Here is a 71,492-nt window from a genome sequence, read left to right as displayed (position 1 = left end):
GTTTTCTGTCAAATCTCATCATGGATCAGCCATAGGTATACATATATCCTCTTCCTTTTGAACTTCCCTCTCATCTCCCTCCCCATCCCACCCTTGTAGGTTGATAACCCCCTGTTTGAGTTTCCTGTGCCATACAGCAAATTCCCGTTGGCTATCTATTTTACATATGGTAATGTAACTTTCCATGTTACTCCTTCCATACATCTCACCCAGTTTCTCTTCAGATAGTATAAATCTTTTACCTTTTACCTGGGTTTACCTTTTAGCAGAGTCTCAGAAGGGAGAGAAGATATATGTGTATGTGCAATCTGTCTTCAATAACTGGAATTAAAAGTGCTTTTACAGTTATTTTGGTTAGGATTTAAAGACATTAACTCAGATCTGTGATTCTTAAAGCTTGGTCCCCGGACAAGCAGCACCACCGCTACCTGGGAGTCTGTTAGAAATGTGGAGTCTTGGGCTCCTCCCGGACGTACTGACTCATAAACTGGGGATGATTCTGAATAGCCCACATTTTAACAAGCCCTCCATGTGATCTCTTGCAAATTGAAGTTTGAAAGCCACTGATTTAGATAATTGAATAAGAGGACAATTTCTTTGTTATCCTCTGTTTTCCTATTAAGTTAATATTTATTTTGCTCTTTTATTTTTCCTTCTTTCTACTTTGTTTCATTTCTATTTTTTCCTTTTTACTAACTGAAGTGTACACTTAAATTTCAGTCTTCATTCTTTTCTAAAATAAGCATTTAAGTCTTTAAATTTTCATGAATTACTGCCTTTGCTATATCCCAGCAGGTTCTCAAATATGGTATTTCTATTATTTATTTATAAACATTAAAAAATTCCACTATGGTATCTTCTTTGACCCATTTTTAGAAGTCTTTAATTTCCAAATAGAGGGACTTTTTTTTTCTTTTGTTAACCCATTGTCTTCTTTAGCAAATGCGACTTATGTGTTATTTCTGTAAAATGTAAAGGCTTGCTTTATATTACTTTTTGTAAATGTTCCATTTGTGCTTGAGGAGAATGTTTATTTTATAATTATTAAATCCATCCTACATCTGTCGAATAAGTCATGCTTGTTTGTTGTGTCCAAATTCTTCCATAGTTATAGTTGCTATTGTTTTTATTTTTGTTTACTTGACATGTCTTGTTTGAGAAGGATATGTTGAAATCTCTCCATTTTGCATATACATCGTGCAATGGTGGTTTTACTTTCTTCCTGGAGTTCTAGCAGTATTTGCTTTTTACATTTTGAGTGGTATAAGTTTTGAAATTGGAGTAGTTTGTTGGTATTAATACTGGGATTTCTACATGACTCAGTGGTAAAGAATCTCCCTGCAATGAAGGAAAAGCAGGAGGCATGGGTTCGATTCCTGGGTCAGGAGGATTTCCTGGAGTAGAAAATGGCAGCCCACTCCAGTATTCTTGCCTGGAGAATCCCACAGACAGAGGAGCCTGGTGGGCTGCAGTCCAGTTCAGTTCAGTTCAGTCGCTCAATGTCTGACTCTTTGTGACCCCATGGACTGCAGTATGCCAGGCTTCCCTGTTCATCACTAACTCCCAGAGCTTGCTCAGACTCATGTCCATTGAGTCGGTGATGCCATCCCAACCATCTCATCCACTGTTGTCCCCTTCTCCTCCTGTCTTCAGTCTTTCCCAGCATCAGGGTCTTTTCTAAGGAGTCAGCTCTTCCCATCAGGTGGCCAAGGTATTGGAGTTTCAGCTTTAGCATCAGTCTTTCCAATGAGTATTCAGGACTGATTTCCTTTAGGATCGACTGGTTGGATCTCTTTTGTTTCCCCATCTATTTGCCATGAAGTGAGGGAACCAGATGCCATGATCTTAGTTTCCTGAATGTTGAGTTTTAAGCCAACTTTTTCACTCTCTTCTTTCACTTTGATCAAGAGGCTCTTCAATTCCTCTTTACTTTCTGCTATAAGGGTGGTATTATCTGCATATCTGAGGTCATTGATATTTCTCCCAGCAATCTTGATTCCAGCTTGCGCTTCATCCAGCCCAGCATTTCACATGATGTACTCTTCATATGGGGGCTTCCCTCATAGCTCAGTTAGTAAATTATCTGCCTGCAATACAGGAGACCTGGGTTCGATTCCTGGGTCAGGAAGATCCCCTGGAGAAGGAAATGGCAACCCACTCCAGTATTCTTGCCTGGTGAATCCCACGGACAGAGGAGCCTGATGGGCTACAGTCCACCAGATTGGAAGAGTCGGACACAACTTAGGGACTAAACCACCACCGCCACCACTCTGCATATAAGTTAATAAGAAGGGTGACAATACACAGCCTTAACGTACTCCTTTCCCAATTTGGAATCAGTCTGTTGTTCCATGTCCTGTTCTAACTGTTGCTTCTTGACCTGCATACAGATTTCTCAGGAGGCAGGTAAAATGGTCTGATATTCCCATTTCTTGAAGAATTTTCCACAGGTGGTTGTGATCCACACAGTCAAAGGCTTTGACATAGTCAATAAAGCAGAAGTAGATGTTTTTCTGGAACTCTCTTGCTATCTCTATGATCCAACGGATGTTGGCAATTTGATTTCTGGTTCTTCTGCCTTTTCTAAATCCAGCTTGAACATCTGAAAGTTCTTGGTTCACGTACCGTTGAAGCCTCACTTGGAGAATTTTACAGTCCATAGGGTGGCAAGGAATCGTACATGACTTACTGAGAATGCACACACATATATATACACACACATATATAGATATATACATACTTATACACACATACATATATACATAAAAATGCATATACATACATACACACATATATATATACACACATATACATTTGTCTCTAGGCTCTAAAATAAGCTTAATGAAGAAGCATAATAAATCATGTCAGGTTTAACAATGTTAATTGATATATTTTACTCCAAACTCCAGAAAGATTTATTGGGCTCTCTGGATCTAAGTCTAACGTGAATTACAGAGTTTTGGGTAATTGCTATGTATGCAGCTGGAAAAAACTAAGTAGGAAAGAAATCTATTACGTCACTATTAAGGACATAAATACAGAATTACTAGTGTTTAAATCTATTTTCAGTATTTCAAAATTATATGTTTCACGGAAATGCTAAACTCGAAGAAGCTCATTGAGTCTTTAGTTTCTCTGTGTGAGCAGCTGCCAAGGGCTAATGATCATAATTAGCATTATTATTGTTAATATAATAATTAATAGTAAAGTCTATCTTAAAATGTGATGCTTTTAAAAACGATACTGGAGATGACAAAGAGTATGTAACTGAAATTATTTGCTATAGTCAAGATATTTAAAGAAAATATTTTTGAGAAACACATTGAACTCCTTGGGAAAAGAGATGCTATCTGAATAGAGGAAAAGGTATTTTTATTCTTCTAATATTTATACTAATGACAAGAGAAAAAGACCCATTTGTCCTTTATGTGTAATGATAGAAATGTTTAAATTCTCTGGAAGTTAATTTTATTTCTGAATGATTCATTGAGCAGAAAATTTTAAAAATTCTTTTTTCACGATAAATTTTGTTATGCAAATTTCTTATATGCTGACTGTGTTTGGGTGTTCAGTTGCTAAGTCATGTCTGACCTTTTATGACCTCATGGACTGTAGTCCACCAGGCTCCTCTGTCCATGGGGTTCTCCAGGCAAGAATACTGGAGTGAGTTGCCATTTCCTCCTCCAGGGGATCTTCCCCATCCAGGGACTGAACCCACGTTTTCCTGTGTCTCTTGCATTGGCAGGCAAGACACATTCTTTACCACTGAGCCACCTGGGAAGCCCTGTATACTAAGAAGAAGAAAAAGCTTTTCCTTAGAACTAGTATGGGTAGTAATGGCCGATACAAGTGGCTTCACACAGCTGGCAGGCTGGTCTGGGTGTGAGACCTTTCATGCATCCCAGCGGCCCTAGGAGTACACATCGTTAAACTGGGTGCAGCGGGGCCGAGGCTAGGAGCCTAGCGGAGTCTGATCCAGTTGTCCTCCCTGACCCTGGGGCTGTGCTCCCCCCAACCCGGGAGAAGGCTGAGGAACCACGTTACTGATTTACTGTCTTTTCAGAGCTGACTCTCCCCTAACTGAGTCATTTTTGGTAGGATCATGGCTCACTCGTGTACACGCCATAAAAATGAGGCAGAATATTGGATATACAAAACTAGAGTTAAGAAAAGTAAAAGATGGAAATTGAAAATTCTTGTTGAGTTGTTAGAGGCAGTATATAATTTTAGATTTGGAAGACGCCTTGGAAAATTCTAAATTAACCCTCTAATTTTACAAAGGAAGTAATATGAGCCCAGAGATTGGATGTTTCTATACTGCTCTTGCACTAGTCCAGACTTACCGACTCCTCATTAGGGACTTCCTCTAGATAAAAAGTTCACTTAAAAAAAAAAAAAAGAAAGAAACAAAAACCAAACACCATGGTGTTACCAGGCTTTAATACTTTTGCATTCTGCACACATTCTAGCAAACGCAAAGCCTGTTGTGTTGGGGTGTTAATGCCTGAAGTCCTGTTTACTTCTTCCCTACCTTCAACTCTCCTTGTTTCCTTATCTGTCTTAATGGATGGATTCTTGTACAACATGCACACAGCTTCTCTAAATGGACAGTGGCCACAGATGTGTCTCCTGCCTTGATGGATGATAACGATTCATTTTTCGGGGCTGTGCAGTAGGTAGGTCCTCAGGTTGGATCCCAGGGACAGGATAGAGAGGCCAGCTGTGTCCTGGCCCCCGCTCCTGCCTGCCCACCCGGCCACTGTGGGTCCAGCTGACACTGAGGGGCCCTGCTTCCCTTTCAGTTCAGGTGTCGCTGCTAACCTCTGTCACCTCCTCACGCCTCCGTCCAAGTGCATTTGACTTGGGTGGATTTTTTAAAGAAAGCGTATTTTTTCATTTATCACAAACTCTCATTTTAAAAAATTTTATTTATTTGTTAAAAAGTTTTTATATTTGGCTGTGCTGGGTCTTCACTGTTGTGCTTTCTCTAGTTGCAGAGAGAGGGGCCTACTTACTCCAGTTGTGGTCCATGGGCTTCTCATGTGGCGGCTTCTCTCGTTGTAGAGCACGGGCTCTAGGGCCCACTGGCTTCAGCAGCCGCAGCGCCCGGGCTCTAGAGCACAGGCTTAGTAGTTGTGGTGCACGGGCTGAATTGCCCTGTGGCATGTGGGGTCTTCTCGGACCAGGGATGGAACCAGTGTCCCCTGCACTGCTGGGCAGGTTCTTAACCACTGAGCCCACCAGGGAAGCCCTGGGTGCTCTGAGAGGGGGACAGCCACAGAGCCACTAGCACTTGGGGCTCGGGAGACGCACAGTGGGTCTGCTAGGGAGACTTTTGGGGTCAAGGACCCTGATTACATAGCACACGAAGCTCTGATGTTCTTGCCTAGAGGGTGCATGTTCATCTGAGCAGTAATTACGAAGGTGAAAATCTTGGAAAACTTACCTGCAATTTAGGCCCTAGGCGTTCCTGGTGTCTCAGACGATAAAGAATCTGCCTGCAATACAGGAAACCCGGGTTCAATCCCTGGGTTGGGAAGATCCCCTGGAGAAGGGAATCATAAAGAGTCGAACATGACTGAGCAGCTAACACGTCTAATGTAAATGGGGCTTCCCCGCAGGCTCAGTGGTAAAGAACCCATCTGCAAGGCAGGAGACGTAAGATACATGGGTTCAACCCCTGGGTCTGGAAGATCCGTTGGAGGAGGGCATGGCACTCCAATGTTCTTGCCTGGAGAATCTCAGGAACAGAGGAGCCTGTCAGGCTAGACTACTGGGTCGCTCAGACGCGACTGAACCCACACAGTGATGTAAACGAGGCACCTGAAGGGCAGTGATGGCTCTGTCCACAAGGGGGCGCCTACATTCTTTGGTTTCATTTTCCACCTGGAAACCACCATTTACATCCTCACCCTGTTGCAGAATAAACCGAAGAGAGTCTTCGCTTTGGCTGTTTGCACAGATGATTTTGTGTCGCTTTCGGTAGTTCTGTTACTTTACAAACAATTGTGACTTTTTTCCACTGGGACTCTGGGGTGTTAGTTTAGGACATCAGGAAGCGTGGGCTCTGCCTCTCCTGACCGTCAGTTCAGTTCAGTTCAGTTCAGTCCAGTCACTCAGTCGTGTCCGACTCTTTGCGACCCCACCAACTCCCGGAGTTCACTCAGATTCACGTCCATCGAGTCAGTGATGCCATCCAGCCATCTCATCCTCTGTCGTCCCATTCTCCTCCTGCCCCCAATCCCTCCCAGCATCAGAGTCTTTTCCAATGAGTCAACTCTTTGCATGAGGTGGCCAAAGTACTGGAGTTTCAGCTTTAGCATCGTTCCTTCCAAAGAAATCCCAGGGTTGATCTCCTTCAGAATGGACTGGTTGGATCTCCTTGCAGTCCAAGGGACTCTCAAGAGTCTTCTCCAACACCACAGTTCAAAAGCATCAATTCCTCGGTGCTCAGCCTTCTTCACAGTCCAACTTTCACATCCATACATGACCACAGGAAAAACCATAGCCTTGACTAGACGGACCTTAGTCGGCAAAATAATGTCTCTGCTTTTGAATATGCTATCTAGTTTGGTCAGTGTCTCTCTAAAGGATGGACTCCGTGCTGTTTGGATGATCTTTGAAGACACCCCCTTCATCAGTTCCCGTGAACCAGATCTGCCCATAAAATAACAGTTTCCAAAATGTGCTGCTGCGTCTTTGAAAGAGTATTGACATGACAGAGAAAATAAGTGGGTTCATTTAAGATAGTGAAACAATGGGATGATCCATTTTCTCATGACAGTGACAGCCCTGGAGACATTGCCTTAATAGGGTCAGATGTGAGTCATGTGACATTTCTCAGTGGCACCAGATATAAGGCAGGAGCTGCAGGTGAGGGCACAGGTGATCAAACACAAATTGCTTGACGTGGCCAGAAAGCTGGAAATTAAAGATCGTGGCTTTCGTCCAGATGTCTATTGACAGATGAATGGATAAAGAAGTTATGGTACATATATACAATAGAATATTACTTGGGCATAAAAAAGAGCACATTTGAGTCAGTCCTAATAAGGTGGATGAACCAAGAGCCTATTATACAGATTGAAGTAAGTCAGAAAGAGAAAAACAAATATTGTATATTAATGCATATATATGGAATCTAGAAAGATGGTACTGATGAATCTATCTGCAGGATAGCAATGGAGACAGAGACAATAGAGAACAGATGTGTGGACACAGCAGGGGAAGGACAGCCTGGGATGAATTGAGAGAGTAGCGTGGAAACATATACACTACCATATGCAAAGTAGACCGCCAGTGGGAATTTGCTGTATGATGCAAGATGCTCAAACCTGGTGCTCTGTGACAACCTGGAGGGGTGGGATGGGGTGGGAGGTGGGAGAGAGGGTCAAGAGGGAGGGGACGTATGTACACTTATGGCTGATTCATCTTGATGTGTGTGCAGAAACCAACACAATATTGTAAAGCAGTTGTCCTCCAATTAAAAATAAATAAATTAAAAAACAAACAACAACTTTGGTCACCTGATGTGAAAAGCTGACTCACTGGAAAAGACCCTGAAGCTGGGAAAGATTGAGGGCAGGAGGAGCAGGGGATGACAGAGGATGAGATGGTTGGATGGCATCACTGGGTCTTGAGCAAGCTCCAAGAGATAGTGGAGGGCAGGGAGAGGACAAGGGAGCCTGGTGTGCTGAAGTTCATGGGGTTGCAAAGAGTTGGACATGACTGAGCAGTTGAACAACAACACAACAAACAAAAAAGTTGTGGCTTTCGAACTCAATGTGAATTTGCAGCACAGATAGTGAAGTACGCAGGTCAGAGAGCGAGGAGCAAGTTAAGCTTGGTGACAGCAGATAAAAGTATGTGCACAGCAGTGCCTGAGCCCAGGGCCTCAGTCCAGAGGCTCAACATGCAGTCCCTGGCGAAGAGGCAGCTTCTGAACAGATTCAGGCTGTTTTCTGCTTTCCTGGGAAGTGCTTCCCTCTCTCGTTCCTGGCTTCCCTGCCAGTCCTTTTGGTAGTGTCGGTTTAGTCACTAAGTCATGTCCCACTCTTGCGACCCCGGGGACTGTAGCGTGGCCTCTGTCCATGGGGTTTCCCGGGCAAGAACACTGGAAGGGGTCGCCACTTCCTTTTCCAGTCATTCCTTTTACTCCTAAACTAATATGCCATGGGGAGGGGCTCAGGCTGGCTTTTTCTTCTGTAGTTTTCTGCAACGAAGAGACACGGCAACTTCTGCCACTCACAGCCTGCTCCCCTGGAAGAGGACGACTGGGGAGCCTCCACCGGTTGGCTCTTGGTGGGGGGGCACCCAACCCCCTTTGGACCAGCACTGGACAGAGACCCACGCTGGGGGCCGAGTTCCCAGGCTGGTGGGGGGAGGCCGGGCCTGGGTGAGGATGCGCCAGCCGAGAGGACAGGCAGGCAGAGCGTGGCCGGGCCGTCATTATCTGGGGGTAATTGGCGTTGAGAGGGGAGGACCTCTAATGAGCTGCTTGGCTCCCTAATGGCCGGGGGCCTGGGAATGAGCGCGGCCGCCCTTCCACATGAGCGGGCCCGGCCCCGCTGCCAGGGCAGTTCTCGCCACCGCCCACCGCTGCCCCGCTGACCGCAACAATGCCAGTGGGCCGGAGCGCCGGTGAGACCCAGGGGCTAGGGTCCCCCTGAGAGCTGGGGTCCAGACAGACGCACCCAGCTTGTCTGCCCCCATGTACATGACTCCCGATTTCTGCCTACAGAGTGCAAAGACATCTCTGCACCTTCAACCAGCACAGAGCCCCCCACCTCCACCCACATTTCCCTGGAACAGGGAGGGAGGGCTCCTACTCAAAGGACTCGCCCAGCTCAGCGTCACAGGTTAAACAGCAGGAGGGGGTGCACGGGGGCTTCCAGTTCTGGCTGTGAGGGCCGCCGTCTGTGAGAGGGACCAGCCCTGCCTGGTCCCCTCATCCTTGAGCGCTCCAGAGTGACCCAGACTCAGGGGAGGGAGGAAGCTAGCCTCCTGCTTGGGGTCCCTCCAGGGCAGGGCCAGCTCCCCAAAGCTCCCCTAAACTCTGCATCCTGAGTGCCTCATGTGCCCACCCCAGTTCCTCCCCAGATGAGGCCCTTGGGTTCTAGTCATGGGAGCTTTCTCTTACGTGAGTTCATTCATTTATCTTTATTGCACTTAAGACCTTCTTAAGCTTTCAGTAACATGGACACATATACCACTTCCTCTGTGCAGAAAGACAGGAGTTGCGGGAATTACAGACTATTTTTAAACACAAAAACTCAGAAAAAAATAGGACAATACTTTTACTGAGTGGATTTGGAGATAAGCTGGGTCATTTTCATCACAGGAATTTTTCTTAAGCATAACTGATAGACTTAAACCCAGACCTTATTTTTTTTGGAAAACAAAACATGTAAGACTTTGAATTTATTTTAGCTGTTTTTGATTTTGCATGTATGGCAAGTGTTAATTTATCATCTTAGAAAAGCAAGGAGGGGAGAAAATGACAAACACGTTTTGTGTTTTACTGAGTTTTAAGGAGAGCAGTTGCTGTTGTTTTTGCAGTAGTTCATTTCAGCCCTTGCATGCAGATACAAAAGTTGGTTGTAAAATATAATTTCACTAGAAGATGATTCTGATGTAGTCAAAATAAGGAGCCAGCGCTGAGTTCAGCTCACAAGTGACCAATTTTACTTCTATTATTGAGCCTGAAAATAGTTGCAGGTGCGAAAACCGAGGCGGGGAGGTATTTTGAGTACTGGCCTTCCTGTGCTGGGTCCTGAAATGTGCCTTCTCTGCCTTGGTTGAGTCATTTTGCTGACTTCTAGCTTTTAAGGAGTGGAAGGAAGAAAAACAGACTTTACCTGATTTAAAGAGTTTTCTATTGACTGGGTTTATTCTTTTCTTTGCAGAGTTTAGAGAAAGTGAGCACAGAGCACCAATTTCTGGTTTGAAACACAACTTGTGGTTTCCCACTTGTTAAACACGTGCTGTTTAAGACACTTTGCCTGAGTTGATAAAGTGCTTGTAACGTCATGGTTGTTGGGGGAAATTCCCTGAGGAACCAATTTCTTGCTGTTGTTGTTCTCCAAACAGAAGAGGCTGCGAGGGTCCTGGTTTCCCGCAGCGGTTTCTATATCGGAACTGGATTCAGGGTACGAGATGGCGTTTGTGTGTGTGTAGTTTTGGGGTAAAGAAGCAAATCCCTCACTTTGAAAGCTCAAACGAATGCTTTCCCCTGGAGAAATAGAACAAAAAATCCAGTGGGGTCAGTAAGCATCCTTGACGCAATCTGTACACGGAAGCTCGCCCCAGTTAAGTGGTGCTGACGTGGGATGGCGGTCAGCCCTCAGTCCACGGAGAACCCCTAGCACATGAGCAGAATGGTGGCCGTGGGCAGCCCTCAGGCCAGGAGAGCAAGATGCAGTTACTGGGGAAGACATACGGCTAGCAGTTTCCACACACCCATCAGGAGGTATGAAAAGCAGAGTGCATGCATTTTTAAATGTAGCGCATTTCTTCTGCTCAATAAATGTATCATAGAAATCATCACCACATGTTTATTAGACACCGTGCATTTATGAGCGAGCTTGGTGGTCTCCTTGGGCCTTTGCCAGGGTCTAATGGAGCCGTCAGGGCTGCTCAGGTTCCTCCTGGAGAGTTTCCTCTCCTTCCCGCATAGGCTGAGGAACAACAGCAAATGTCCCTGCGTGGAGGGAGAGGAGGGTCGAGCTCCTAGTTCAACTAAGGGGCAACCTGCCCCCAGTTTTCCAAGCCGGAGACCTTCTCCCGGAAGTCACTGTGCTCGGGAGCGAACGCGAGGAGGAGATAACCACTCACACAGGAAGAGGAAGACATTAGCATCAGCCTTTGTTCAAAACTGGCTTCTGACCCAGTGTCAACAGTCTCTGGTCCATCACGCCAGAGGGCATGCTGACCCAGAAGCAAGGGTAAAGCTGGAGCTTGGCATGAAACATCACTGCCGTTCTTTCTGGAAACCAGGAATGAAACATGTTAGAGACAAAGTTAGAGCTACAACCTCAAGGCTGATGTGCATAAGACAGCTTGAGTGCAAAAGGAACACTCTGGAAAGAAGTCACAGGTACTAGCTCAGAACTTGAGAACGTCTCCTCTTGTGTTGTTGTTGTTTAGCTGCTTCAGTCATGCTGACTCTTTGTGACCCCATGCACCACAGCCTGCCAGACTCCTCTGTCCATGGGATTATCCAGGCAAGAATACTGGAGTGGGTTGCCATTTCCTTCTCCAGGGTCTCCTCTTGTGCGGTGTCATCAAACACCCTGGCTACCAGTGCTGTTGTGTCAGGAGAGGGCAACTGAATTTTTTTGGTGCAGAGTTCAGTTGTCACGTGGAATCAGACCTGGAAGGTGGCAAATCCTCTTTGCTGAGTCCCTGCGATAGGGCAGCCCCTTCTGGGGACCTGAATGTGTGGGTGACTGCAGGGCTCACCCCTGGGTGGTGTTGGGAGCATGTCCTCTTCTATGGGAGGTATAGAGAAAACCCAAGACACAGGGTAAGGTCAGAAATGAGGACAATGAAAGTGGGATGACAGAATCGGCGGAGAGGAGACTTAGGGTGGTATTCATATTAGGAAGAATTGTCATCTGGAGACGACAATGACTCTGAGGACAAAGCAGAGGGAAAAGTCAACTAGGAGAGAAATCTGAATTCAAGGAGGTGCAAGGAGGGGATACGGAGCCAGTGGAGGAAAAACAAGGAGATCAATGGCACCTGATCCAGCCCTAATGTACTGAACGTGGCTCAGTAACGGATTGTCTTAGAGAGAGAAACAGGGAACGTGAACCAGGCACAGCTCTGCAGGTTAGAGCACGCTTCGCGTCTGACTCGCAGGTGAGGGTGCGCTTCCCGGAAGGGACTTGTTCTTCCAGAGAGGTAAGGAGTCCGCGCCATCGGCTTCCGGGTGGGGGGGGGTGGCGCTGGGTCACACTTCCAGGTGCGCTGTCTGTGCGCCCACCTCCACTCTCAGTGCAGGTTTCTGTGGTGTCTATTTATGAGCTTGTTTATTTCCTTTCTCATTGAGCATGTATAGCCAGCATCTGCCAGAGGAGAACTGGGTGGGACGCACTTGGACGATTTCATGCCTGGAGAGGTTGAGCCCAGGGGGAAGTGGTCAGAGGAGGTTTGCTGGGGGCAGCTGGGGCCTGGGGGCGTGGTTAGCGTGGTTGCAAGGTCACAGGGTCCTCGGAGCCCGTCGCCCCCCGCCTCTGCTCTCCGTCTTCTCCCTTAAAAAAAATTTTTTTTTAATTTATTTTTTGGCTGTGCTGGATCTTCATTGCTGCGAGGGTTCTTTTCCAGCTGCGGTGAGCAGGCGCTACTCTCTAGTTGAGATGTGCAGGCTTCTCACGGCAGTGGCTTCTCTTGTTGCGGCTCCCGGGCTCTGGAGCACTGGCTCAGCAGTTGTGAGGCACGGGTTTAATTGTTCGGCGACTTGTGGGATCTTCCTGGATCAGGGATCGAACCCGTGTCTCCCTCATTGGCAGGTGGTTTCTTTACCACTAGTGCCACCTGGGAAGCCCCTACATATATATACATGCACACATATGTCATATTGATTATATTTCTTTAGACAACCCTGGTTCTCTATGCAATGAAATTAAAAGACGCTGGCTCCTTGGAAGAAAAGCTATGACCAATCTAGACAGCATATTAAAAAGCAGAGCCATTACTTGGCTGACAAAGGTCCATCTAGTCAAAGCTTTGGTTTCTCCAGTAGTCATGTATGGATGTGAGAGTTGGACTATAAAGAAAGCTGAGCACTGAAGAATTGATGCTTTGGAGAAGCATGTTGGAGAAGACTCTTGAGAGTCCCCTGGACTACAAGGAGATCAAACCAGTCAATCCTAAAGGAGATCAGTCCTGAGTATTCATTGGAAAGACTGAAGCTGAAGCTCCAGTACTTTGGCCACCTGATGGGAAGAACTTATTCACTGGAAAAGACCCTGATGCTGGGAAAGATTGAAGGTAGGAGGAGAAGGGGACGACAGAGGATGAGATGGTTGGATGGCATCACCAACTCGATAGACATGAGTTTGAGCAAGCTCTGGGAGTTGGTGATGGACAGGGAAGCCTGGTGTGCTACAGTCCATGGGGTCACAAAGAGCCAGACACGACTGAGTGACTGAACTGGACTGAGAGAACCCTGATTAATACAATGGGGAATGAAAAGTTCACAGTATTTCATGTATTTTTAGCCTTCATTTTTTTTCCTCAATGATAAACATATCAGATTGTTAGCAGAAAAGTAAATATGTTATTTGTCAGTCAGAACCACTGGGCATGAGGATGCTACACTTGTGATCTGGAAAACTTCCTCTCCTTCCACATTTGAGATGAAATGCATTTTGAAAGGAGCAAATGACTTAATGTAGGTTCAGGTAAAGAATAAATGAAAATTGAATAAATCACTTGAAACATGTTACATCAATAATGTAAATTGCCTCATGAAAAACTAACAGCAGTGTGGTAGACATCTCATAGACATGATCACATTTAAAACTCTTACCACAATCAGTTACTTTCACCCAGAACATTATTATTTTCAGCTAGTTTAAAAGCAGACGTATTTTCTTCATCTTTTGCTTTCAAAATCACTAAAAACTCTAACATAATATTGAAGGGCAATTTCAGCAACGTCTGGAAACTAAAAGTTAAATTTTAACAAGCTGTTTTTCTGTGTAGCTTTAGTTTCTGAGGCACTTGATTGGAATTTGTGGCAGAACTCACGCGAGACCAGGGTTTCTTAACCTCAGCATCGGTGCATCTGGTTGGATAACGCTTCATCGCGGTCCTGCCCACCTGCGTAGTGCAGCTCTTCCCTGTAGGAGCCAGCGGTGCTCCTGCTCCCCCATTGGTGGCAACCAAACGGAGCTCCAGCTGTGGCCTGGAGTCCCTGGGAGAGAATGACTGCAGTGTAGACACAGATGCCGTGAGGAAGGCCAGGCATGTGACTAAGTGAGGGACTGCAGCCTCAGGTAAGTTCAAACCAGAGCCTGCTTGATAGAAAGGTAAAAGTTAATGAATCCTTTGGCTTCCCTGGTGGCTCAGTGGTAAAGAATCCAGCTGCCAATGCAGGAGTCATAGGAAATGCGAGTTCGATCCCTGGGTGGGAAAGATCTCCTGGAGAAGGAAATGGCAAACCACTCCAGTATTCTTGCCTGGAGAATCCCATGGACAGAGGAGCCTGGAGGGCTACAGTCCACGGGTTGCAACGAGTCAGACACAACTGAGCAACTGACCATACACAAGGAATCTCAGAACATTTGGAGCCTGCAGTGTTGGCTCCTCACACTTGACATGTGGCTAAGAGGAAGGGATTTTGCTGTACCTGACTTCCCTGGTCCTTCTCCACCCTAGTTTCACCAGGATCAAGGCTGCAGCCTACCCAGAGTAAGAACACCATCTAGTGAGAGAGCTCTTACACCCTGTGGTAATGACACTGTGTTTGAGTAACAATGGTTCAGTTCCATGGAAAGTTCCACAACCACCAAGCGTGTGTCCTGCCAGTCCTGGGAGGGAAGACCGAGGATCAGCAAGAATGTTGTTTGCTGAGAGCCCTGTTTCTGAAATGAGCTGAGATATGAGTGGCTTTAAGCAAAGGAGGAAGTAGGAGAAGATGAGAGAGAGGAAAGTTGGGTGCCCGGGTGGTCATTGTGAGGTGTCCACCTGGAGAGGCTGCAGCTCCCTGTCACCTAGCCAAACCATCCACCAGGCTTGCTCTCCAGTATGTGTGATGTCCTTAATGTCTGGACCACATGGCTTGAAGCAGGAGAGATGATCCTAGATAACCTGGCCGGCCTGATCCAATCAATTTAACCTTAAAAGCAGAAGGAGGGGACTTCTCTGGAGGTTCAGTGGTTAAGACTCGGTGCTTCCATTGCAGAGGGCACAAGTTCGATCCCTGGTCGGGGAACTAAGATGCCACATACTGCTCAGCATGGTCAAAAAATAGAAAAAATAAATAAATAAAAAAGAAAGAATGCTCATTCTAAAAAAAAAGAAGCAGCAGCAGCAAAGTGAGGTTTCCCTGAAATACAGGAAATTTCTGCTGTGCTCCAGCGTTCCAGCCTGCAAGCCTGCCCAACTTTGAATTTGCCAAGCCAGCCCCCACAGTGCGTTTCAATCAACCTCCCACCCCTCCCCCCTTCTCTGTTTCCCTGGAAGCCTAATGAACAAACTGATTTACAATAGGAGAAACACCACCATTGTTATTGTCAAGGGACATAATGAGGACAGGACCCTATCTCATTTATTTTGTTTCCTCCTGGACCCTGGCACAGGGGCGCTCAATAAATGATGAACTGAATGAAATTATTATGAGCAATTATGCAAACAGCTCTGGAGTATAGAAAACAATATTTTGAATGTCTCTGCTAGGAAGGAGGTGATTTTTATGGAAAAGGGCATCGTTTAGCTTTCAAAATTCAAAAACAGTGTTTTTCATTATGTAAGTAACATTCAGCCCACCATTGAAAGTCTGTGAACTAGAGCACAAACACACGGAGAGTTCACGGCTGTGACCAGCAGGGCCAGGCATCCCGCAGGTCCGCCAGGGTTCCCTCCTGCCCTCCCGCCCCAGGCAAACGTGCGTCTGTGTGGTGGGGGTCATACTGTCTTAAGAGGTTTCTTGTTTTGTTGCTTTTCCCTTTGTTATGAATAGTCTTCATAAATATCATTTCCTCTTTATTATTCCTTTGTTGAAAATAGCTTTACTGTGTACGTAACATTAATTTATGCTCATTAATAACTTTTACTGAGTCTCTTTTAGGTACCAGGCGTTTTCCATGGTCTCTCTGTTTTTATTCTCAAAACAAGTACGTGGCAAATACCATCTGATGAGGAAATTGGTCTCAGGACCATTCATGAGCTTGTCTAGCCTGTCCAGTTTGCCAGGTGGCAGGGTTCTGAAGACTGTCCTCTTTCTACCTTGCTATGTTGTCTTGTTTTGCTTATTTCACCTGATCATCTGTGGATCCAGGAGTTATGAACTGTGGGGAACATCCCTTTGCATCTTGTTCTGTGGAAAAGAATATGTCAGAGACTCAGGATCTGGCCCTGTATTTTATGTTATAGTGTAAATGGTTTTCTACAACTCAGCAAAGGGGAGCACGCCTTTTTTATTTAAGTGCATGAATATTGGTGTTTTGCTTCAATTTATGTTTTCAAATTTAGTTCACATTCCAGTCATTTTTTTGCAGAGGAAAAAGCCATAGTTTTTAGGTTTGGGTTCATCACTAGTTAACTATCCCATTTGAAACCCACATAGCCAAATACATACTTGAAACCCCTTCTATGGACACCCAACCCTTTTGGAAGGATGGAAAGCACACTAAGAAAAATCCAGCTGTCCTTAAAGAAACATTCAAAGACTACTAATGGGCACCGTCAAATGGATCTCATTGTACCTTTTCACTGAGAACTGATTCAAAATGTAGCATTCTCTCAATGTTGAGGTATGCTTAGAAACACTAAGAATTCTTCATTGTCCTTTCACTGTGTATATAACCTGTCGAGGTAAACCATGCCATCCTAAACAGCCACAAACATCAGTTCAGTTCAGTTCAGTCACTCAGTTGTGTCCGACTCTTTGCGACCCCATGAATCGCAGCACGCCAGGCCTCCCTGTCCATCACCAACTCCTGGAGTTCACTCAGACTCATGCCCATCGAGTCAGTGATGCCATCCAGCCATCTCATCCTCGGTTGTCCCCTTCTCCTCCTGCTCCCAATCCCTCCCAGCATCAGAGTCTTTTCCAATGAGTCAATTCTTTGCATGAGGTGGCCAAAGTACTGGAGTTTCAGCTTTAGCATCGTTCCTTCCAAAGAAATCCCAGGGCTGATCTTCAGAATGGACTGGTTGGATCTCCTTGCAGTCCAGGGGACTCTCAAGAGTCTTCTCCAACACCACAGTTCAAAAGCATCAATTCTTCGGTGCTTAGCCTTCTTCACAGTCCAACTCTCACATCCATACATGACCACAGGAAAAACCATAGCCTGGACTAGATGGACCTTAGTCGTCAAAGTAATGTCTCTGCTTTTGAATATGCTATCTAGGTTGGTCATAACTTTCCTTCCAAGGAGTAAGTGTCTTTTAATCACTCTCCTTTTTCACTTTCATCAAGAGGCTTTTTAGTTCCTCTTCACTTTCTGCCATAAGGGTGGTGTCATCTGCATATCTGAGGTTATTGATATTTCTCCTGGCAGTCTTGACTCCAGCTTGCGTTTCTTCCAGTCCAGCGTTTCTCATGATGTACTCTGCATAGAAGTTAAATAAGCAAGGTGACAATATACAGCCTGACGTACTCCTTTTCCTATTTGGAACCAGTCTGTTGTTCCATGTCCAGTTCTAACTGTTGCTTCTTGACCTGCATACAGGTTTCTCAAGAGGCAGGTCAGGTGGTCTGGTATTCCCATCTCTTTCAGAATTTTCCACAGTTTATTGTGATCCACACAGTCAAAGGCTTTGGCATAGTCAATAAAGCAGAAATAGATGTTTTTCTGGAACTCTCTTGCTTTTTTGATGATCCATTAATGATAAGGTTCTGAGGCAGGATGTTGGCAATTTGATCTCTGGTTCCTCTGCCTTCTCTATAAACCAGCTTGAACATCAGGAAGTTCATGGTTCACGTATTGCTGAAGCCTGGCTTGGAGAATTTTGAGCATTACTTTACTAGCGTGTGAGATGAGTGGAACTGTGTGGTAGTTTGAGCATTCTTTGGCATTGCCTTTCTTTGGGATTGGAATAAAAACTGACCTTTTCCAGTCCTGTGGCCACTGCTGAGTTTTCCAAATTTGCTGGCATATTGAGTGCAGCACTTTCACAGCATCATCTTTCAGGATTTGAAAGAGCTCCACTGGAACTCCATCATCTCCACTAGCTTTGTTTGTAGTGATGCTTTCTAAGGCCCACTTGACTTCACATTCCAGGATGTCTGGCTCTAGGTGAGTGATCACACCATCGTGATTATCCAGGTCATGAATATCTTTTTTGTACAGTTCTTCCATGTATTCTTGCCACCTCTTCTTAATATCTTCTGCTTCTCTTAGGTCCATACCATTTCTGTTCTTTATCGAGCCCATCTTTGCATGAAATGTTCCCTTGGTATCTCTAATTTTCTTGAAGAGATCTCTAGTCTTTCCCATTCTGTTCTTTTCCTCTATTTCTTTGCATTGATGGCTGATGGGCAATGGATTAAAACACAGCCCTGTGGAGGAGGGAGTGTCAGCACTGTTGGTGTTTAGAGCATGTGTCCACCTCCTTTGCTAAGTCACTCCTGTATATTGCAAAGAATGCCTCACCAACATTAACCACTCACCGCGATGCAGTGTGCTGGGTGCGGCTGCGTTTTCTTCCTTTTCTCTGAGCTCATGCTATTTAATTATTCCTGAGTAAATGCTCACTCTCTCTCTCTTTAGTCACTTATTTGTGTCTGACTCTTGGGACCCCGTGAACTGTAGCCTGCCAGGCTCCTCTGTCCGTGGCATTCTCCAGGCAAGAATACAGGAGTGGGTTGCCATTTCCTTCTTCAGGGGATCTTCCTGACCCAGGAATCGAACCCGGGTCTCCTGTATTGCAGGCAGTTTACCGACTGAGCTATGAGGGAAGCCCTGTAAATGCTCCCACACCGATATTAATGGTGTCCTCAGAGTCTGACCAGTTTGTGAATAAGACTACAGCCCTTCCCCTTCTGATTTGCTCTTGTTGTTTGTTTGTTGTTTTAATTTTCTATTGTAGGATAATTGCTTTACAATATCATGCTAGTTTCTGCCATACATCAGCATGAATATTGTTCGGTTTTAATTGCGTTAGTCCAAGGGGTAAAGTTCTGGGCAGGGAGGCTTTCTGGATCGCTTCCAGAGGTCAGTGCAGAAGCCCTGCTGACTGCCATGCTGAGGACCAGCTGGGCCAGAGAGTGGCCACTGTGCCCTAGGGCAAGGGCTTCGCTGACCTGGCCAAGCTGTCCACAAGAAGGTGCTTAAAGATGCTGTGTCTTCTGCTTTCTCCTAAGGCCAGCTTGGTAAGGCTCTCTAGAGAGACAGGAAAGATAAACATGTCTTCCTCTTCTATGATATCGATATCAGAGGAAGACATGTTTATCCTTCCTGTCTCTCTAGAGAGCCTTACCAAGCTGGCCTTAGGAGAAAGCAGAAGACACAGCTTGGCCAGGTCAGCCAAGCCTTTGGACAAGCCCCTCCTGGCCCTTCTCATGAATTATAAAGTTTTTGCTAGGAGAGATAATAGGAATTAGATGCCCTTATTTTCTTTGTTAATATTCTCTTTGGAATTCCCTGGTGGTCCGTGGTTAGGACTCCACACTTCCACTGCAGGGGACACAGGCTTCATCCCTGGTCGAGGAACTAAAATCCCAAATGCCACATGGCCAAAAATAAATAAATAATAAAAGTACTTTAAAAAATAATGATTTTCTCTTTACTCTTCTTTCCTTTTTCACTCATCCTTTATCACATTTGATGTATGGCTTCTAGAAACTTTTTAATTTTAATTTTTAAATTAAATTAATTTTTAATTTTAAAATCAAAATTTTTAATTTTAAAATTAAAAAAATTTCTAATACTATTTTTTTCTCCTTAATATAATTTATGCTTTTATAGTTTTTCTCTTCTTTCTATGTCTTATGTTCTTAGGTACTTGTTATAAAAACGGTAACTCGGTAATTACCCATTGAATTGCTGAAAGGCATAGGACTGTGAGAAATGAGGCAGCTGGATGTTTCATTAATGATAAGGTTCTGAGGCAGGAAATATGAGTGGGGGACATGGACAGATGATGCAGTAGGTGCCTGGCTACAAATTAAGCTTCAGTTGGGGAGAAGTGGGTGTGGGGAAACCTGGGGAAATATAGTCTTGGGAAAGAATATGGAGTCACAGGAAGTACTGGGAAAGATAAGGACTGATTCTAATGAGTTAATAAAATTCCAGAGGACACCCATGGTGTTTTTAAACCCTGCTCTGTGTCTGATATGTCTGAAAAGAGAAATAAGTGCAGTGTGAAGCCCACTGGGTGGACTCTTGCAAGGGAATTGTCGTCAGTCACAGTGGTTGTGCACCACACCTGGAATGATTTCTCATTTCTTATCAAGGTCTCCCTGATTTTGTGGCTTCCCAGGGGGCTCAGCAGTAAAGAACCTACTTGCCCACGCATGAAGTGCAAGACACTTGTGTTTGATCCCTGACTTGGGAAGATTCTCTGGAGAAGGAAATGGCAACCCATTCCAGGATTCTTGGCTGGGAAGTCCCATGGACAGAAGGAGCCTGGTGGGCTATAGTCCATGGGGGTCACAAGAAGTCCAATGTGACTGAGCTTCTGAGCACATTGTTTGGAGATTGGTTCAGAGCTGTATAAGAAAACTTTACTCCCCCCCCCTTTTTTTCCTTTAACAAACTGCTCAAGGTTTTACTTTATGGATTTATTATGAGTCACATGACCTGTTAGTTATTCATGATGGATATTGTTGATGGGCTGCTTCCAGTCTTCTGCTAACATGAAGAGTGCAACAGTGAGGAGTCTCCTAAGCACATGATTTTGCACATGTATGTTCAGGTATTTAAGATAAATTTCCAGAAGAGAGATTGTTGCATCAAAGACATTGTTGTGCATTTGTAATTTTAATAAATATTACCAAACTTCCTTTCATAAAGTCTGTGTCAATTTCATCTCCGTGGTAGTGTATGAAAGTACCTGAATTTTCCAAACTCTAACACCATTTCATATTATTTTTAGTATTTGTCAAATTTATAGGTAAGAAATGGTATATCAGTGGCTTTATTTTTATTTCTTCTTGGTATGAATGGAATTGAGCTTATTTACTAACGTTTAAGAACTATTTATATTTTCTTTTCTGTAAACTATTTTATCCTATTGTTAGTATTTTTCTTTTTTCTTTCAGCACTTGAAATATTTTATTCCACTCTTTTCTTGCTTGCATAGTTTCTGAAGAGAAGTCTGATGTAATTCTTACTCTTGTTCCTCTATAGGCAAGATTTTTTATCCCCTCTCTGGTCACTTGCAAGATTTTCTCTTTGTCCTTGTTTGTCTACACTGTAGACATGGAATATGATATGAGGAATATGGGATACAGCATAGATTTTTTGGTATTTATCCTACTTGGTATCTAATAGCTTCCTAGATCTGTGGCTTAGAATCTGTCATCAATTTTGGAAACTTCTCAACTATTATCATTTCAAATATTTCTTCTTCTTCTGATTTTACACCTTTCATAATTGTCCCACAGTTATTGGATATTCTGTTCCATTTGTTTCTTTTATCTTTGCATTTCTGCTTGAGAAACCTCTATTAACATATTATCAGACTCACTTGTTCTTTCCTTGGCTGTGTCCAGTCTATGAATGAGTCCATCAAAGGCATTTTTCATTCTGTTACAGTGGTTTTACTTGTAGCATTTCCTTCAGATTCTTTCCTTTAGCCTTGATCTCTCTGCTTACATTGTCTGTTCTCACATGTTGCCCATTTTCCCCAAATAGATCCCTTAGCATATTTATCATGGTTATATCAAATTCCTGGTGTGATAATTCTAAAATCTCTATCATGTCTGAGTCTGTTTGGGTCTGATTCCAATGAGTCCTTTGTTTCTTCATATTACAGGCTTAAAAAATTATTTTTTAGCACACCTTGTAAATTTTTTGTTGAAAGCTAGTTGTATCCGGTCAAAACTGCGGAGGTCAATAGTCCCTTAGTGTGAGGTTTTATATTTATCTGTCTGGGAGCTAGGCTGCTTTTATTGTTTGCAGTAGTTATGGTGTCAGGGGCTAAAATTTCTTCCGGTGTCCTTGTTTTTGCCTCCCCTGTTGCCTTTGGGTTTCCCTGGAGACTCCTTAAATAGGGTCTGAGCCCGTGTAGTTCTTTTAGCTCTAATCCCTGTTATCCCACAGAAGCCCTGTGGGTGCAGCCAGTGAGGTATGCGGGCAGGGGAGTATTCTGTGCTCCCAGGACTAGGTCTCAGTCTCTCAGGGAGCTGGAGTCTGGGGTTTCCCCTCCCCCACGTTGAAGGCTGGAGGGGCTGGACTTGTGTATTCCCTTCCCTGCAGGTATGTTGCTGCTAAGCTGCTAAGTCGCCTCAGTCGTCCGACTCTGTTCGACCCCATAGACAGCAGCCCACGAGGCTCCCCTGGGATTCTCCAGGCAAGAACACTGGAGTGGGTTGCCATTTCCTTCTCAATGCATGAAAGTGAAAAGTGAAAGTGAAGTCGCTCAGTTGTGTTTGACTCGTAGTGACCCCATGGACTGCAGCCTACCAGGCTCCTCGGTCCATGGGATTTTCCAGGCAAGAGTACTGGAGTGGGGTGCAATTGCCTTCTCCATGTGTTAGGTGCTGGTAAATAGTTCTCCTTGAAGGCAAGCTGTGTTAAGGAGAATGGAGAGATCTGGACATGTTTCAAAATGGTTACTGTTTTACCTCTTCCTGAAGGAAGCAGGAAGGAATTTTTTTCAGATCTCCTCAGTGAGAACCTGGTAGGATTTCTGGAGGTAAATCTCAGGAAAGTGTGGAGCCCCTTCTAAGACTGGGGCTCTTCTGAGTTTTTAATTGTCAAACTTGTCCACACTGAGCCCCCAGAAATTCATCAATTATAGTTTAAAATGTTCCTACTGATCCTGGTTCCACCTGTGGGCTCCAGTTAAGAATTCTCTGCATCTGTCTGTCTCTCCAGTTTCAGACAAGCAGTTTGTCCTGTGACCTCAATTCTCTGATGGATCTAAGAAGAGATGTTGACTTTCACTTTGTTCAACCTTTTTCTTTCTGTGAAGAGAGACTTCCAAGCTCTGCATGTCCAGACTGAGACCAGAAGTCATATTTGCCTTATTCATTTGTAGGAGCTCTTTGCATATTAGGAAAAATCAGTCCTTTGTCTTGATATAAGATGACCATTTTTCCCCATTTTGTCCTTTATATTTTAAATTTGTGTTTTCTCCCCATGCAGTAAAACAAATGTTTTTTTTGTGTTGAATTTATTATTACTCTCTTTTAGACATTTTAATTCTGTGATACAATTAGTAAGGCCTTCATAACTCAGATTATAAAGGAACTCTTCCATTATTCCTTCTAGTACTTGTTATGGTTTTATATTTTATGTTTAAATATTTGCTCCATTTACGTTTCATCTTCATGTAGAATGTGAAGTATAGATACTACTATATACTATTTAGATATCTACTCCCTAGTTGTTTCAAAATCATTTACTCAATAGTTCACATTTTTCCCCTATTGACTATTATGTATTAAATTCCAATATGCATTTGTGTCTATTTCTGTGATTCCTATTCTGTTATTGCTTTATCTCTTTATTCACATGCTAAAATGAATGTTATAGGATAATGTTACTCTGTTTTAATTAGTACAGCTTTAAAATATTTATGGCTGCTAGTTACTTTCTCATTTTTAATGTCAATTTCAAACATTTTTTGTCAATTTAAAATTTCTATATTAATTTTAGCATCAGTTCTAATAAAAACAGCTGATAGTATTATTATGATGCTATTGTTTTTAGATTAATTTAGGAATGATTGCATATTTATGAAATTTAGGTTTCCATTTAAGAACATTGTGTGGCATTCCATTTGTTCACGTTTTCATGTCCCTAGAGAGCTTTAAACACATTTATTCATATAAATCTTGTGCATTCCTGTTTTTTCCTGTGAATCTTATCTTTTTCCTATTTTAAGTGTGGCCTTATTTCTTCCTTACATATTTTAACTGGTTGTTTTTATGTGTATATGTTTATTTTACGGAAACATGCTATTTCTAAATGTTTACAAGCATATGTTCAGTAAAACAGAGGGCAGCTGGAGTCTGCACCATAGGGATCTGAGGTCTGTGGATTTGGCTCCACGACTTAGGAGCACCATGGCACTGGGTACTGTTACTTAACTTTTATAAGCCAATTTCCTCTGGTGTACAATGGGATAGCAACAGTACCTACCTCGTAAGGTAGTTTGAGGGTTAAAAAGATAAAGCAGGAAAGCCCTTAGTAGAGTCTCCGGAGCACAGGAAGCCACGGATCAATGTTGGCTACTGTGGTTCTGTCTTCATCATTAAAGCGCAAATCTAGTCCATGAGGGTCAGAGTGGGAACTGACTCCAACCTGCGGGAACCACTGCTCCTCCTCCCAGTTCTCACAAGAAGCCCACCAGTAGAGGAAGGGCTATTGTGTGGGGGGATGGGGGGATGGAGATGGAAGGACAGAGACCCCTTACCTGATTGTTATAGGAAAAGAATGAAAGGGTTCTGGATGGTCTGCGTTTAGGGGTCCAAGGAAATCAAAGGAGACACACGAGGATGGAGTAAGCAGCGGGGATGGACAGAGCACTATTTCCAATGCCTTTTTAGGTTTGTAGCGAGTCAATAGCTTCAGTCCACTTTACACACAGGTATCCTAGCCCCATCTTTGCATCCGCTCAGCAGGACCGCGAGGGAGGAACCGGAAGTCGCAGGGAGCGGGTGGGGTGGCAAAGCCGGGTGCATGCATGCCACCCCGTCCTAGTGCGCACTCCCCTCCGAATCTCTTCACTTCCCTTGTCAAGTCTCCTGTTTGGGTCCGAGGACTAAATTATCAGCAGGAAAGACGGGGCAAACTGGAAGGCGGGGAAACCAGAAGGATGAACGTACTGGGAAGAGGTAGCCTAACGGGGGCTTTGGGTTCAAATCAGTAACAGTGTTTGCTGAATACCCCGCGCGCAGATGAAGCCACGGAGCTGTGTTAGGAAGAGTGTGGTCACAGCCACCACGTCTTAACCTTCTATTGTGTGCTGCTTGTTCCATGGGCATTTTCTCTTTTATTCCTAACAACAGTCTTCCGAGGCGGTGACACCGCGTGCCTCTAAGAAAGCAAGGCCTGGGTCCTCTCGGAGCTGAGCCTCTGTGCACTAACTGAAGAATACCCGTGCAGCGCACGCACAGGCCAGGGCAGGGGAGTCATGCACCACGGCGGAGCCGGGAAGGTCTGCAGGGCGTCCGCCCCGGGGGGGTGGGTGAGGTCCGCAGAAACGGGGTGTGATGGGCGAGAGGAAGGACAAGGCGTCCGTCCCTGCACGAGGGGCAGGGGGAGCTAGCCGGTGGGCGAGGGAGCCGCGCACACTGCCTGCAGCCGGGGGTGGAGCCGCAGAGGAGCGCGGGCGGAGAGACTGCGGCGGAGAGGGGCGCCCGGCGGCGGGGAAGGCGCTCCACCGGCTCGCGGGGGCTCGCCCGCCGCCGCAGCGCTTTTACTGGGGCCGTCACGCGGCTGCGGGGTTCGGAAGCGGAAATGCTCTCGGCTCATTGGCTGCCGGTCCAAATCCACACCGAAAGAATGCGCTCGCGGCCGGGGTGGGAAGCGTCCCCAGCCCGGCCTCAGGGCCCGTGCCCACGTGCCGCTCGGCCTGCCTAGTCGGGCGGCTCCCTCTCTCTGCATCGCTCCTTCCGTCTGCCCGCCCGCCTGTCTTTCTTCATTAGGTTTTACCAAAAAAAAAAAAAAAAAAAAAAAAGTAAGCAACCCGGCGCATTGTACCCAAGTGGTCCAGTAACGCCCCCGCCTAGCCCAGCGCCGCTGGCCGCCTCCGTGGTGGATGCGAGCAGCTCGGGGGGTTTCTGAGAAGGGACACTTCCTCCCCCGCCTCTGGTGTCTGCCGCCGGGCAGTTCAGGTTCAAGCCCACCGTCGACGTGACTGCTGTAAAGGCCGCGGGGCAGGACTCCGGAGCTCCGCGCACACGTAAGCGAGACGCACGAGGCAGTCCCGGACGCGCAGTGACCCGGGACTGCGGCGGCGAGTGTGGGCACGGAGGGGCAGGACGCCGCGCCCCCTCCCTCCCCCCGGCAGGCCGAGCACGCCTTCCAGCCTGGGGGGCAGGGGCAGGTCGCCCCGGGTCGCCGGCACCTCCGGCGCCCGAGAAATCTGCAGATTCATTGCTCCCTTTGGTCTTCCGGCGACAGCCCTCCGTGCCGAGTAGGGCCAGCCCGGTCCTTCGCCGCCAGCCGAGAGCCGGCCGCAGAGGCGGACCCGACTTCTCCCCATAAAAACGCTGCAGTTACTTCTCCCAGCGCCGGGGCCCCTGTCTGCGTCCCACCTTGCTTCTCCCTGGCACGTCCCGCGGCCTGGAGCGGTGCTCAGTCTCGGCAACTTTCACCGTCTGGCCCCGAGAGTCTGGCCGTTTCTAAGACAATGTGAACAAAGAGGAGCAGGGGCGAGCGGGGCGCTCTGGCGGGCTGGGGGCGGGCGTGGGGGCGCCGCGCTCCAACCGGCCCCGCGGGGATCGGGCGCAGGGCGCGCCGCGCGGCTCCCCGGCCGCTCGGGCGCCGGATTTCTTTGTCCCGAGCCCGGGGTTGGGCGCGAGGGCCGCCGGCCGCGAGCAGAACCGAGCCCCGGGCTTGGGGCTCCGACTTCCACGTGCGTCCCGCGGGTTTAGAGCAGGAAGCAGCGTCAGCGACCCTCGGGCGCTCCCCGCACCGGGCTCCCTCAGCTCGGCGGCGGCTTCGGGGCCGCGAGGGACCCGGGGCCCTCGGCTTTCTCATCCCCCGAGGGCGGGCCCAGCTCGCCCCTCGGAGCGCAGTCCAGGGTTCCAGGGTAGGGGGAGCCCCCGGCGCGCGCTCCTGCACCCGGACTCTCCGCAGACGCAGGCGAGCTCGCGGAGCGAGGCGGTGCTCGGGCGCCCCCTCACCCAAGCCGGCCGCGCCGCGGGGCGGGACCTAAACGCAGCGCCGGCTCGAGAGACGCCGGGAGAGCCCCAAACCGGGCCAGGAGCGGCCACTGCGGCCGGTGTGCGAGCGTGGGAGGGGGCTGGGCGCACAGTCCCCCGCCCCCGCCTCGCCGGTCCCACCTGCCGCGCCGCTTGCTCCTGTCTGCAGGAGAGATGAGTGCGGAACTGTGGGGTCCGTTCAAGCTCATTAAATCAGCCCCCTTCACTCCAACTCTTAGCTAAGTTTTATTTAACTCAAAGCAGCCCCCGAGCCCCAAGTGGGAAAACTAGTTCTCCCAATTCAGTCTGCACCTCCGCCGCCGCAGCGAACGAGGGGTTAGCTTCGCGGCTGCGACTCCGCGTGAGCGCCTCGGCCGCAGGGGCGCAGGGGCCCGCGGCCTCGCGCTTCCTTTGTGAGACCGGGGGCTCGGGGCGTCCCCGGGTCCCCGCGCTTCGGCGCCCGGCGCGGGGCCTGCCGCAGCGCCGAGGGCGCGGCGGGCGCTAGGACCGCGGGGAGCGCGGGCGGCGCGGCGCTACCTTAAACCCGGCCCAATGCCGCCGCCTGCGCCACTCTGCGCGCCGCGGGGCTGCGCAGGAGGAGCGCTCCGGCCACCTCGCCCCGCGCCCCGGCGACACCTGTTCGCGGCCGCCGGCGGCACGCGGGTCCTGCCGCGGCGCCCCTCGCTCCCGCCGCCGCCGCCGCCCGCCGCCCGCGCCCGGCCGATGGACGCCAGCCGAGCCCCCGGAGGACTCTGGACACCAGCCTTGGACGCCTAAAGTTTTCCCTTCTTTTTGTTTTATTATCATCCTTCTCATTTTTGGAGGAGGGGACGGGGCTGCAGATTCGTCGCCGCCACCAACGTGAGATTTTTTTCCCCTCCCTTGAAGGATTCCTGCTGATGTCTGCAGAGTCGGTTAGAGTAAAAACAGCGCATGCCTTCCTGGAGTCAGGATCCGTAAATTCTGACGTAGCCCGTGCATCTTAAAAACCCCTATAATAACGCCTAGGCATTTAAGTTGCTATGGTCATTCTGGTCGCAAGCCTAATGGAGAAACTCCGGATTTTTTTCCCTCCCTACGGTCGGATGAGATGAAGACCTGCGTGCCTGCCGAGAGCTGGGGATCTGTGTGGAGAGATACATAGATACGTTTATCAATATGTCAGTGTGCGAGTATAAAGTGGTGCTTGCTTAGACTATCCGCGGTTTGACCTTGAACCTGAGCCAGCGAAACGGCAGGTTACTTTTATTGAGGCATTTCATGGATTGAAGAAAAGGACCTTTTTTCTTTTTCTTTTCTTCTCTCTGCAACTGCAGTGAGGGACGGGAGTTGGATTTACCTCGCCGAGTACCTCCTGGGTTGGCACCATCATCATTGTTTATCGCTGTGCACGGAACGCCTGCCGACTCTGCCGATGGCTCCCCTGGGTGAAGTTGGGAACTATTTCGGCGTGCAGGATGCGGTGCCGTTCGGGAACGGGCCGGTGTTGCCGGTGGACAGCCCGGTCTTGCTAAGTGACCACCTGGGTCAGTCCGAAGCAGGGGGGCTTCCCAGGGGACCCGCGGTCACGGACTTGGATCACTTAAAGGGGATTCTCAGGCGGAGGCAGCTGTACTGCAGGACTGGATTTCACTTAGAAATCTTCCCCAACGGTACTATCCAGGGAACCAGGAAGGACCACAGCCGGTTCGGTAGGTGCATCGTTAACCCTTGAGGGCCCGAGCTGGCAGGCTCGGACCGCAGCTACCCAGAAGGCGGCCGGGCGCGGGCGGGGGATGCGGGAAGGGGTCTGCCTCCCTTGGTCTCGGACTGACTTGGTCTCATTCGCTTCAGGGGAGAAAAAAGCCTCCGGAATTGCAGACCTGCTGCTGGCACTGATGCCGGGTCTACACTGGAAGGCTTTTTTTTTTTTTTTTTTTAAGGAGGGCATGATTTATAAATATAACACATACCCCTAGTTCTTTTGCATCATATAGGCGGGCAAGATCGGGTTTAGGAAGTTTCTTTTGAATGGAGTGATTCCACGAGTTTCAAGCTTTAATCATTAACTACGGAGAACTTAAAACGCATTTTGCTCAAGGCAATGCTTACCATCTCCTGCCAAATGAAGTTTTTGCCCCTTCCCTTTATTCCTCCAAAAAGTGTCCTGCTTAAATTGTAAATGAAGCGTATTGCTGATTCCCACCGAGAGGGACTGGGGCGCTTTAGGCGAAGGTTGCAGATTGTTTCGGGGGAGGAGAGACTGAAGTCGTATTTCAGACTCCGGGGCTGCAGGGGCAGGGCGCAGGGGGGTTGGGGGACGGACTCGGGCAGGGGCAGGGCCCTGTCCAGGGTCGTTTGTCCTTCCAGCCATAGACTCATGCCCTGTGCTCTGTCCAGTTCCCACCGCGCGCAGCCCTGTGTAGGATTCCTGGGTGCCTCTGGTGTGCGTGTGTGCGCGCGTGCAAAAGCGGAGAGCAAATTTTAAAGGGCATTCCTAGCGCTTCATCTCCGGAGGAGGATGTCTGTGACTCAGCACGAGGGCTGCAGACCCCGGAGGCTGGAGACCGTCCGCTCTAATGACTGCACACACGTGCCCGCTGAGCCGCCGGGCCCGACGGCAGCGCCCCGGGGGTGGTGGGTGGAGGGGCTTCTCCTGTTTTTTTTTCCCCCCATACTTACAAAATAAAGCTGGGGTTGGGGTGGGGGAGGTAGCGGCGTTTGGGCAACCGGACTGTTGGAAGGAGTTAACTTATTGAGCGAACCCACCTGACAACTTAAACTAGGTCGTAAAAGCAAAGTCCTATGGTGCTTTCTCTTCGTCAAGCTTCACGCCAGATGCTGAGCACGGTCTGAACTGTCCGTGTAGCTCGTGGGCTGCAGACGATGGCCGAGGTGAGGCCGGCCCGGGCCTGAGATGGGCCGGCCCCGGGGTTTCCTGCCTCTGTCCTCCCTCCCCGAGCCTCAGCCCGGAGGGACCCACCAGGGAGACGGCTCAGGGTCCCCCCCGCCCCGCTCCCGCGCCCCCGTCCGCTTTGCAGTCTCCAGTTACCCAGAGGAAGATCGAGAAGTGGAGGCGGCTCTGGCCGCTGCGGAACGAGGACGAAACTTCGCGCAAGCGCTCACCTCTCACCTCGGCTGCCCCCAGGCCGCCAGCGCTCGCGCCGCGCTCCGGACCAGGGCAGGCGGCCCGGTGCGGGGACGTAGCGCCCAGCCCGGGCCCCCGCGCGCCGGCCGGCAGGTGCCACTCGGCTGCCCGGGCCCCGCGCGCACTCGGCTGCCGCCGGCCTGCTCCGCGCGGTCCTAGACGCGCTCGGGTTCGGCGGCTCGCCCCCGCCCCGCGCGCCCTGGGCTGCTGGGACCGCCGAGTCCGGGGCGCCGGGCCCGGGCGCGCTCCGGCCGCATTTACGGATCGGGCTCCTTGAGCCCGGGGCCGCGTCACAGCGCTCGCGGCGTGAGAACGCGGGTCCAGCGGATCGGGCCGCCGCCGGGAGCAGCGTGGCCGCGCGTGGGGCGGGAGCCGCCGGAGGCGCGCGCGGCGGGGCCGAGGCCCCGGAGTCCTGTCCCGTCTCGGACCCCTCTCCGTCCTTCGGAGCGCACAGCCGGGTCCCGGAGAGGTGGGCTCGCGGCGCCGGAGGTGGGTCGAGCCAGCCGGCAGGGCCGGGGCCGCGGGGGAGAGAGAGGGGACAAAGGGCGGCGTAGGCAGGGGGCCGCGTGCCATTGTTGCGGACCCGCCGCCCCTCTCCGCCTGGGGAGCCCGCCATGGGCTCCCGCTTGCGGCCGGCGACCTCCGGTGCGGAGGAGCCGAGCCCGCCAAGGGAGACCGGGAGGCTCCGCTTGGGGCTTCTCCTCCTCTCCTTGCGCTTTTTTTTGTTTTTTTTAAACGCAGTCACCTTTCGGGTAGGACGTTCGCTACACGCAACCCGGTCATTAGGAATCCAGTGCCTCTGCCTCGGGGACAGCGAGGGACCGGGGTGGACGGAGGGGGCCGGGGGCCGGAATGGGGTGGGGGAGCGGCCGAGAGGCGCGCTCCGGGGTCAGCCGACAAGGACGCGGGCCCGGCGGCTGCACGGAGACCGTAAAACAAAACGCGGCCTCGGCACCCCCGCCCCCAATCCCGGAGGTGACGCGTCCTCTCCCCGTCCGCCCGCGCGGCCGGCGGGCAGCTGGGGGCGGCGCTGGCTGGGGGGCCGGGCAGCGGAAGCCGGGGCCCGGGGCTGGGCGGGGTGGGGGCCCGGGGCTGGGGTCGGCCGCAGCGGGCGGCGGGGGAGGGGCGCGCCCGCGCCGGGTTCGGATGCGGCGGAGCGGGCTGCACGCGCGGTGGGGGCGGGGAGGGAGGGCGCGGCGGCCAGCTTCTTGCGGCTTCCATCCGGGGGCGGCGCGGAGAAGCCCCCACAGGAGCCGTCAGCACCGCGGCCTCCCGCCGCGGTAGGTTCAGTGTCAGCAATGTCCGCGGCGCGGCGCCGGCCGCCCACCCTGGCTCCGGGCCCCGCCCGGGGGCGCGTGGGCGCTAGGACCCTGCGCGGGGCGGGGGGGCCGCGGCCAGCACACCTGGCGCCCACCTCGCCCCGTCCGCAGCACCTAGGACCCCCTCGTCTCCCCCGCGCGCAGCCCCCCAGCCGCGCCCTGGGGACCTCGAGTGCACCCCCGGTTTCTCTTCCGAGCCTCTAGAGGAGAGGAGCTGTGGGTAGGGGGCCAAGGGGGCTTGCACCTCGGTTAAAACAGAAGGTGCGTTTTCCACCTGCCACGGGAAATGGCAGAGGAAGCGGGAGAGACGCCCCCCTGCGCCCCCACGCAGGTGACTGCGGCTGCGGCGGTGACACAGCATCAGCAGTGCGGGCGGGGGGCGGGGAGCCTTGCGGCTGTGCCTGCGGGAGCTGTGCGGCCGCGACGCGGGCCCGGGGGCCGCGGGGGCCCTTTGTTTTCCCCGGGTGGGGGGCGCTGGCTTGGCGCGGAGGCCAGGCGCGGAGGCCAGGCCCGGAGAAGGGGACCCGGGATCCCATCTGGGGTGATAGGCCCAGGGGAACCAGCCGGTTCGTTCCCTAATAGTGCTGGACGGAAAAAGTGAGCAGAAAAATCAGTGGAGGAAATGGTAATGCGGATAATAAAAACAGGGAGCCTGGGGCCTGATCCGCTATTTGACTTGGCACGCGGAACCCGAGCCGGGTGACCCAGCCTGGTGCGGAGCCGGCTGGTCCTCGCCGGGGCCTTGAGGCGGCCGGTCCGGAGTCAGGTGTAGTAGTAGTGCCAGAGGGTAGAAATATGATCAAGAGCCGTGCTTTAAAAAGACAGGTTAAACAATCCTATTTCCAAGGGTCTCGATTGAAACGACTTAGTTCTGTGTATCTGTTCTTTCGTATCTCAGTCAGGGAAAGGATGCTGTTCTCAGGATAGGCCCAGATTCTGGAAAAATCGGTGAGGTAGTGGCTCCCGTTCAGCTAGTCATTTCCCAAATGAACCTGGGCTTTGCTCAAGGCCTCAGGCTCTGAGATGACTGATCTGGCAGCCCTGGTGTGTGGTTCTCCCCAAGCAGGGGGCTGGAGGGGGGAGGTTAATCTATTTTAGAAAGCCTGCCCTGGTGCCTCTCTCCACAGACTGCATACATTCTTGTCTGAAGAATGCAGGTCTGTTAAGTGTTGGGGGCTTTTAGGCTGGAGAGTTGTTTCACATGGCCCACGCACTTCGCAGGGCCAGTGGAGGTGCGGCCCAGGGCTGAGGGCCTCCTGGGAGCAAGGCCAGCTTTGGGGTAATGGTCCATGTGAACAGAGCCTGGAGCCGAACATGACTTACCTGGTGAGTCTGGGGTCAAGGGGATACTGTGCCGAGATCATTTTCCTGAAGGGGTTCAGAAACTGACCTGGCCTCTTGTGGACCACAGATGACTGTGGGCCCTGTCAGACCCCACCAGGCCTCCTGGGCCCTGGGGACTGCATCCTCATGGGAGTGCTTGCCTGCTATGGAAGGGCCCAGCTAGATGCCACCATCACGGAGCTCGGCTGCCCAGGTCACTCCATCAGTGCCTATGGCTGTGGCCCTTCTGCACTGCCTAAGAGAGACGGGCCACTCCCTCCCTCCCTCCTTTCTACTCTTCCTAGTTCTTTCCTTCTTGCCCTTCTGTGTCTACACAGAAGCTTTCTCCCCAGGTTCTTCCTGAGCCAACAGCCACACCGCACCCTGTGTCTCATGCTGGTGGAAACAGCCATGGAGGGGGGCATCCCCGCTCAGATAAGTGCAGTCCGAAGCACATGCTTGGCACTGGCTTGGGTCCGGAGAGAGGGTAACCTACCTGCTGGAGGTTCTGGAGTTCCTGGTGGACAGGATAGTACCAGGAATGTCAAGGATTCCAGTCTGGGTGGGGCAGGGGCTTGTTGCCATGTTGCCAGGTCTTCCTGGCCTTGTAGCTCTGATGAGCTCTGCATGTGGGGGAGCAGCTGTGACTCAGATGTTCTAGATTCTGTTTGCCCTCAGATCACGAGATGACCTCATGAAAAGCTGGGCTGTTTTTTTGAGGTCTCTGCATCTTAAGGGGCTGCAGAGCTCAGGATGCTAGTTTGAGGTGATGACATCCTTTTCATCTGGGGTCCCTAGATGTAGCTCCTTCTCATCTGGAGTCTCTCTCCTTGAAGACTTGTCTCTGGTCTTAACCCTTGGAAGCACCCCAGACTCCCCTTTCCCAGCCTGAGTGAGTTGCCTGCCTACCAGGAATACCCACCTCTCATTGCATCTCCCCCATTGTTATTACACTTACCTGGTTGTCTGTCCTTCTGCCCACTAGATGGGAAGCTCTTTGAGGTCATAGTCTAGTCCTTGCTGTGGTGCGTGGCTTACAATTTGTTGTTGTTCAGTTGCTCACTGGTGTCTGACTCCTTTGTGATCCCGTGGATGTAGCCCTCCAGGCTCCTCTGTCCATGGAATTTCCCAGGCAAGAACACTGGAGTGGGTTGCTATTTTCTTCTCCAGGGATCTTCCAGACCCAGGGTTCAAACCCACATCTCTTGTCTTGGCAGGCAGATTCTTTACTGCTGAACCACCGGGCATGCCCATTGGCTTACTCCTTAGTTTGTTGATTTAATGAATGAGTACATGTCTTATTGATGCCGGGAGATAACAAGATTGATCTCTTACCACTTTCATTTCCAAAATGTGTAATAATCATTTCAGAACTTACGTTGTGTGTGCACAAAATCAGTATGTTAACAGGCGGAGCTGCCCACCTTCCCACATCCTGTGTGAAGAGAGTGCAGACACAGGAGCCCACCTGCTCTTCATTTCCTCTGCTGCTGCTTGTCCTGAGTGCTGGCTTGGCCAAGCCTCATCTCGCCAACATCTTCCATTTCACTAGTGAGGGAATGACCATATATATAAGCAGACGAATGGATAAGAAAGCTGTGGTACATATACACAGTGGAATATTACTCAGCTATTAAAAAGAATGCATTTGAATCAGTTCTAATGAGGTGGATGAAACTGGAGCCTGTTATACAGAGTGAAGGAAGTCAGAAAGAAAAACACCAATATAGTATATTAACGCATATACATGAAATTTAGAAAGATGGTAACGATAACCCTGTATGTGAGACAGCAAAAGAGACACAGATGTAAAGAACGACTTTTGGACTCTGTGAGAGAAGGCAAGGATGGGATGATTTGAGAGAACAGCATTGAAACATGTATATTATCATACGGGAAATGGATCACCAGTCCAGGTTCAATGCATGAGACAGGGTGCTCAGGGCTGGTGTACTGGGATGACCCTGAGGGATGGGATGGGGAAGGAGGTGGGAGGGGGTTCAGGATGGGGAACACATGTATACTCATGGCTGATTCATGTCAATGTATAGCAAAAACTGCTACAATATTGTAATTAGCCTCCAATTAAAATAAGTTAATAAAAAAAAAGTGGTACAGAAATCCCAGACTTTTGAGGAAAGGTAAAGCTGATGGGAAGATGTGCATGGTCAGTAAGGACCTCGGCCTTGGAGTCTGATTGCTCCCGGAGAGGTTGTCCTTAAGCCTAGTGTCCCCATATGTCATCTGAGGGCTCTCATGTGATGATGCCTTGGGCTGTTATGTGGCCCGAGTGGCAGGCCTCTCACTGGGCACACACTAGATGCTGAAGGACCCCGGCTGTTTGGGTTGTCACTGATGAGACTGGTGCTTCTGCTGTCCTGTAGACCAGCCAGGCACATGGCTTTGTCAGAGCTCGTGTACTTAGGTTTTGTTGGGGCTGATGGGCAATGTTGGTTGATAGCTGTTATTAGTTCTCTCAGAGCTGCCTCATGTTAGGGAAAGCAAAGATCATTAAATACCCTCTTAGAAGGTGCAAGTATCTTTTAGTTTTATGACTTTCAGTTGACATACTGTATTAAATTGTTCAGCTGCAATGGGACAAAATGTTTCCATTTTACAATGAAAATTGGACCTTAATGAAGTCCTTATCCTATTTCAGGATTACTATGATTTATAGTGTGTGTTTTCAGGTAGCTAAGAAGAGACACATTAGTATGTGACTCTTTTAGTAATAAAATGCCACAGTGTAAGTTATTTTTAATCCTAAGAGTTGGATGTGGCATAATGAAATAAAATGATTCATCAATAAGGGCGTGCATCTCACATGAACTGACTCTCATGGAAATATTGCCTTATTTGTCTTCCCATTTGCTTTGTGAGGTAGGGAATGGCTGATTAATGAACTTATTTCAGATGTGTTTTTCATTCGAGACTCATCGGTTATCAGATTCAGAAGGCAATTTCTCATCATATTTTCCCACACGTTATTTCACATTCTGTTAAAATACATACTTTGTGTTTTTTTTTTTTTTTTGCAGGTTCAGATGGACAGTCTGTAAACTAAGCTCAAAGAATTTGTTACATTTTGTGCTTATAACAGGACTAGGAACACCCTTTTATAAGCAGTCTCTCTCTCTCTGTCCATCACCTTGAGCCTTTGCTTTATTAGATTTATGTACTCCATGTCTTGCTATGATTGCTGCACAGTCTGTTTTGTGAGGGTTGCAAAATTAATTGTTTAAAAATCCATGTAAGTGCTTTTTTACAAGTCACAGGAGACTGACTGTAGCGCAGAGTTATCCCTATTTTTTTCTAAACTTTTTAAATGTAAGTAAATTACTTTAATATTTGCAGATATTTCTAAAACAGCTCAGTATTTGGTATGTGTTAATGCAAGGTTTACACAGAATGTAGCACTTTAATACAAAATGAGAAAATGGCTGAGCATGAGTGTCTTACTATTGTCCCAAAATGCCATTGGATAATCATGTTAAAACAACACTATTGTTATGGAACCTAGAGCTGCTGTTGTGTGACTATAAAATTCTGGATTTATGCCCAGCTTAGGCAATATTATTCTTAGTGAGGTAAGCAAGAGGAAAGAAGGAAATAAGATTGTTATGTTGATTTGATTTTGGGTTATAGTAATCCATGCCTATTTTAAATCAAGAGCATTTTTTTGGAATGAGCTTTTTTTTTTTCCTCCAAATATTGTGTTATCTTAATTGCTTAACTATCTCTTTGCGGCTTAGATAAGCACAAAGAAAAATCAATACTTGATTTAAGCAGAAATATTTGGGATGTAGGCCTTTTAGTTTTCCAGATGGAGCATAATACAGTTATACTGGATAGAGAGAGCCGGATAATTTTCAATGTAAACCAGACAAGTCTTTGGTTGGCATCTCCATTCTTACTTGAAGAGACGTAGACTTCTCTCTGAATAGAACTTTTTTCCAATCCATGCCCATACACGGATACTTCATTTCACAGTTTTAAAGTAGAAGTAAATTTTCTCTTACATTATACTCATGTAACTTAGAACATGTACACTGGCTTATCTGACCTGTCATTTCTTACCATATCTATGTAAATACCAGGTTTTTTCTTAGAGAATGAACTTATGGTTATGAGGGTGGGGGAAGATTGAGGGGAAGATTAGGAGGAAGGGATAGTTGGTGGGGAGTTGGGGATGGACATGTCCACACGGCTGTAGTTAAAATGGATAACTAACAGGGACCTCCTGTACAGCACATGGAACTCTGCTCAGTGTTATGTAGCAACCTGGATGGGAGGGGAGTGTAGGGGAGAATGGATGTATGTATATGTATGGCTGAATCCCTTTGCTGTCCACCTGAAGCTATCAAAACATTGCTAATCAGCTATATTCCAACATAAAATAAAATAAAAAGTTTAAAAGAAAATAAATGCTAGCTTTTTATTTAAAACCTTTTTTTTTGGTTATGTGTCATGTTGATAAGTGTTTTTGTCTCATAACTAGAAGCTAAGATCTAGTGGAAAAATCAATTCTTTGGGGCAGTAGTTTTAAGAGAAGATGACTCCTGAGTAAGTGCTCCTCTTCAGTGCTCCCGGGCTTGTGGATGCATGGTGGGCAGTGCTCCAGGCCCTGACCTGTGTCCCTCTGTCTCGGTCTTGCAGGGATCCTGGAATTCATCAGTATAGCCGTGGGTCTGGTCAGCATCCGTGGCGTGGACAGTGGACTCTACCTCGGCATGAATGAGAAGGGGGAGCTATATGGATCGGTAAGTGCAGCGGGCCACCTCGCCAGCCTCCCTGACTCACGTTTGCTGGGAACCACTCTTTCTCGAGGTTATAAATAGAAATGAAACTGGTGATGGTGGGAAGGGGAGTGTAGGCTTTCACTTTTTGAAGAAAACCACTTCATTGTTATGAATAGATGTCAGCCCTGAATCTTCACTAGACCAAAGTTTCTAAAGCAAACGCTTTATTTATATGCTGAGCCATTTTCATTACCCAGTAAATAAAAAATTCAAAACTGTGAAAAATCCCATCTTCTGGTATTGAATGGGAGTTATTTTTGAAATGAATTGAAATGATCTCTCCCCAGCTTTGGCAAGCATTGTAATTAAAACTAGAAATAGACCATGCAGTGAGTATCAGCCCTTTTTCTGAGCTACATAAGATTTTCATTATGTAGAGACAAGGGAGATGGAAATTACTGTCAGATATTCTTGTAGGCGAAAAGAAATAGAAAAATATAATAATTATTTGTAAGTATTATGAGTTTCTTTTCTATTATGTCTTCCTTCCTGTCTCCAGTGGGTTGGAAGCTCCCTGTGGAGGCAGAGAGCACTCCCTGCAGCTTGCCGGGCACCTGGAATTGTGGTCTTCAGAGTTTTCTGAGTGTAGATCTCAGTGCCTCATGTCAAGTTGTTTAAAAGTTGTGTAAAGTGTCGCCCATATATGTTATGTTGTTTTATGCAGCATGCATTAAGGTGAAGTGCTGTGAAGGCAGGGATGGACGAGTGGGCAGTCAGAGGCCACGTTCTGTCCACAGCAGATGGACCTGTGTCCTCGAGGCTGTGGCCCGTTGTGGGGGCTTCTCCAGGGGCCTGTCTGCCTTCTTCCTTGCCCCCACCCTTTCCACGTGTCCCTGGTTGAGCCCCCCCTGGGGCAGAGACCTGGTGACCATGGGGTGGCGGGGAGGCCTGACTGGGGGCTTGTGAGGCCCGCTGCCTGGTTCAGAGCCTGAGGTGCCCAGCAGAGGTGGGACAGCCCCCTTGCCCTCTGTGTCCTTGCTTGCCTGGAGGTGTCCTCAGGCTGGGGCCCTGCTCGGTGGACAGCTGACCAGGCCCGCATTTTCCCACCCCCTCATTTCCTTCCTCCAGCCTCCCCCGTGCCCACCCTGCTCCCGCCGACAGAGGGTCCCTCAGCCCCCGACACCGCCGCTTCCCACTCAGACTGCTTGAGCTCCTGCGCTGAAGGTGGTGGCCGCCTGCCTCCATTCACTCTCCCCGGCAAACCTTGCTGCCCAGGCCTGCTCTGCTAGGCCGTCTCCTGTCTCCACGTGCCTCAGGTCTGCCTCCCTGCTCTTCTCTGGTCACTTGTCGTCTGATGGGCCGTGGGGTCGTGTCCCCCACCCCGCCCTGCCGTCCCCTCCTCCCTGTGCCTCAGGAAGCAGCTTTTTTTCTTTAGGATTCGGTGACAATACTGCCTCTTCTGCAAAACCTTCCCTACTCACTGGAGCCCGAGTTCCGGGTCAGCATCTCGTGTGTGCGTGTGTGTCCTCTGGGCTCCGGCAGTGCCTTCTTTATGTTTCCATCCTCACCTGAGGAATGTAGACTTCTGGTGTGATTATGTGTCTGTGTTGGTTGTGTGTTCATGTTGGTTATGTGTCCACTGGAGGAACATAGACTTCTGGTGTGGTTGTGTGTCTGTGTTGGTTGTGTGTCTACGTTGGTTGTGTGTCCATGTTGGTTGTGTCCATGTTTGTTATGTGTCCACTCCAGGAATGTAGACTTCCGATGTGGTTGTGTCTCTGTGTGTTGTGGGTCCATATTCCCTAGTGTGTTGAGGTGGGGGCTGCAGGTTTCCTTTCAGTGTTGCTCTGCACACAGCCTGGGCCTGCACTGGCGAGGGTCCTCGTTGGGTTGCAGTGGATTGAACATTGTGGTTTATTCATGGCTTCCCGACCCTCGAGGTGTGGCCCTGGCTGTCTCTGCCTGTGTGGTCAGTGTGTCCCTTGGACCCTGCTGGAGGGAATGTCCCTCTCTGCTGTCCCCATGCTGAGCCGCGCTGTGATGTGTTGTCCTAGCATCCATCCCTGGGGGAGGGGCAGAGGCTGGAGAGGATGGTGTCCGGGGAGGATGGTGTCTGGGGAGGGTGGTGGCCATTGGGATGCCAGGCGCCCCCGCCTGCTCCTCCTGTCCAGACAGGGGCTGGACTTGGGTGGCCTCACGGCTCCTCTGCTCTGGGTCTCAGCCTTTCATGCCTTGGGCTCCCCGGGCTTCACTCCCATCTTCCCCGCCTGTCTTTTGATGGTCTCTGTGTGCCCATGATGTTACACAGCAGGATTGCCTCTTCCGAGCTGCCTGCCTGGTTTGCCTGTGTGCACACCTCACACAGATGTGAGGGAGTCTATCTCCTCGGTGGCCAGAACCACACTGCACTGTGGTTGTCATCACCCTTGTGTGGCAGTGAGAATGGGGTAACCCACACATCCCCTCTCCATCCCAAAGAGACCGAGAGAAGGAGAGAGAAGCAGGCAGCGATTCTGTTATTAGCGCGCCAGAAACTGTAGCTGAGAAGTTTACCTATATGAAGTTGTGTGAAGCTCAGCGGAGTGGAGAAGGTGTGTTTCTAAACACTGAGGAAACCTTGGAAAGACTGATCTCATTGGGAAAGAAGATGAACAGGAGATTTGGGGAATTAGCCATCACTTTTATAAAATCTATGCATGTGTAAATGCAGCAAAAGTTAATGTAAAGTATATTTAGGATTATTTTTTCTCTTCATTTATGTGGTTCTTTTCCTTCCAAGACTATATTAGTATTAGATCTAAAAGGTCAGAGGTGAATGGGGTAATACTTCTTCAGAAAAATATATAGGATTCTGAACCCTGTTAGAGGGCTTCCCAGATGGTGCTAGTTGTAAAGAACCCAACTGCCAGTGCAGGAGACATAAGAGATGTGGGTTCTATCCCTGGGTTGGGAAGATCCCCTGGAGAAGGGAATGGCTGCCCACTCCAGTGTTCTTTCCCGGAGAATCCCCATGGACAGAGGAGCCTGGCGGGTTAGATCCATAGGGTTGCAAAGAGTCAAACACAACTGAAGTGACTTAGCATGCACACACCCTGTCATACTGTGGAAACAGGAAAAACTATTGCTGATGTATACTATGATGTGATTTAAGGAAGATCTGAGCCATTCTGTTTCTGGGATAGAGTTAGATTATTGTAATCCTGTTTTGAATTCATCCCTATGTCCATTCATCTGCTCATTTCTTCAAACATTTATACTTAATATGCACCCAGTATTGTGCTAAGTGCATGACAACACAGCAAGTATCTCAGACTCTGGTGGGAGAAATATACCTATAAATAATTCAGTTCAGTGTGAACTGCACCATGTTAGAGGAATCACAAATATCCTGGGAATCCAGAAGAGTGTCTAAGTAATTGCCTGGGGAAATTGGGTGGCAGCATTTCACTGGGTTTTGAGGGATGTATAGGAGTCTCAAAAAAGGGAGGCATAAAAGGAAAGGTGTGTAATTTTTCAAATGTAAAGATTAGACTACCCTGCCTGGGTGAGATTTAGGAAGGCTATTAGATCTCTCTCTCTCTCTCTCACACACACACACACACGAGTGTATACTTAGGCAGAGAATTAAAATGTTAGAGTATTAGTTTACATTTCTCACTTTTGTTCTCATGACAGAGAATAGACGTAAGGCTTCGTTACCTCTAGGGTCTTAACCTAAATCATCTGAGCATCATCGGGTTACTTCAAAGTGTCAAGAATAATTCACTGTAATAAATACCTCTTTAAAAAAGAATGCCTTGAAAACAATTAATCTGTTTCAAGAAGCCTGCCTTTAATGAGAGTTGTTGACATTTTCATTAAAAAGAGGCAGCACAGTCTCTAAAACTGTAACGGTGCAGGAAAGGGAAGCATGGGACCTGAAGACGTGATGAGGAGGATGACAGACCCCTGTTTGTATCCCTTTCAGCACCCGCTGTTTTCTGTCTGGAGTTTTCATTCTCGTTGATCTTTCCCACTGAATTTGGCTCTTAGGAGCCAGTCTTGTCTCCTGAAGGCCCCGCTGTGTGTGTTGCATGCTGTTGGCACGTAGGCTCATCACCCCAGCCATTTGGCCGGTCACGCCTGCACCCATGTAGTACGTCACACGTAGATAGCGTGACCCGAGCTGTCATTGTCCACCTCCACTGTCCTGGTTTTCCACCTGGGCCGCCCCGGTCTTCTGCTGGTGGGACCTTGCTCAGCTGTTAAGGCTGAAAGAGAAGAGGTGGGGTAACTTGCTCCTGGGCCAGAGCTTCTGGGACAAAGCAAGGACTCAGACCAGCGCTGGAGCAAGGGAGCGTGGCCACCACCCGCCAGAGACGCTGGTCACACACACAGGCACCTGTGGACCGTCGGTTAGTTGTTACGTTTCCAGAGACACAGGTGCGCCCGGCTGGGTCCATGTGAGTCCATGTAATCAGTAACCAGGGTGTGCTGGATTCAGACTGTGTTTCCACTGAGTAGAAACTTTAAAGCCCAGAACATCACGTGGGGTGCCTGTCCACACTGGCTGGGCCTGTGTGAACTGGAGCTGTCCCTCGTGCGATGTTTCCATGGAGGGGGGCAGTGGTTGGGGGGCTTCAAGGACCACCCATCCCAGGATGAAGGTGTATGTCCACCCTGGTAAGAGAAAACGGCAAAATATCTCACATCCCAAAACCCCATTTGCCTTAAATTATTTTTGCTTTAACTGAGTATGTACAAACATAGACACTCTATGCTCCTTTGATGACTGCAACGCAAACCATATGTATATTAAAATTCACCCTGGACCATGGAATGGCTGGACTCTGGAGCGGTGGGCGGGGTCTGATGTGATGGGTGAAGCTACCTGAGTGGGGCTGAGATACAGCTTTGTACGCAGCACACCTGTCCCCAGGGCTCCTGAGGTGGTGGGGCGGCCTCCTCCCATGGCCTCCTGGGTGAATTGCTGGGAAGCCAGGTGTCACCTGGCCCATATGGACAGTCCAAGGATGTCGTTTCTCTTCCCATGAGTTCCAGTGGTGAGGGTTTTGCTGCTTAGCGCTGAAGGTGACGTCAGATACAGACACATCCTTGGGCGACCATCTGTGGCTATAGGCAGGCCTCAGGAGGGTTTTGAGTGGCCTTAAAAGGATTCCTTTACTTTTTGGGAGAAGAAAAGTCCGAGATGATTCTCCTGCAGGAAGCTTGTTACCCCTGGATTAGCCTTTATCTTCCCGGGACGTGCAGCTATGGAAATGTGCTGGGATCGGGGGTGGTCCCTGTGGTCTCCGTGAGGCATCTGCAGCGCCTGTGTGAGCAGGTTGGGCACATGCAGAATGAGCGTGTGCTTGTGGAACAGGACACCGTGCCTGGTGGCCAGTCCCTGCTGGACTCAGCCGTTTGTCTGTGTGCTGTGTCAGTTGAGACAACTCCAGCAGCGGCCATGCCAGCGGGTCCTGGATGCTGAGTCTGAGGGGTGTCATTCCTGCAGGGGAAATGGCAAGAGTCTTCTGTGTTGTGGCCTCCCTGGGGCGGGCGTGCTTTGCAAGCCGGTGGCTTCAAGCAGACACCGAGTGATGGAGCCCGGCCTCCCATCCTATGTGCAGGTTGCTGGCTGTCAGGACTGCGTGGCAGTTTTTTGTGAAGGAGGGCAGCGCCTCGGGAGCCCGTTCCTGCTGCATTAGCTGGTTTAGCCAGTAGAGCTTCTTTGTGCTGGAGGTGAGGAGATGGGGGTTGGTGGCTTAGTGACGGACTCAAGGTCACACAGACGGTAAGGAAGGAGTTGGTTTGAATGCAGGTGAATTAATCTTGTTCGATACACACGAGTGGCCATCTGTTTTTGTGAATTAAAAATATATATATTATATGTATATATATTCCCCGCCCCCAGAAATAACCCTTTTATCAGAGCAGGGTCTAGTCTGCCCTTCATGGACATGATTTTGAAACAATTGTTTCCTTCTAGCAGCCTAGTTTTTACTTAGTGGTTCATTTGTTTCCTTAGCATCTATACTCCTGGCTGTTAATTAGTGGAAAATCATCTTTTATTAAAAAATGTATCTTCTTCTTTATGTAACTGTAGTCAAGTTTCTGTTGTTAAGCAGCAAGCTGACTCACCTGATGGTCTGAGGCCTGTGTGGCTAACCTGGCAGGTAAGCGATGGCAGGGCTCACAGGTGGGGAGGCATCACAGGCTCTGAAAAGTGAAGTCGCTAAGTCGTGTCCGACTCTTTGTGAGCCCATGGACTGTGGCCTGCCAGGCTCCTCTGTCCATGGGATTCTCCAGGCAAGAATACTGGAGTGGGTTGCCATTTCCTCCTCCAGGGAATCTTCCTGACCCAGGGATTAAACCCAGGTATCCTGCACTGGAGGCAGACAATCTATCGTCTGAGCCACCAGGGACCTGGTTTTCATCGTCAGGCCCATGGGCTGGGCTCAGTGCACCCATGTGCACAGAGAGGGAAGGAGGATGGCCCGGGACTGGGGTTCGTGCTCAGGGGCGGGCTTCCTTTAGGCTCCGGGATCTCGGCACAGAAGCTTCCTGAGTCAGTGCTCCGATTCCCCCACCCCCTGCCCCCTGCCCGCTGCATTGCATCTCTTTGTAGAACAGGTGGGGCCTGGCCCGGGGCTTAGATGCAGGGGACATGACCTTCTGATTCTCTTCAGTCTCTGCATCCCCACGTTTCTTGCACTGATGCTGAGGGGCAGCCGTGCACACTCCCTGCCACATGCGCCTACACGCGAGTGCACACTCACTCGTTTTCATAACCCTGCAGGGTTTGGCGGTGTCATTGCGCACACAGGCCAGCACTTCTGTAGGTGCTGGAGAACAGTCGACCCTCGTGACTGCAGGCCACGTGCTTGCATGTTTGTCCACCAGCTGGAATTTGTGTACCGAATTGTATGACCGTGGAATGGTGTGACTCACAAACCTGCCAAGAGTAGCAGCAGAAGCTACTGTTGGCCAGGGCCCTGCCAGACCGTGCGGCCTTGTGCCTTCAGCTCCTGCTGAGTGAGCATCCTCTCCTGCATCTGTTTAGTGCCTGGGTCTCATGTTTTTGTGCTTTTCCAGGGTGATCAGAATGCCCCCGGGGCCTAGTGCTGAGATGCTGTGCGTGTCCCAAGTGCAGGAGTCTGGGCGTGTGTCACAGAGGAAACACGGGCCTCACAGGAGTCTCAGCTGTCCTGAGTCACTGCCCTGTGTCCACAGCTGACAAATCCACGATATTAACTTAAATGGAGACAGAACAAAGCAGGGCTGTGTGTTGGTTGTTTGATAAGCATGTGATGAGCAGAGAAACAGGCTCCGAACCCACGTTTCCCCAGGAGCTGCAGTTCAGGGCCTGATCCACATGGAGTGGCATCGCGTGTAAGGCTGCTTCCTCCTGGGGCGACCTTGGTGCTGGTTCAAGGGGAACTTGCCACGCTGGGGGGAGTCGGATGTGCAAACATGGTTGAGGTAACGGAATTGTGTCCAGAGAGGGCTGGTGGTGGGGCTTCATCCCCGGCTGGGAGGGAGGTCTGGATGGTTCACAGAGAAGGCAGTTTGGGAAGGGCTGGTGTGAAGGCAACCTTGGGGCTGCAGGGTTTGGAGATGTGGCTGCTCACGGGTCCCTATTCTGCTTCCCCGCCCCCTCCCCCCCCCCCCGACACAAACACAGTGGTCCTGTCTCTGCTTCTGGTTTTCCCGGCAGCTGCCAGAGGCCACGACGCTGACATTTGAGGGGTCCTCCACTGTCACTGTCCTTAGCAGCTCAGGAGACACTGCTGCCATGCTGCTCTGTGTCCTGGCTGGTGCCCTGGAGCCGCCCTGAGAAAGCCCCCCATCCTGCGGCTACCCTCCCAACCTTGCCCCGGTCAGGAGGGCTTGTCCATTGAGCTGGGTGTCCTTCGGTGATCTCACAGGCAGCTGAAAGATGTGTGTGCTTTCCCAGCACCCCCGCTGAGGGCCCCCCAAGGATGGGGAGGCCGTGGTATCAAGTGGAGCCCAAGAAGGGCTTGTGAATGCTTAGGATCCTGACCAAGCTCATCTCCTCCTCCCTTAGCCCTTTGTCGTCCTTGTCACTGTCCTGACATCACCGCCGCGGTTTGCTTCTCCTTTGTGGGAAGTGCCCGTGTGCTGTGAGCGTGGACCTGTCAGGGTCATGCCAAAGCTGCCACCGGGCAGCTCTGCGTGGCCTGCAGGGGCCTTGCCCTGGACATGGACACGGGCTTGCTGTCTGCTCTCCACCCGGGGTTGATCTCTGTGCCCCCTCCTTCCCGCTCCCCAAACCCTGTTTTCCTTCGGCCTCGCTGTCTGCAGGGCCTTGTCTCTGGGTCCTCTGGAGCAGCTTGCATCCCTTTTCCTTCCCTCCCTGTCTTTTGAGTTGGTTTTCAGCTTGCTGTGTCTTGATGGAAGGTTCCTGCCTGTCCTTGCATCCTGAAGACTTTGAACTTGGAGATGAAGCGCGGAGTGGGGCAAGCACAGGGCTGGGACCCCAGCTCCAGGGCCGCCTCCTCAGGGTTGCGGGCTGGAGTAGGAACCAGGGTTGACGACAGCCCATCATGAGAATGGCTGGCGCGGGTGCCGTCTGGGCTCCCTGGGGCTGAGCAGTGGCTCCTCAGCCTCCTTCAGGACCGAGTGCGGCCACGACGGATGTGCTGTCCTATCCGACCTCAGAGCTCCCTGTGCAAGACCCATGGAAGTCGTGTTTCTTGAACGTTTGAATTCAGAAGTTAAGAGTTAGGAAGGAAATAAGCATTTTCCCTCAGGTCAAACTATGACATCCCTTGTGTTATCCTTCGGACTGTAAACCATAAAGCTGTGTTTGCCGTGGTTAATTTTGTATACCTTCTTCTCAAGTGCAGCACGTTAGTATGTTATGTTCTTAGTTGAATTAAATAGTTGGATTTCTTTATTAAGGACAGAGTTTCCATCACTGATGGTGGCGAGGATGGTTTCTCCTATCCACATGCTGGCGAAGTCTACCAGCCGTGGCAGCACCAGAGTGTCCACCCCCAGAGTTGTGGTGCTGGAGTGAAGGCACTCTTTTGAAAATGGCCATGATGGCCTGTGGATCTGGTGCCTGGGTGACTGATAGTGTCAGCTCGTATTTGTCCTGGAAGTGGGCTGTTAGCAGAGGGGCCCTGAGAGAGTGACCCGCGTGTTGCTCAGAGGAAGGGACAGTGGCACCGGTAACTTCGCACGAGCATAGGGCCATTTCTCTACCACCAGGTGGGGTCTGGGAGGATGAGTCTGGTTCTAGAGGAGTCAGGGTTGATGTGAATTCATTTGGAGCTGAGTGGTGGGGGCACCCAGGGAGTCAGGAGATAGCCGAGACACACGTGTGTGTGTGACCCCACGAGGGGTTTCTCTGTGCATCTTGGGGGGCTGACAGTGTGTGTCTGAGAAGTTCGTAGTCCTCAGTCACTTCTCTTTGGGGCGCCTTCCCTCTGCCTTGTGTGACATGTCCAGCTTTGCCCCCAGCTCTAGATGCTCAGTGGGTAAAGAATCCCCCTGCCAATGCAGGATACACACGAGATATGGGTTCAGTCTCTGGGTCAGGAAGATCCCCCAGAGAAGGAAATGGTGACCCACTCCTGGGAAATCCCATCGACAGAGGCACCTGGTGGGCTACAGTCCGTGGGGTTGTAAAGCGTTGGACACAACTAACCAACTAAGCACACATGTGCTGCTCTGGATACTCTGTGACTTTGAGAACTGTTTTCTTACAGGTTTTGGCTTTTCTTCCCAGTCAGTTCTCTTGGGGCAGCTCATGACACAGGTTTTGTTGGTCAGGCAGACTTTCATTCATGAGCTGTGATTATTGAGGTCAACATAGGGAAGAGGTCAGCAGTGGTCCTCCAACATAAGACACCCTCTAAGGGGGGTGTCCTGCCAGTCTCCCAGGGAGGGAAGGAGAGGCGTCTGGTGCCACGGCCCTGTCTTTGTCCCCGTCCTTTCTTCCCCGAAACAGCAGCCTCCCTTCTTGGCCACTGCCAGAAGCATCACTTGGCCGCGTCTCTGCGTTGGCTACGGATGCTGCACATTTAGTTGGTTTCTCCCCTATTTTCTAGCGACACTGTGACTCCTTTTCCATTTCCCATTCAGTGCGTCTTTCTCCAGGCATTGTGGGCATCTCGGCTTCCACACTGGATGCTCCAAGGCTGGACCATTTGATCTTAGGCTGAGAGAGACCCTCGATGTCTCTGGGTCCTGTACCCTCTCTTCTCAGAGAAGGAACTTGAGCCCCAGGATGGCTGATCAACCCCATTTGGTGTGTGTGTGTGTGGGTGTGTGTGTGGGTGGGTGGGTGTGAGGTCACCGTCACTTCTGAGATTCTGTGAATCTTGTAGTTCTTCAGAAATTGCCTTTGGGCTTCACAGCCATTGTCTTTGTTAATCTTTCAGTTTCTCTAGTTTCATTTCTGCAACCCAAGGCCTGAATTTTGCCTGTTTGGTCTACCGCAGAAAATCTTTGGTACGTTCTTCTGTTTTGACTCCACCCCCTGCAGTGTGTGTTGATTGTCCTGCAGACTGGGTGTCTGGGTCCCATTGTTTCTAGGCGTGTCCTTAACAACAGGAATTGTTTCCTTCTTTCCACCTCCCTGCCTTGAAGCTCTCTACTTCTCCTCCATTGTCTGTGCTTCTACTTTGAGTTTTTAGAGAGAGCATTGTTTAGCTTGAAGTTTTTTCAGCTTTTGCAAGTCTGTGATGTGCATTTTAAGTGGTCATTGAATGACTTCCCTCATCAAGATAGTTATTATGGTAAGAAATGTTATATAAGCTTTCTTTTTAACTAGGTGTTCTAAGATCCTGAAAGAAATTTCATGAACTTTTCCTGTAGAGTTCTTGGCAGATGAATCAAATGTGCGTTGTCTAGACACTGAGACAGAAGTAAGAATATTGCCTACACTGAATATTAAACTTCTCAAACTGGAATTCTCTTCAACCTTGGGCGGGACTTTCTTTCCCCTGTGGGTCTCCATCTCTGAAAATATATTGCAAGTATGTGAACTAACATGATGTACCAAACAAATGTCTGTCTCTGGGGGTAGCTGTGAAGATTACCTCTAAGTAGCCTTGTCTGCCCTGCAGTACTCTTGGCAGGTCCTGTCCTTGGCTGAACTGTGGGTGCCACGTGGCTGGTGAGCATACAGCCTAGGAGATGTTGGTGTGTTCCTCCAGATTCAGACTGGGCCCTGCCTTTGAGTCCACAGATGCTTAAGCCGCTTCTGGAGGGTTTGGTTTGGTTTGGTGGGAGGAGTGGAGAAAATGTAGGAATTCTTAATTTTCTGTATATTTGATGACACAGTGTTGCCTGTCCACCTGTTCTATGTGCATTCACCAGACACACCTGCTTCACATGTTCCCCCAATTCCAGTAGCACATTTGATGGCCAGGATTGCAGGTGTAAAAGCAGGCCCATTGGGGATGGTGGGGATTTTAAAGAAGTTTTGAGAAATGAGGCTGGAGGTGAGACATGTTAAGGGACTGGAGCTTCTAATCAAATAAGACACAGTGTCTTCCCGCCTGTTCTCTGTGTTTGTTGCTTTCTGTTTGGGGACTTCTCCCAGGAGAGAAGCATTAAAAGACCTAGCTTCTTATTAATGAGCCTTTCATCATTATATTTAATCACCCCAATCCTTGCAACAGTTCCCACTAAGACTTTACAGCTAGATTATTAATGAGGAAGTTGCATCTATATAAGTAATTATAGTTAAGGGAAGTCTAAATACCATGACTGGGATAAACGATAGGCAGAAGGCTGAGTGCTAAAGAACTGATGCTTTTAAACTGTGGTGTTGGAGAAGACTCTTGAGAGTCCCTTGGACTGCAAGGAGATCAAATCAGTCAATCCTAAAGGAAATCAACCCTGAATATTCATTGGAAGGACTGAAGCTGAAGCTCCAATGCTTTGGCTACCTGATGCAAAGAGCTGACTCATTGGAAAAGACCCTGATGCTGGGAAAGACTGAAGGCAGGAGGAGAAGGGGACGACCGAGGATGAGATGGTTGGATGGCATCACTGACTCAATGGACATGAGTTTGAACAAACTTTAGGAGACAGTGAAGGACAGGGAAGCCTGGTGTGCTGCAGTCAGTGGGGTCGCAAAGAGTCAGACACGATTTGGCGACTGAACAACAGGAGGTAAGGAGAGCAGGGTTGCTGAAATCTATAAGCCTGCACGTGGAAACCTCGGTGATGGATGAGAAAGGTCTTAGCAACTGGACAACAACAGAGAATGAGTGATTACATCAAATCATTAACTTATAAAAGGTTGGAAACTCTCCTATCAATGTGACTTCTGACCTTGGGATTTACATGTTGTGAGTTTATGCTGGGGGTTTAAACAGCTCTTTGAGTTGAACACAAGCAACCATTTGGATGGTGTGGTTAGAACTACACCATATGTTTATATGTATAAAAATGGAATCATGTTTTAAAATAGCAGCATAAGTCTATGTATTTTCAATGAGAACTCTTGACTCTCAAAGTTTGAAAACTTCTGATTTCAGTTTTTAAATGGGGACTTGGGCATGGTAACGCCCATGTGAATTACACATTTTCCAATTGTCAAATAGTTGAAATTAGTGTCCATATGAGTTTATGTCGTATAACATTCCTAAATATTCTCTGGGGGCATACTATAATTTTCACATTATTATCTCATACTTTGGTTTTAATAGGATTGGTAAAAGTTTTGAAGTTTTAATTTCAGTTTTTCCCACTGCTTAGAATTTGATGATATAAAATGAAAAGAGGTTTCCATAGTTGCTAACATTCACCAGATTTTGTTCCAGAGCATGGGCTTTAGAAGACTTTTGAATTAAAGCCACATTCTCCACCCAAGCCTAGTGACATAATCCAGCAGTTCAAAGATAGGTATGCCATAAACAGCTACAGTTAAATAATCTAAAAAAAAAATTAAAACATGGAAATACAATAAAACAAGAATTGATCACTTTATAGTGGAATACTCTATAAACCATCTGCATTGGAAACATGTGGTGAGTTTTAAAACATCTGAGTTCTATAATTCTAAAGTGTATAGTTTGTTTGAAGGCAGAAACTGTTTCTTCTCCTCTGCATATATATATATATATAAAAATACAGGTTAATATATATATTTTTGCTATCCTGATTTGCATCTATTTACTTGTTTTTAATTTAGATAAATAACTTTGGACTACACATTCCTAACATAAATATATTCACCTCAACTAAATATTTTATCACTAAGTACTAAAGTCTGGTCATGAAGAGATTAATTCTGTAAATCTTGTGTTTGTCTAAAACAAAAATCACGCATTAACATAAACCCAAATAGTAAGAAAAAATTATTTGAAAGCATATACATGGTATAGAAAGGTATCAGGGTCTTTAATTTTTATGATCCTTTAAATTAGAAAAAGTTTTTAAGGTCTGCAGGTTTATCTGAGCGGCATTGTAATCCTTGCATAATAATTAGAGGAGCTCAACTGGACCAGGCGTTTGGCAATGTATTGTCTGCGTGCCTCTTTTAACTAGTTAACTGAAGTTATCCAACCCTCCCAAGAATGAGATGATTGACCTTTCAGCCATCACAAAAACTGCTGTCTGGAGATCATAGTGGAACAGTTTACTTCATTTTCTGAGTTGTCTAAAAAGTTATATTGTATGTGTAACGACGTTACAACAGCCTCATAAGGGAAACAGAGCCATGTTTGTGGAGCAGTGAAAAGATTAGTTCAGTTTCTTAACCACGTTCAACTTTTTTAAAAAGATTTTTTTGTAAACTGACAATACCCCCCAAACATGTAAAGCCCCTTTGGAGGGGCCTTGGAAGTCCCTGGACAGATAGGATATCTGGAGGGAGCCTCTGTTAGTGAGAAGTGGAAGGTGGGTAGTCTGGGCAGGGCTCCTGGAGATGCCCCTTCACCATGACGACAGGGTTCTGAGCAGGGACCCCCATCTAGGGCATTTTCAGGGGAAAGATGCACTTGCTGTTGGCTGAGGTTTGCTCCAGTTCTGAGAGGTTCTGATGTCAAGTGTCCACAGCCACCTTGGTGACCAGCGGTGTCCTGAGCTGTGCACCTGACCTGGCCCCGCCCCAGGTGTGGCGCTGACCTGCTCCAGGAGCGGCTGTGGAGGCTGAAGCTGGGGGCATGCCTGTGGCTCCAAAGGCAGGTCCCTCATGGGTGCAGACCCTGAGGTGGCGTGTCTCGTCCTGATCCATAGAGGGCCAGTGTCCAGCAGGTGCGACCCGTATTCAGAGTAGACAGAGGCCGGGGCACAGCTCAGGGTCCAGGAGGAGGGGAACCCTGTTTCATAAACAAAGTATCTGCCAGGGCTTCCCAGGTGGTGCAGTGGTAAAGAACCCATCTGCTGATGCAGGAGTTGTCAGATACATGGGTTCCATCTGTGGGTTGGGAAGATCTCCTGAAGCGGGGCATGGCAACCCGCTCCAGTGTTCTGGCCTGGAGAATCTCGTGGACAGAGGAGCTTGGCGGACTGCAGTACAGGGGGCCACACAAAGTCGGACACGACTGAAGTGACTTAGCACACACATGCATCTGTCAGGTAATGTGGTTTCCTGCTAAGAAAAAGAAAGCTGGATTTGAACCTTTTTTGATTTCCATGGTAGAACTGAAGGCTCTACAATTCTATTCTTTGGTCCACTTTATTAAGCAGAAAATAAATGAACATCGCCTGCTTAGAAAACTTACTTAATCACTGCAAACTCAAACCAGACCTTTTAAGCCAAGAGTGATCTTGTCTGTGGGGAGAATATTTATTATACAGATGGAAGTAAAGTCTGAAGTAGCTGCTAATGTCTTTAACACTAGTTTTATTTTGTCTGCTTTAATGGAGATGGAAGAGAAATCAAATTCAGCCCTGTCTCCCCAGTGTGGGGGTTTCCTCTGGGTTTGCTCATGGAGGGAGATGGGGGCCTTTCTGTTAGTTCCCAGGGGAGGGGCTGCCGCTCCCCCTGCAACCCCCTTGTCCCTGGCGTCAGCGGTCCAGTGTTTCCCCATTGGTCTCTCTTGCTCAATCCTTTCCCCTGGTTCAACTTCCTTAACAGAGACTTGTCCAAGGACATATTTTGTTACCAACCCACTCAGTGCTTTTTGGTCACCCACAAGTGCCCCTCCTAGGAGGTGTGGGTCCTGTGTGCCTTGGGTGGTTTAAGCGTTTGGTGAACGATGTCAGGAAGCTGGCTGACGAGGCCTCTGGTTTTCAGCATCCTCAGCAGGACTTGCCCCCCTTGTCCTACCCTCACTGTCCATCAGGCTGGCTGTGAATCAGTGCTCTGAGTTGTATCCTCAAGTGTGTAACTGCGTGAACACATATTTGTAGGTTTTCTTACATAAGGGGCCAGGTGTGCAAGAGCAAGGGGAATATTTTCAAAAGTCATTTTAGTGTTTATTTTTTACACTACCACCTGGGAAGGTGTGGACCTTGAAGTTTCAGCATGGCAAGAAGAGCAGCCCCCCAACCCGCCCCGCATTGCCTCATTTGTGTTTGTGCCTGGAGTGCGCTCACGGTGGGGGTGAGGTGTGAGCAGGGCCTCTGGTCCTTATTCCTTTTGGTGCTCAGGATACATGACTGCAGGGGCCCTGGTTGTGTAGTTCCTGGGAATTCAGGCTTTCATAAAGCTCCAGTGAAGGGCAAAGTGCAATACATTTATGAAAATGTGGACCCTTTCTGCTTTTCTAAGTTCAAGGAAGCCCGAGGGCTGGGATGTTTGTCTTCACTTCTTTGTACTAAGGAAGACCCAGTCCTGATAGAAAGCTTCATATCTCAAAATGTGGACCCAGCGGTGGCTGCCTCTAAGTTCCCCAAGGGCCTGTTCAAAATGCGTATTTCCAGACTTTCTGGCTCAGAATTTTAAAGGGCTGGGGATTGGAACTCTGCATTGAAAGAAAAAAAGTATCCCAAAGTGATTCTTCTGCACGCTAAAGTTTGAAAACCACTCTTGTAGAGGAATAAATAACTTCCACTGCTTCAGAGGGCAGAAAACTTGTAACGTCATGGGCGATGTTGGTCCGCATGGCAAGGACTCTGAAAGGACGCTGACGATGAAGAGGCTCTCTGAAACTCTGTCCATGAGAAGGTTCCCCGCCCCCAGGATGGTCTCCATCCTAACTGTTGTGGTGAAAATAGGAACAGCTCATGGTGTTAGTTGCGTTTGCCTGCTGACTCATTCAGATAATTGGGACTCGGAAAAGTTTAACTAGAAAAAATTTAGATTCGTTTTGTGCTTTAATCATTATGAAAAAAATTAGAACATAGTTGAATTTATAGAGGTAAGTAGCTTTTGCAGAGTGCCTTTAAAGTGGGTTAAAATTGGTATTTTCTCACCAGTTATTTAACAACTTTTAAATACAGAAATGAGCTGATTTTGCAAAATATTTGCTTTTGTTTTTTGACAGGAAAAACTCACGCAAGAGTGTGTCTTCAGAGAACAGTTTGAAGAGAACTGGTACAACACGTACTCCTCCAACCTGTATAAGCATGTGGACACTGGACGGAGGTTCTACGTCGCGTTAAATAAGGACGGGACCCCCCGGGAAGGAACCAGGACTAAGCGGCACCAGAAATTCACCCATTTTTTACCCAGACCCGTGGACCCCGACAAAGTACCCGAACTCTATAAGGATATCCTAAGCCAAAGTTGACAAAGACCGTTTCTTCACTTGAGCCCTTAAAAAAGTAACCACTATAAAGGTTTCACGCGGTGGGTCCCTATTGATTTGCTGTGTCATCACATCCATTGTTGCCAAACTCTGTCGCATGCATAGCCTGACGGAGGCGTGGAGGGGACGTGTGACTGTGCTGTGCCCCGGGCTCGTCCTCCCGCGGGACCCCTGCCCGCTGCGCTGCCGGGTGGGTCTTGGGGCAGAGGGCGGCTGGGGATGCGGGGTGGGGGGCACGTGGGGGCAGGGCCTGCAGAGAGCGGGGAGCAGAGAGGACAGGCAATGCATGTACCTGCCCGGTCTGTCCTTTCTCATCCTGGTCAGCACAGCTGCTCCAGCTGGACGCGTCGGGACTGGCCGGTGGCCACGGGCCCGCTGCGTCTCCGCAGGTGTGGCGGGCGCGGTCTTACCGACAAGACTTTCTCGGTTCCTTGTCATGGGTGTCATCCCAGTGAATTTAAAGCAAAGACCTCTTAGTTAAAAAAAAAAGAAAAAGAAAAAAAAGTTAAATTTATTTATAGAGATTCCAAAGGCGACATTTTATTTATTTTATATATTTATTTATTATATAGAGTTTATTTTTAATGAAATATGTACAGGCCAGATAGGCATTTGGAAGCTTTAGGCTCTGTAAGCATTAAATGGCAAGTCCGCTAGAACCTGTGGTGAGTCCACGTGCGAACGTGGCGTGCATGGATTTCAGACACTCGAATGGCCCTGTGTCCCGAAGGCAACAGCCGCTGTCGTGCCCATGTTACTGTAAACTAACGCGTACCGCTCATGACACCGAGTATCCACTCTTCAGACTGCTTGTCCCATAGCTTACCCCAGAGGATTAAAGATTAACTGGGTCTCAAACGTTTATTCTGTGTCTGTACTATTTCCTCTCTCCTAAGTGGCTTCCTCCATGGTTGAACATGATGGTTGGTATATATCCTACTTGTCTAAATCTATCACAGAATATACCAAAGCTAAACAATGACTGTGTTTTTGTTTTAGTCGAGCTCCAGAACAACAGGACTCATTTCAAACATGTACTGGTTTAGAATTCTCAAAAAGGAAAAAAAAAAGCTTACTTGGTACAGATTTTTTTTTTTTTATTTTAGGGGACAACAGTTTGAATCAAAACAGCAGGGTAATTCTTATAAACTTGGCTCTCAAATATTAAATTACACAAACACCATAGGGGTCATTGTAACATCTTTTATAGAAAATTGCTTTTGGTGTGACCTGTCATAATATTTGGTAAAAACACCCTTCAAATATGACTTGCAAAATGAAACTAATAAATCTCCATCAATCATGACAATGAGGGAAAACAAATACTTGTTGACTGTGTTTTGTTTTTTAAAAGGGTCTTCACAAGCACTTGATTTTTTTAGAGGGGAAGTTACTATATAATATCTCTTTTACTAGCCTTTTATAACATTTTATTCTAAAAAGCATAAGAATACATATTTCTTTAGTAGCAATAATTTTGAAATCTACCCTTGGGCAAGGGAGACTATTTCTTACTCTATACTAAGGAGAAGAGAGCCAAATTCTTAAAGCAATATTTAAGAAGAAGAAATTTATAACAAATTCAAATACCACTTATAACACTTTCTAGCCAGTTACATGGGAAATTGAAAGTGACAGTTAAAAAATGTGTTGGGATTTATGTAACTAATTTTAAAGTTTAATATTCCAGCTTTGTTTTGCTCTGATGCACATTCTGTATGAAAAATAAAACTATGTCACTGGTGATCAAAGCTGTTTTGAGGTAGAAGCTCATGGGTTCTTGTCATGAGCACAGGGGCCCCTTCCCTGGCCCAAAGTGGAGAATGGGCAGGTTCACTGATGTGCATTAAGGACAAACCAAGTCCAGTGTTTGGAATTAAGAAATGTTGTGGGGGAGGGGCAGACCCAATGTAAACTATCGATTTATGATAAAGGTCAGAGTGTCCTCTTCATTTATTTTCTTTTTTTTCTCTAAACAGACGCTGCATTTAATCCCAAGATGTAGTATTCTTATTTATTATTTAACCCTTTGCTGCTGCTAATATGTGCACATATTCAGGCTGTAGATTTTCCAAAAGGCATTTAATATTTTTGGCTGAGGAACACCAAGCCTCTGACCACAGGGAAGGATCACGTTTCTCGGATGTCGTGGGGACAGCGTTTCGCACTGAAGAAGCTGACTTTAGGAGACGCCAAAAGTGAGCTTAAGGCAGCACTAGATGCTGGACTGACCCGTCGGAGAGAAAGAACCATCGAGAAAGACAAACCTCTCCATGGCTTCCTAGAAAGTGCTACTTTAATGCTGACTTTTGGAGGTGTGTTTTTTTTTTTCAGTGACTTTTTTTTTTTTTTAAGAAAAAATGTTATATGCTTTGGCAACTGATATAATAAACTGTAATGGTGTGTAAATAAATAAATACTGACTTATGCAATTTCTGTACATAAGTGTGCTGGGGGAGTGGATGGCTCAGGTCTGGGGCTGGCACTGTCCTGCGGGGCCGTGGAGTGAGCCCCCCAGCTCCTGGCTTTGCACCTGGTTCTTGTAAGGCACCCAAGGCCGTGGACAGCTGCCCCCCACTTCTGGAGTGGTGGGTCCAGTTTTCACAAGCATGAGCCTGGCCAGCCCAACCGCTGTCTTAACTGGTGCCAACGCTGCACCTCAGTCACAGACTTAACGGGCATGGACTGATCACCCCCCTATCTGTCATGCAAATGTCCCCAGGCCATGCCAATGGACATGCCACGTCACCTTGGGGCACCTGTCCCCAGGCCATGCCGAAGGACATGCCAGGTCATTCCGGGGCATCTGTCCTTGCCATGTCCTGCTCTGTGGGTCAGTGAACGGCTTCAGTTTATGGTTTTCATGCGATTTCATCTCATTGACACTATGCTGTGTTATTTACTTGATAATCTGTAATTGTATGTAAATACATACAGGATTATGTAATTTGTGTAAATACATAATTACAGACTTTGGAAAACTGGTATTTTTTACTCGATGTCCATGTTGGAGCTGCTTCCGACTCTGTGCCTACACCAACTGATGGAATTTTAAAAACACGATCTCCTTGCTCTTACAGCTGTTGCGTGTGTGTTGAGGGGACGAGGGGGTGGGGCGCTGGGAGGGGGGAGCAGACCCACCCAGGTGTCTGTCTTTTCGGTGAGCCTGAGATGAAGGAGTGGGGGGTGCCAGGGTTAGAGAGGTGCGGGCCTGCCTCAGGCAGCACTCGGAGCTGTGTGCAGGCCTCCATGGACGGTGAGGGGACAAAGGCTCTGTCTGAGGTCGCGTTCTGTGTGTGCTGTGTCATTGGACCTCGAAACGTGCCAGATTTAGATCCACTGTTTGTGGCCACTTGCGCGAAAGTGCAATGAAATGGTGGGGGTTGGGGAATGCACCAGATGGACTCAAAACAGGCGTGAGCTGCCAAGCCCGTGTGTCTGTGTGCATGTATCTGTGATACATGCAGTGACATACTGTGTCCACAGGCATTTCATGTTTTAAAACTGATATTTTATTGTTGCCAGTGGGACAGGGAGGAATTATGAGACTGCAAGTTGCCTACCTCCATCACTAAGAGTATCGCATCCTGGGGATTGTGTAGGGCTGGCCAGGTGGGAGCAGAGCTCCGTGTGGCTTCTCTCCCTGCCCTGTGCCTGGGCGGCCGGTTCCCTTAGGTCTTTAGAAGAATTTTGACGTTTTCTTCACCGGGTTGGTAGGGGGAGCAGGCAGAAACTAGATATGGCCTTTTGTATCATCTTTGGGAAGAAAGTGGTAATGAGTATTGCCCATGTGGGCCCTACCTCTTGGCGCTGCGCCAGCTCACACTCACTAGGGTGGTTGGTCCGGCTCTAAGGTTGGATGGTGTTTTGACGGCGACCAGGGAGGCCGGGAAGACACCAAAGAGAGGCCTCTTTGCTGTTTGATTGATAGTCAAAGCGAAAATCCATCTTTAGGTTTCTCATTATCGTCTGAATATATTCCAGCTTATGTCTTGGAAAACATTTTAAAAATAATTTGAATTTAAAAAGTTGCAGGCATCCCCAGGTTTATCTCAAAATTCCCAGGTGGCGCTAGTGGTAAAGGACCCGCCTGCCAGTACAGCAGAGATAAGCAACCCAGGTTCAACCCCTGGGTTGGGAAGATCCCCTGGAGAAGGGCACGGCAACCCACTCCAGTCTTCTTGCCTGGAGAATCCCCATGGACAGAGGAGCCTGGCGGGCTGCAGTCCAGGGGTTCGGAGAGTTGGACATGACTGAGCACAGCACCAGGTATCTCAACAACCCTTGGCCAACTGTGCTTGTAACTGGTTGTTGTTTTTCCCAGCCCTTCTGAAGATCCTTCTGATTATGTTGTGGTTTTGGTTGTGATTCCTATTGTTTTTCATGGACTGAACTGGGCGCATTTGATGCTGGGAATGAAGGATTTACAAGATGGTGTATCAGCCTGTGGTGGGCTGAGCTGCTGAGTTTGCCTGCCTTGCTCAGGGCCTCCGGGGATGGGCAAGTGGTTCTGACCACGTCCGTGGCCCGGCCTGGGGAACCCTGTTGTGAACACACTCTGGCAGGCTTCTCCCTGCACACTTTGGGGGGTGCGGCAGAGCACTCTGGAGGCTCCACCTGGCTGTTGTCTCTGGCTTCCAGTGTCTGCGGGTGTGCAGGGCGAGTGCATGGCAGCTCTGTGGGATTTCCGCTTCTGATGAATAAAAAGAGGGCTTCTCCTGGCCCGTGAGGATGCTGAGGACTATAACTGCTCTTTCAGAAGGAGGCAGTCCTCTGAACGTCTCTTCATGGCCGAGCAAATCCTGCCCTCTCTCCCTCCCTTTCTGTTTTCTTAATCCTCACGCCTTCTCTCCCCCTTTCTTTGGTTGTGTGGATCTGGCATCAGCAGTAAAGAGACAGGCGAGGTCCCCCAGGAGTCCTGGAGCTTAAGCCACAGGCACCCTGGTGTATTGTGATGAATCCGGGGATGGGAGGGGCCGGGAGCCGGGATATGTACATGCCCCTCATGTGGACTTTTGAGGATCTGAGGTTGTCATGTCTGAGATGAAACACAAAAGAGCAGGAGGGACGGGAGAGAGAGCTGATAGCTGCTGGCCCTCTGGATGTGTCCACGGTGCTTTGTTCGTGGAGAATCTGGGCTCGTTGGGTCTTTTACTAGAGTTTCCTGGATGCCTGTGATGGACCCTGAGAAAGTGGAGAGGGCTGGCTGATTGGCCAGCACCGGTTGGGGCCTTGGTTCCTGGAGACGGAGGCAGCCGGCCTGCAGACAGGCCAGCTTGGCTGCATGGTGTCTTTGGGGGCTGCACGCACAGACTTTCATTGTGTTTAGAGGAAGGTGACCCTATTAGTTTTTGTTAATATTACTTTAATGTCCCCCTCTTATTTACGTCATGTCATAGGCACAGTCCACAACAGGATAGCACTGAAAATACAGAATAATAAAAGAGGTGAAAATACAAGCTTTAAAATATCCACTTCATTCTTTCAATAAATACGTATTGAGCAGCTGCTATATGACATGAAACAGCACTAAAGATGTAGTGGAGGAAAAGAAGTTAAATTCAGAGCTTGTTACTTAAATTCAGTTTGGGTTCTATGTCGACTGTTATATAAGCGTGCAGTTTGGATCCTGTTGAACTGGGGGGCCCACATGAGAAGGCAATTAGGACAATGTTCCATGAACTTCACCCATCTTCAACTATGTATCCAATTTACAGGAATATGTAAGAACATATGTACTCCCGTTCAAGTTGTTTTAAGACAATGTTTTTTCCCTCCCGCCTTTTTTTCATATTCTTTTGCGTTACGGTTTATCACAGGATTGAATGTAGCTCCATGTGCTATACAGTAGGACCTTTTGCTAGCCATTCTATATATGTTTGCATCTGCTAGACCCACCCTCTCACTCTACCCCTCTCCCACCCCTGCTCCCCCAAGACAGTGTTTTGAGTGTCCTTGAGTTTGATGGTACAGATTCTTTCTGTAGATGATCTGCTCCTGGGCAGTAAATGGATTTCTTCTGAAGCAGAGGCAGCCCCATTTTTCCTTCTGTGGGAAGGAAAACCCACCAGAATTTAAAAACATTATCAGTTCCATATTGGTGATATCTTTTAAGGATACCAGGAGTCTGAAGGTACAAGAACCAATGAAGCTTTGGAAACTACCTCATCTCCCATATAGCCGACCTCACTGAAACATAAAGAAAGGGGCAATAGAGAGAGTAGCATGGAAACATATACAACACCATGTATAAAATAGATAGCCAGTGGGAATTTGCTGTAAGACTCGGGGAACTCAACCCGGTGCTCTGTAACAACCTAGAGCACTGGGATGGGGTGGAGGGTGGGAGGCAGGTTCAAGAAGGAGGAGACATAAGTATACCTATGGCTGACTCATGCTGATGAATGGCAGAAACCAATACAATGTTGTAAAACAATTTATCTTCCAATTAAAGGTAAATAAAAGAGAAATATAAAGAGGCATCTAACAGCAACATTTATACCGAAGAGATGAAATTACACATTGTGGTTAGAGGGATAAAACTTCTCATTTTGTCTTCACCAGAATTAAAAATCTGTAGTTAATCCTTTTCTAGTTTAGGGGGCCCTGGCTTCCTGCTTTCCTGGGTCTTCTCTGTATGTCCCGTATTTGAAGAGTAGAGATGCTTCAGTGCCTGCTGCAGAATAAATGGAATGAGTGGGATGTGGTGGGTGGTCTTTAGAATTTCTCTGGAGGAGTTTATGATGTGTTTGGTTTGGGGGATGAAGGCTAATTGAATTAGAGCAGCATTCAAAGCAGGGCTTCCCTGGTGGCTCAGATGGTAAAGAATCCACCGCAATGCAGGAGACTCAGGTTGGATTCCTGGGTTGGGAAGATCCCCTGGAGAAGGGAATGGAAATCCACTCCAGTATTCTTGCCTGGAGAATCCCATCGGCTATGGTCCGTGGGGTTGCAGGGTCAGACATGACTGAGCAACTAACCAGCACCAACTACAACCAGGGGCATTCAAAGCAGAGTGCAGTGGCAAGAAGAGAGAGCGCCATCCTCAGGAGACACATGTGACCAGCCCTGGATGGAGAGAACCCGAGGGCAGAACATTTCCCTGACACGGCTGTCCACCAGTGTGGTGCCATCCAGAGATCGATCTGAGTCCTGAAATGCTACTTTGGTGCTTGCCTGTGCTTGCTTAGTTGTGTCTGACTCTTTTCGACCCCACTGACCTTAGCCCACCAGGCTCCTCTGACCATGGGGTTCTTCAGGCAAGAGTACTGGAGTGGGTTGCCATTTCCTCCTCTAGGGGATCTTCCCAACCCAGGGATTGGACCTGGATCTCCTGCATTGGCAGGCAGATTCTTTACTGTGGAGCCACCAGGGAGGGTGCAAAATTTGGATTTCTTCTGATGATCTGCTTCCAAGAAGCAGTTTTAAATTCTGAGGTGACTCTCATGTGCCTATGTCCATGCTTCCTGTTCCCTCTTCCTGGCATATTTCCTGTTCAAGAAGGCTGGATTCTGCTGTTCTCATCTCAGAGCTTTCATTTGGTTCCAGAAACAAAATGCTCACTTCTCTTAAAATGTGGATTATTAAGGGGAAGAGTCATATCAGTAGTGCTTCCTGTCAAAGTACGTGAATTAACGTGCCTGAAAATAAGTCAAGCCACTTCCCTGCTCTGCATTCTACGTGGTAATACATGTGTTGCCAAACACATCAACTCCTTGAAAAAGTCAAACTGCACTCCATCGAGCTGCTCTGTATCCTAATTAGTTGGTTGCTATGGACACTTGAGTCATTTTTTTTCAAATAGCAGGAGCTCAAATTATAGGAAAACTAAAACTAAAATAGAAAGAATAAATATTATTATTGTAGCTTGGATAAATAGAAGTTTTTTTTTTGTAGTCATAAGGTCACATTTGGTGCTTTAAATTTTTAAGCCATTTAAAATTGGTCAACTATAGAGTTTTATTCTTAGAGAAAGTCATGATCTTTCAACATAATACGCACTGGATTATTTAGAATCTGACCAAAATTTAAGTGAAGGGAACTTTTCAACTGAAACTCCTTAATTTATTCAGCAAGCAAATATTGATATATTTGGGGGATTATAAAGCAGAACAGAATTGTTAAAATTTGTTTTCATAGACAATATGAATCTATATGGACTCACTTAGCTGTGCCTGGAGAAGGAAATGGCAACCCACCCCAGTATTCTTGCCTGGAGAATCCCATGTATAGAGGAGCCTGGCAGGTTACAGTCCATGTTGCAAAGAGTCGGACACAACTGAACACCTAACACAACTTGCACCTACCTCTTGTGAAAATGTCATGAGTTCATTGTCGTAACTTTTCTTCTTGTCCCCTTTGTATAAAATATCACCTCTTTCTGGAGAAGAGGACTGGGATGTGGTTTAAAGCAGAGTGTCATCTGGTGCTTTATAATATAATGGATTTGGGCTCTGGGAGATCTTCTTTGGATTCCCATTCAACTGGATGTTTAGAATAGTTCTCAAAGGTATTCCTTCTTGGTTTACTTGGAATTGAAAAGTGTCTCCGAAAAATGAAACATACATAAAATCAGTATGATATAACTAGGTGTACATTTTGGGCACGTTTTATAATGATTAGTCTATATTTGTAATTCAGAACAATCATTAAGTTTCCAAATTCCTCTGTGACTGTTTTTATCTCAGAAACATGTGATGGCTCATCATGAGGTTCTCTTACTGGGGAGCCACACCCAGTGATTCTGAGCACACTGAAGGGACTATATTAAGGAGCGTGTGACAGATGTATGAACAATTTATAAATACATTTGATTAGTAATTGCTCTCTAGAAAGGGTAGGGGAATAGACTAAAACCTTTCAGGATTTACAGAGCTTTGGGTGGAGTACACAGAAAGGTCTGATCCAGTCAGTGGTGGAGAGTAATTAGCCTTAGACTAAACACTGTTCCAGTTCTACCTAATATATTTTAAAAGAAACACCAAAAAGGATCAAACTATTTTAAAGTAAGCTTAATTTTATCCCAGAACAGTGCTCAATAATATCTATGGAAATAAAAAATATCAAGCAACCAGTAAGATAAAATACTTTCTGACCACAATAGAATCCAATTTAGCAGAAAGGTCTCTGGATAATCCATAAACACTGAAAAGTAAGAAAACATAACTTCTAAATATTCTGACTTTGAACCCATGGTTCAAAGAAGTCAGAAGTGAAACTATAAAGTAGCTTGAACTAGGTGAAAATTAAAATACAATAGCTCAAAAACTGTGGAACACTGCTAAGTTAATACTTAGGGGAAATCGATATTTACTAAATTCCTTTATTAGAAAAAGGAAAGGAAGAAACAAAAGAAAAGAAAAAATCCTCAAAGCAATGAACTCAACTTCTATCTTAAGAAACTAGAAAAAGAAGAGAAAATTTGGCCTAAAGTGAGCAGGACAAAAGACATATAAAGATCAGAGTAGAAATTAATGAAATAGAAAAACAACAAAAAAAATTAATGAAACAAAAAACTGGTTCTTTGACAAGATCAATAAAATTGATAAACGTTTAGCCAAACTGATCAGAGAAAAAAATAAGATACAAGTTAGAGACATAAAAATGGAGAGGTTACATTACTATAGATTCTATAGATATTAAAATGAAATAAGGGAATACTAGGAACAATTGATGACAAAATTTAATGTTGAATAAATTAAAACATTTAGATTAGATGGACAAATACCTGAAAAACATAAACTACAACATACCAAGCTTACTCAGGAAGAAATAGATAACATGAATAGCCCTATTTTTACTAATAGGATTAATATTATTGCTATTAATATTTAAATGTGAAATATTAACTTTACTGACAGATATACATACTCATATTAATTACAAAATTAGTAAATGAATTTGCAATTAAGAACCTCCCCACAAATAAAATTCTAGACTCAGAAGCATCACTAGTAAATTCTACCAAATGTTTAAGGAAAAAGAAATATCACTTTAAGATAAATGCAGAAAATTGAAGAGAAGGAAATATTTAAAACTCATTTTATGAATTAAGTCAGAGAATGACTTTACAAGAAGAGAAAATGACAGATCAATATCCATCATGAACATATGGATTTAAAACTTCTAAATATAATTTTAGCTAAATATAATTTTAGCGAGTTGAATCCAACCTTTTTTTTTTTTTAAAGAAAAAATAATGTATCATGTCTAAAGTGGGACTTTATTCCAAGAATGCAGGGTTGACTGGCCAATTGAAAATCAGTGTAATTCAACTTATTACCAAGCAAAAAAGAAAAGCAAGTTATCTCAGTAAATTTAGAAACAGCACTTGACAAAATTAAAAATAATTCCTGACAAAACCCTCAGCAAGGTTGTTCACTCTTACCACTTCTGTTCAACTTTGTCCTAGAGATCCTAAGCAGAAAGAAATGAAGGGCACCCAGATGGGAAAGTAAGAAGAACCATTTTTTTCTTGCAGATGACATTACCATTTATGCAGAAGATTTGATGATATCTACAGAAAAGCCAGTAGAATTAAAAAATGAGTTTAGGTTGCAGAATGCAAGTTATCGATTAGTCGCCAAGTTGTGTTTGACTCTTTTGTGACCCCATGGATTGTAGCGTGCCAGTCTGTCCATGGGATTTCCCAGGCAAGTATACTGGGGTGGTTTGTCATTCTCTTCTCCAGGGGATCTTCCCAACCCAGGGATCAAACCTAGGTCTCCTGCATCACAGGCAGATTCTTTACCACTGAGTCACCAGGCACTACAAAAACCAATTGCATTTCTACATATTCTTTTTTTTAATCTTTTTATTTTTATTTTTTTCTTTCTTTCTTTCTTTTAATTTTACTTTATTTTACTTTACAATACTGTATTGGTTTTGCCATACATCAACATGAATCCGCCATGGGTGTACATGAGTTCCCAATCCTGAACCCCCGTCCCACCTCCCTCCCTATACCATCTCTCTGGGTCATCCCAGTGCACCAGCCCCAAGCATCCTGTATCCTGCATCGAACCTAGACTGGCGATTCGTTTCTTACGTGATATTATACATGTTTCAATGCCATTCTTCCAAATCATCCCACCCTCTCCCATAGAGTCCAAAAGTCTGTTTATACTTAATGAACAATCAGATATTGAAATAAAAGTAACATTTAATAGTATACAAATATTTAGGGACAGATATCACAGAAGATATTCAAGATACCAATTCACCACAGACTACAAAATGTGGCTGAAATAAAAGAAGTCAAATAAATGGAGAAATACACCATGTTTATGTGTTGTTAAGCTGTATATCTCCTGCATACTGGCCTATTGATCAGAGGTCACCTCAATCAAAATTTCACAGGCTTTTTTTTTTTTTAAAGAAATTGGAGATTGATTCTATAATTCATATGGAAATAGAAAGGAGTGAGAATGTCCAGAACAAGGAGCACAGTTGGAATCCATGTGAGCTCGAGGCTTATAAGGCTACAGTAACTGAGACTGTGCCGACCCATCACTGGAAAAGAATACAAAGTCCATAAACAGACTCACAAATCGGGAGATACCTCAATTTAAAAACTGTATTTGTTACTCTCTATTTTATGCTAAGAAGCAAATACTCATAAAGAAAATGTATTATAGCAGCAACATCACTGAAAAAGAGATCTGATGTGCTAAATTCACCACTTTTATCTCTATACTTCTAAAAAATTAAGACTGTATTTTTTAGAGTAATTTTATGTTCAGAGATTTCCCATATACTACCCTCCCCTCCAATCCATACAACATCTTAACCACCTAAAGTCCATAATTTCTGTTATAGTTCATTCTTGGTGTACGTTTTTGGGTTTTGGAAAATGTATAATGACACATATCCATCATTATATTAATAGTATCATACAGAGTATTTTCACTGTCTTAAAAATCTTCTGTCCTCCACCCCTCAAGCCTTTAGAAACCACTGATCTTTTTGCTGTCTCCATAGTTTTGCTTTTTCCAGCGTCATACAGTTGAAATCATACAGAACGTAGCCCTTGCAGGTTGACTTCTTTCACTCAGTAATATACACTTGAGATTTTCCCCAGTCTTTTCATGGCTTGATAGCTCATTCCATTTTAGCACTAAATAATATTCCATTGCCTGGATGGACCTCAGCTTATTTATCCATCATCCAGTGAAGGACATCTTGGTTCTTTCCCCAGTTTTGTTAATTATGAATAAAGCTGCTATAAACATCCCTGTGCAGAGTTTTTGGTGAACCACAGTTTTCATTTCTTTTGGGTAAATATCAAGGAGTAAGATTGCTGGATCATATGGTAACAGTATGCTTAGTTTTGTAAGAAACTGTCAAACTGTCTTCCAAACTGCCTGTACCGTTTTAGATTCCTACTAGGAATGGATGAGGGTTCCTGTTGCTTCACATCCTTACCAGTCAAGACGACTAATTTTTGACAAAAACATAAAGGGAATTCAATGAAGAAAGGACAGCCTTTCAACAAATGGTATGAACAATTGAATATATCATACACAAAAAATTCAATCCATACCTTGTATCATATATAGAAATTAACTAAAAATGGACTATAAACCTAAACATCAAACCAAAAACTATGAAACTTCTAGAATCAAATAGGAAAAAAAATCTGTGAACTTAGATAAAGATTTCTCAGATACAATACAGGAAGCGCACAATCTCTTTCGAAGATACCATTAAGAGAATGAGAAGAAAAGCCACAGGCTGACAGAATATAACATCTTCCAGTTATGTCCCGACTTACCTGCCTAAGGATCTAGAGCTAGAATGTGTAAAGAATTCTTGAAAGTAAAGTGGGCAAAATATTTAAATGGTCACTTCTCCAAGGATTATGAAAATGGCAAATAATTACCTAAAAAGATACTCAACATCATTGCTCTTTAGGGAGATGGGAGATGAAACTGCATTGAGATACCATTATACACCTATTAAAAGGGCTAAAATTTAAAAAACGCGACCCTTCTAAGTGTTGGTAAGGATTCAGAGGAACTGGAATGCTTGTTCTATATGATCCAGACATTCCACTTCTATGTATGTACCCAATAGAAAAAGACATATGCAGCTGTTAAGGTAATAGCCAATACTGGGAAAAACCTCAAATGTATTAGATACATTCCAGGGGAATGAATTAACTCTGGTATGTCTGTACGATGGAATACCACTCCATAATAAAGACGAGTGGATTATTGAAACATGCCACAGCATGGATGAATCTCAAAATATTTGAGCTGAATGAAAGACGCTAGACAAAAAAGTACACGGTACATGTTTCTATTTGAATAAAATTCTAGAAAATTAAATCTAAATGTGAAGTTATAGGAAGTAGATGGTGGTTTCCTGGGGAAGAGCAGGGCCAGCAGAAGTGGGAAGAGGGGCCAGTGAAGAGACCTTGGGGTGATGGGTTTGATAATGATCTTGATTTACTGGCTGCAGAGACATGTCAAACCTCACATTCTACATTTCTGTACAGTTTGTTGTATGGCCATTATACAGCAGGGAAAAAATAAAAAATATTACATAAAATATTTTACATATCTATATAAACAGCCATCATGTAGCTGACATGAGATGACGGTGGTAGTGTGATCCTGGAGCATCAGTCAGCCCCCTTCCTGACAACCACAGCCTCATGTCCTCTCTCAAGGAGATCCTCACGTCTCTGAACAGCAGGACAAGGAACACCCAGAGGAAGGGAAACTATGACGATATTTGTCCCTGATCACTATTTTCTAAAACCCAGCTCCTTGGACTTCAGTGATCTGCCAGAGACAGGAAGGTGAGTCTGGGGCGGGAAAGAGCAGCTCATTACCGGTGGTGGTCCAGGGAGCCCTCCACCCCAGCCCCAAACCACATTGCACACTGTTTGCAGGGGAGAGAGGCTTGACTTACAACCTCCTGTGAAGGAGACCTGTGAGCGAAACGAAAGAACAACAGCAAGAAAAATCAAGACATACATGTGGTGTCATATAGAATAGCTTTCTGGGCTTGCTTTGTAATGATTCGTTCTGTATTTTTAGTTCAGAACTAAAGGAGTTAAGTTTCAGAATTCCTGTTTAGCTGTTTTTATCTCGTGACAACTTGTCATGGGGCTAAATCGGGAGCCACACCCGATGGTTCTGAGCACACTCAGGGGACTATATTAAGGAGCATGTGACAAATGTACGGACAGTTTATAAAACCATTCGATCAGTTACTTACTGCTCTCTAGACAGGGACTAAGCATTTGAAGCAAACTTGGGAACGCAGACGATGCTGTGAAGTTCACTGAGATTAGAGGGAAGAATTAATAACACGTAACACAGTGACTGACTCACCTGTTCTTAGGACCGTAGGACTTTATACTGAAGACACGACATGAACATCAAGACTGTATACAGGATTGCAGATTAATGGTCTGAAAACAAGTTTTTGTAAGGCAGAAGTGAATCAAAGGCTCATTTCTCTTTTCTACACAACTAGAATGAGAACTTTATATTTGGAGGACAGCAAATAAGCCAGCTATGGTTGTCTTGATGGAAATCAGGCCATGTTGTGCCTACATTCTATTGGACTTCAACACGACACGTTCCCACTGTGCTAACTGTTTACAGAAGGATGGAACCTGTGGAAGTAGTAATCATTTATTCTGCTGTTAATTCACACATGGGTGATACCAGCTTACAAAGAGTATTTATTTGCATCTTCTCATGGGATGGAAGGTCAATGAGGCTGATTGATGTTTTTAGATCGTGGAAGTTGCATGAGTGTCATTATTCATTTATTAAATACCCATTCTCTACCAAGTTGGTTAGCACAGTGTTTACAAGTGTAACCTTTGTGGTCTGCTGGCCTGGGTTTGAATCCCGTATCCATGGTTTCTACTAACTTTGTGGCCAGGGACACACCATGTTCCTCAGTGTGTTTTGCATGGCCCTTCATCCCTGCCTCTGAGGGGGCTGTCATCAGGATGGGGTAAGTGAGGTTTGTAAAGCATGTTGAATAGAACCTGACCTGCGTAGGCTCACAGCAGGGTGCGCCTCTCCTTCCATACCTCAAATTTGCATCCTTGAAATCACATGATCATGTCTGTCTAAGAGAAAACACACTAGCTGATTCACACGAGTCCTGGGATTGCACTTGGGCTCTCTGATCTTGGCCTCAGCTTCTCTCCCCCATCTTGACTCAACACCGGAGAGATGGGTCCATTCAAGTTCTAGGTTTTGGAAACTCCAACCTAGTGTTTTCCTTCAATCATGGTGGACTCCATGTGTACCTCCTGACTTTGCCTGGGCAGCCGGAACACCACGTTTAGTCAGCATGTCTCGGACTGCAAAGCAGAGAGCAAGCGTGGCTTCACCACATTCCAGGGAGGTGGGGACATGGCCCAGAAGTAGCTTTTTTTTTCCTTCTTCTTCTTCTTTGAATTGGAAACAAATGGGACTTAGGGATGTGAAGTGAGTTGATTTGGTTCAGTTTCTACTGGGAATGAGGAGCAGTCTTCCCTAGTAGACCAGCAATCCAGTTTTCATTGTACATGTCCCAATAACTACCCCCTCTTCAGTTTTCTAAACTGGTTATCATGTCTCCACGCAGAGGAAACCTGGCAGGTAGTGATCCAGTAGCTCTGGGGGGTCGCTGAGACTGCCATGTCGCTGGGCCTGATGGGGGAGGACCACGGGCTGAGATTCATGGTCAACATGTTCAACAACGTGCTTCCCTCCTTTCAGCCACCCAGCTGGAGACTCAATTCCCAACCTCCCTTGCAGAGGGCTTGACCACCTGATTAATTTATAGCAATAGACGAGAGTAGAAGAGATTTTACGGCATTTCTAGAGCTGGCCTCAAACACTACACATCACTCCCCTTCCCACATGACCCTGAGACTCAACTTTGACCTTGTAGACAAGCCCAGTGTCCAAGAGGCTGGAGGGATAGTTCACTGAACATGCTCCTCTGGGCTTCCCAGGTGGCTCAGTGGTGAAGAATCTGCCTGCTAGTGCAGGAGATGCAGGAGACGTGGGTTTGATCCCTGGGCCAGGAAGATCCCCTGAAGAAGGAAATGGCAACCAACCCACTCTGGTTTTCTAGCCAAGGAAGTCCCTTGGGCAGGGGAGCCTGGCAGTCTATAGTCCATGGGGTCATAAAGAGTTGGACACATGGATGTATGTATACTCTGGGCTGTTCAGAACCAGGAGGGACACCAGGGACCACGTCTCGTTCGACCCTCTTCCACTTCTGCCTCCCCATCAGGTCAGGATTCTTAGTTTCCCATCTCTAGCATCTTTCTGCTGGGTCACTTAAGTGGGTAACAAATTCTAAAGACAAAACCAGAAAATAGCCCATCAGCTGTGCTGTGTTCATGGAGTGAGAACGTGTTTCACAGAAAATGACTTTGCCATCTTTGGTGATTCTGCTGTTTATTTTCTGCCCCAGAACTACTTGTTCGAACAAAATCACCTTATTATTTACTTGTGGCTATGTCTATCAGATTTCCTCCCTGGTTTGGAATTAGGTGGCTTATTGCTGGGGGCCATACCTGCATTTTAGAAATGACTTTTGAAACCATTTCAGAGATTATCCAGAGAAGACCAAAAATTTGTGTAAGGAATCCACTAGTAGGAAAAGTGTGATGGTGGAGGTGCACGGAACTGTCTTATGATTATACCTGCTGAACATAGTAACAACTGAGCTCAGAAGACTCTGTAGCTCTTTATCACCCCAATTTCAAGAGGTGCACAAACCACATTCTCCCACCTGTGAGCATTGTCTCAAAGGTGCCCCCTCTGCCTACCCTTGCGTCCAGGACAAAACTTGTGAGTCCTTGTCCTCAGCCCTCCCTGCCCCCACCCTACCTCTCAATATCACCAAATCCTACTGATTTACCCCCAGGCCAGCTCCTTCTCTCCAGCCCATCCAGCATGCCCCTGGCAGGTCCCCTCCATCTGTAGGGCTGATCTCGATCTCACCTCCCTCACGACCCCTCCCTCCATCCGTTGTGGAGCTGTGAGAGTTGTATAGCCCTGTCGCTCCCCGGCCCTGAACTGCTGTGTTCTAGAACATTCTAGAGTTTGGGAAGGGGACTTGGTACATGCACCCCATATTAGGGAACACCCTAGCGGGGTCTGATGTATCATCTCAAGTTCCAAAGTGTTAACGTTTCTGTTCAGAACAATCAATCAAAGTGGACAAAGTCTATATGTAGCTTCAGATCCATGGAGATCGGACTGTGTGGCCTTAAGTTCTGACTTTGTCCCCCAAAGTGTTGATCCCTTGCTCTGAACATCTGTTGTGTTTCTCTGATCTGCTTGCTCCACTTCGGAGCAGATTCTAGCAGGATCTCCCAGCTTCCTACCCACCCTCCCCTCCAACCCCCCCACAACAAACTCAGCTGTTTCCCGTCCCTCCTCCTTGGGGTGACGCCACCCAACCCAGATGCCTCCTCCTCCGGTTTCCAGCGCTCAGCGCCTAGTGTTGACATGGTGGGTTGTGTGACCCCTGGACTCCTGAGTTATGTTGGGCTCTGTCCACAGCGCCCCCCACCCCACAACCCCCATGCACGTAGGCCCTGGGGGCAGCAACTGCTTTGAGGACTCAGTTGAGAAA

The 71,492-nt window shown here is 47.4% G+C and overlaps 1 protein-coding gene across 1 annotated transcript; it reads left to right on the top strand.

Annotated features, from left to right (window-relative positions):
* Positions 1–27,448: 27,448 nt before the first annotated feature.
* FGF9 (fibroblast growth factor 9) lies at positions 27,449–56,291 on the top strand. The gene is made up of 3 exons (XM_040266791.1): positions 27,449–28,404; positions 37,139–37,242; positions 53,619–56,291. Exons 1-3 carry the CDS (start codon positions 28,128–28,130, stop codon positions 53,862–53,864), a joined length of 627 nt encoding a protein of 208 aa, XP_040122725.1. The 5' UTR covers positions 27,449–28,127; the 3' UTR covers positions 53,865–56,291.
* Positions 56,292–71,492: the final 15,201 nt, after the last annotated feature.

This window comes from Oryx dammah, unplaced genomic scaffold (assembly GCF_014754425.2).
Source record: "Oryx dammah isolate SB20612 unplaced genomic scaffold, SCBI_Odam_1.1 HiC_scaffold_24, whole genome shotgun sequence".
Classification (NCBI taxonomy): Eukaryota; Metazoa; Chordata; class Mammalia; order Artiodactyla; family Bovidae; genus Oryx; species Oryx dammah.
This window is presented reverse-complemented; position numbering and strand designations above follow the sequence as displayed.

Bases quoted from the DNA above. Each gene is read 5' to 3' on its own strand.
- FGF9 (XM_040266791.1), top strand. From the start codon at position 28,128: ATGGCTCCCCTGGGTGAAGTTGGGAACTATTTCGGCGTGCAGGATGCG. The intron at 28,405-37,138 runs GTAGGTGCATCG...TCGGTCTTGCAG, and splicing joins GAAGGACCACAGCCGGTTCG to GGATCCTGGAATTCATCAGT. The intron at 37,243-53,618 runs GTAAGTGCAGCG...GTTTTTTGACAG, and splicing joins AGGGGGAGCTATATGGATCG to GAAAAACTCACGCAAGAGTG.